Source organism: Lolium perenne, chromosome 6 (assembly GCF_019359855.2).
Source record: "Lolium perenne isolate Kyuss_39 chromosome 6, Kyuss_2.0, whole genome shotgun sequence".
Classification (NCBI taxonomy): Eukaryota; Viridiplantae; Streptophyta; class Magnoliopsida; order Poales; family Poaceae; genus Lolium; species Lolium perenne.
The window spans coordinates 175,941,700-176,012,642 of record NC_067249.2 but is presented as its reverse complement, the minus strand read 5'-3'; the positions used below and the strand labels follow the sequence as shown (position 1 = coordinate 176,012,642).

General features: G+C 42.7%; 3 protein-coding genes, 1 long non-coding RNA gene and 8 other non-coding genes across 12 annotated transcripts; 2 read left to right on the top strand and 10 right to left on the bottom strand.

The window, feature by feature from the left end:
• Positions 1-3,300: 3,300 nt before the first annotated feature.
• On the bottom strand, positions 3,301-4,076 carry LOC127306883 (uncharacterized). The gene has a single exon (XM_051337584.2). The coding sequence runs from the start codon at positions 4,029-4,031 to the stop codon at positions 3,474-3,476; it is 558 nt and encodes a 185-aa protein (XP_051193544.1). The 5' UTR covers positions 4,032-4,076; the 3' UTR covers positions 3,301-3,473.
• Positions 4,077-23,151: 19,075 nt separating this feature from the next.
• Positions 23,152-26,195, top strand: LOC127310221 (uncharacterized). Its single transcript, XM_071822350.1, has 8 exons — positions 23,152-23,772; positions 23,894-24,067; positions 24,158-24,283; positions 24,393-24,578; positions 24,680-24,776; positions 24,892-24,945; positions 25,808-26,020; positions 26,170-26,195. Exons 1-8 carry the CDS (start codon positions 23,458-23,460, stop codon positions 26,193-26,195), a joined length of 1,191 nt encoding a protein of 396 aa, XP_071678451.1. The 5' UTR covers positions 23,152-23,457.
• Positions 26,196-26,369: 174 nt separating this feature from the next.
• Positions 26,370-27,005, top strand: LOC139832100 (uncharacterized). Its single transcript, XR_011746665.1, has 2 exons — positions 26,370-26,710; positions 26,833-27,005. It is a non-coding gene; the product is annotated as an uncharacterized lncRNA (long non-coding RNA).
• Positions 27,006-30,967: 3,962 nt separating this feature from the next.
• LOC127310222 (protein FAR1-RELATED SEQUENCE 5-like) lies at positions 30,968-32,492 on the bottom strand. The gene is made up of 2 exons (XM_051340911.1): positions 31,364-32,492; positions 30,968-31,056 (listed from the first exon to the last, which is right to left on the bottom strand). The coding sequence occupies exons 1-2, from the start codon at positions 32,490-32,492 to the stop codon at positions 30,968-30,970; spliced, it is 1,218 nt and encodes a 405-aa protein (XP_051196871.1).
• A 10,333-nt stretch (positions 32,493-42,825) lies between these two features.
• On the bottom strand, positions 42,826-42,946 carry LOC127311104 (small nucleolar RNA SNORD14). The gene has a single exon (XR_007857593.1). It is a non-coding gene; the product is annotated as a small nucleolar RNA SNORD14 (small nucleolar RNA).
• Positions 42,947-43,008: 62 nt separating this feature from the next.
• LOC127311103 (small nucleolar RNA SNORD14) lies at positions 43,009-43,129 on the bottom strand. The gene has a single exon (XR_007857592.1). It is a non-coding gene; the product is annotated as a small nucleolar RNA SNORD14 (small nucleolar RNA).
• A 219-nt stretch (positions 43,130-43,348) lies between these two features.
• LOC127311005 (small nucleolar RNA Z112) lies at positions 43,349-43,531 on the bottom strand. Its single transcript, XR_007857500.1, has one exon. It is a non-coding gene; the product is annotated as a small nucleolar RNA Z112 (small nucleolar RNA).
• Positions 43,532-43,608: 77 nt separating this feature from the next.
• LOC127311028 (small nucleolar RNA snoR77Y) lies at positions 43,609-43,689 on the bottom strand. Its single transcript, XR_007857521.1, has one exon. It is a non-coding gene; the product is annotated as a small nucleolar RNA snoR77Y (small nucleolar RNA).
• Positions 43,690-43,736: 47 nt separating this feature from the next.
• On the bottom strand, positions 43,737-43,834 carry LOC127311017 (small nucleolar RNA snoR31/Z110/Z27). The gene has a single exon (XR_007857511.1). It is a non-coding gene; the product is annotated as a small nucleolar RNA snoR31/Z110/Z27 (small nucleolar RNA).
• Positions 43,835-43,884: 50 nt separating this feature from the next.
• Positions 43,885-43,977, bottom strand: LOC127311034 (small nucleolar RNA snoR31). Its single transcript, XR_007857527.1, has one exon. It is a non-coding gene; the product is annotated as a small nucleolar RNA snoR31 (small nucleolar RNA).
• Positions 43,978-44,056: 79 nt separating this feature from the next.
• On the bottom strand, positions 44,057-44,153 carry LOC127311112 (small nucleolar RNA R30/Z108). Its single transcript, XR_007857601.1, has one exon. It is a non-coding gene; the product is annotated as a small nucleolar RNA R30/Z108 (small nucleolar RNA).
• Positions 44,154-44,223: 70 nt separating this feature from the next.
• On the bottom strand, positions 44,224-44,331 carry LOC127311023 (small nucleolar RNA Z107/R87). Its single transcript, XR_007857516.1, has one exon. It is a non-coding gene; the product is annotated as a small nucleolar RNA Z107/R87 (small nucleolar RNA).
• Positions 44,332-70,943: the final 26,612 nt, after the last annotated feature.

Below are 70,943 nucleotides of genomic sequence, written 5' to 3'. Positions count from 1 at the left end.
TTGAAATGCATTAAGTTCCAGACACAAGTATAGTATTACTTACATAATAATATTAAATTATCTATGAGCTAAATATAGGAGGTGCCATTTATAGGTAGTTTCGAGTTACAAGAAAATGTAGGGTGCGAATCTTGATGGAACATGCGGTTTGAATCTTGATGGCACATGTCGCTTAAATCCTGGCGGCTCTACTAGTTTGTCGTGTGTCCCTGTTTGGATGATTCATTCATCCAGACATATTTGTCAGTGTAATGTGTACATTAGATGAGAACAAATACTTGTGCTTGATTGTGTAGCTTGGCCAATGATGTCGCCTTCTATAAACTGCGGACATCGGGAGTTTACATTCATTTTTAGGTTCGGCTAGAGGGCACTGGGCGAAGCACACAGGATCAAGCACAACACAGAGAAACAAGTATTTACCCAGGTTTAGGGCGCACGAATGCAAAACCCCTACGTCATGCTTGTCTTATTTTCCTTGATGATGATGATGAACATATTACACAAGGAGTTGAGACTCCCACTTCCAACGCCTCCGTTCTAGCTCTTTTCTTCTCCTTCCCCCGAGCCTAAAAAATGCTACTATCTCACTGCCCTCCTTTTATAGGCCAAGGGGACAGCATAGAGGGCAACTGCATACGTTACATGTGTCCTTCTCCCGCTGTGGGGGCGGGGCGGTGTCGCGGGCCTGCGGTTGCTTGCTTGCGCTTCCATCCTCCAGAGCTTCGATGGGATGGGACGGAGGCCTGCTGACCATCATGGCGCCGACAAGTGATCGTCGTCAGATGTCCAACATACATCCCTGGGAAGGGGCATCACGCGGGCGAGATGATCGCCCGGCAAGGTTATCCGGGAAGGGGCATCCTCCCGGAGCGAAGTGTGGGCCCACGTCCCTGTAGAAATCCATCTTCTTGTCTTGAGGCTGGTCGGGGGCGCGCAAGGCGCCTCCGGAGGTCCCTTGAGCGTGGCCAGTGTGGCAGGCGTAGTGGGGACCCTAGTTCCGACTACACGGACAAATGATGCAATTGGCTCAGGCAAAAATTAATATGAAGAATAGATACTACTGTGTAGCTTTCCTAATCTCTGTGATGAGTTAGAATAGCACCACTATGCATATCTGAGAGGAATAGTTCCTTCTAATCCTCCTAGACTAGTTCCAGTTGCAGAGTGGTTGGATTTAAGTGTTGCGTATTATTCCCCTTATTTTCTGGTGTAGCTATGCAAAAGCTAAGAACATATTTTGCATGATCTATTGATTTAAATGTTGGTTTCTACCTGCTGAACTCTATAGCTTGGCCTTGTTGATGCTTGGTCCTCTGGTTTTTGGTATACCATGCATCTTGTCGTAGACTACTCCTAAACTTAAGGATATGTTTCCCATTGATCTAGTGGTTGATCTTGCGCTTGTACAAATGATGTACAACAGAATTGCTATTGTGTTTGTGGGCTCAGATAGTTATTGATCTTTCTTTGGATGGTTTGAGAAATTTGTGGTGCTATTAATTGGTGTGGTGCGCAAGAATCTTTGCTAGTACTACCGTTGTCCTATTTATATACTGATGAACTGTTGGTGTATAGCTGACAGCACATCTTGTGCATGCAGTGGTAGTGTTGTTTGTGTATGTATGTGTGTTTCCCTATCTAGTGCATGAGAACAGCATTCCTTTCTCTTCCTCCTTGAGCAAGCAATGTCAGGTTGCTCTGATCCTATACTTGTCCTTTATTTTACTGTTAACGAGTGGATAATTTACATTGGATGTTAGTATGTGGGAATTGCACTATAACTACCGGCTTAACTTGTATCGCTAATGATTCATATTGACTATCTAATGTCAATGGTGAATCACTGATTTAAAAATATGTGGACTTGTAAATATGGAGCTAGTGCTATTTGGTTTTGGACTTTTGATAAAATTGTTGCATGCGTTTACTTGGTTGCCCCTTGAATACATTATTGCCGTTGAATAAAGATAAGATCCGTGGTTGCCTAAGATGATGCCTCCTTGGTGCCTCCCTTTTCTCCAGTTGTCATTTGTTACCTTTCTGATGCTTAACTATCTGCTAAACTTGATCAACTCGTACACTAATTTTCAACTTCCCCGGAGATACATACATTTTAATCCTAACAAACATTTTCTTTAGTCTTTGTTATCTATTTTTTAGGGAATCAAGAATTAGAAGATTTCAGATGATCTAGTTTAGATTTAGAAATTCTTTTATTTCCTTTTTGTAACATGTCTATATTTCTTTTACAGCTTGTAAGATTTCAATATGTGGTAAAAATTCTTATGTGAGTAAAGATTTACTTGTAATATTTGATTCTTCTCTTCACTTCTATTTATGTGACTTGTAAGTAACAAGACGATGGTATGTAATAAGTATTCAATTCTTTATATATTGTAATTTCCTTTCATCTAACATATTGTATTTTATATTATAGTTTTGAATTCAAATTTCATTTGTAATTCTTATTTGAACTCCTTGTTCACATTTGAATTGAATTCAAATTGCTTCACCCAAAGTATCTGAAATCAACAAAGGTCATGTCGAAGTTTATCGTACTCATGTAAATGTTCTAAGTGAATTCCCATCAAGATAAGGCCAATATCGATCAGTTTGACAGATTTAAAGAACTCGGGTTTTTGATGCATGAATGCAATGCATACACTTGTGTTCTCTTGATTTCGGGTCTCTATTTTCAGGGGATAATACCATGCAAAGGGCGCAAATAAATATTTTGATCTTGCTTGGAAATTTAAGCTTTCAAATTTCCTTCCAAACGGGGTTTCTTGCTGACATCTACGGAGTGAAAGATGTGCCACCCTCGCTCAGAATTTGTGCTTCCATTTTAGGTGGTAGCCTCATTTAACTGTGTATCGTCCACCTCAACTAACCCGTAACCTTAACATTCAACCTTAGATTCCTCCATTTAGCGGTGTTACCGTTTCCGGCTAGGTCTAGACTCACCTATGTCGTGGTTGTGGCCAATGCATCCCCGCCTCCTACTCACCTCCATCGTTGCTACCATGTCATATCGACTCGGTGTTATTGTCCCCTCTGGCTTGGTCTAAACTCGACAATGCCGCCTCACTACCGCTCTGTGTTTGGTGTGCACGTTCGCAAAGAAATCGTATGGTCAAGAAATCGATTATGCTGTCACGAATTGCAGTCACCCAACGCAAGCTTTAAAAAGCCTGTTGTTATATTGTGCTATTGGCATCGGTCACGTAAAATGCATAAGTGATCGAAGTCAAAAACATCATACGAACATATAGAGCAATGCCAAAATATTGATCGAGATTTTGAGAACCTTCAACACCAATATGTATATCGACATATACACACAATATAAGTTACTGGTAGGAGTACATCTTTTATTTCATAGACTGCTTTACCCATATTAGCACTATTATGTATGCCATGACAGTCAATAACCGCGTCTGCATGGCAAGAGGCAACAACGACGGGCAGTTTCAGTTTTTGCCGCCATCGTCCTGCTTCTTATGTGCCCTTCCGCCGCGGAATCGGCCACGCTTGTTCCAGCCAGCGGCACCATCTCCGTCGCCGAACGCTCCTTCTCCACCGGCTTGGCCATTATAGCCCCCAGCATCATTGCCACCATAGTTACCTGGACGGCCACCATATCCGTGATTACGTAGACCTGACGCTCTTCCACGTCCTCCGCCGCCTCCACTGCCACTGCCACCACGTGATCCGCCACCATCACCTCCTCCGCCGCCGCTACCTGCATCACCACTGCCGCCGTAACCGTACCCGAAACCGGAGCCCTTTCCACCAGGCCCAGAAGCCCAGCCCCACTCGTACTTCCAGGACCCGTCAGGGCTGGACCCCTGGCCCGATCCCGAATCGCCTGTCCATCCAGGGAGCACCGTCTTCCCCGGCGACGCCAACCCGTCCTTCTCGCCGTCGGCCTCGGCGGCCGCGCACTGCACCAACGCAGGCGCAAGGAGGAGGAACGTGAGCACAAGCGCCGCTAGCTGTTGCTGCCATTGCTTACAGCTTCCCTCCATGATATATCTTCCTTAATTAAGCTTGTCTTGTGCTTCCTTGCAGCGGATGTCCCGTGGCCTCTATTTATAGCTATAGCGCAAGATCATGAGGCACTGCTGGGCGTGTCGCTAGTGGTGGATAGATGATCAATCGATCCTAGCAACAGATCGTGCACCACTAGCGATTTGCTCCCCTCGCCCCTGCTTTCGTCGCTTGCTTGGCTACGCCGTGTACGCTCTTTCTCGCTCTCCTTTGTGCCGACTTAATAAAGTCTCTCGTAAAAGCAGCTATGTGCTCGCGGCGCACTGGAATTGCATGAAAAGGAAACATGAACTGTTATTAGAGTTATTCCTTTGGCGATAGCCCCGTGACATGAAGAATCTGGTGGCTGTTGAAGCTGGCAATTTTTGTTGATGGCACGGCTTGACCACGGCCGTCCGATTCCCACATTCAATGTTGATGCATGAACCAAGATTGTCAATGACACGGAAATATCTAGGCAGCTAGCTCGCGCGCCCGTGAGCACCAAGAATGGCCGCAATAAGAAAGGGAGAAACGATATGGAATTGAACACGGGCGCAGTCCACTTCAGTCCCTGCACCAACTCAATGGTCGACTCCAATTAGATGGCAATGTCGGCGTATTTGAAGGTCGTAATCAAGTGACCAAGATATCTCTGCTTTCGCACACTGCAAGGCCACGATAACAGGCATCAAAGTTAGTGGGAAGCTTAGCCGATAACTTTGACCATGTGGTCTTGCAAGGACGAGCCTTGTGTATACCATCGGGTAAGCGAAATGCAAGAGTATTATGTTTCCTGCTGCTCTCTTCCTTTTTTTTAGATGCAAGAGAGTAGATTAGAACCCCTGGTTTCATTAAAGGACTTGACTACGCGGCGGCGCCGCACATATCCCCTGCCCGTGCGACGGATTCAGGGCCCACCCACGTTAGGCTGGCGCAGCACATCTCCCCTGCCCAGTGCCACGGATTCCGGGCCCACCCACGTTCGGCGTTTTCTTCTCAATCAAGACAAATCGACTGGGACCACCCACGTGACGGATCGAGCGCGCGCGCGTAGCAAGCTGGAAAATGCCTCCCTCCCGACAGCTCTCCTAGCAGCCCCACCCATTAATTAGCCAGGTGGTCCCTACGCCGTCGATCTTCTTCTTCCTCAAGACAAATCAGCGTGAAACCAGAACTAGATCTTGGAGGAGAGAACGAGGAACAGGGATCTGAAGAAGGGGAAAACCATGGCAGACAAACTGAAGACCTCCTACGTCTACAAGCACTAAAATTCGAAGATTCCAATACAGGTATGAGCACCTTTCACAGGGAAAAAGTAGTCATGTTTCACCTCCCTTGTCTCACACCTCAAAAATCGGCTAGAAAAACTCATCTTGTAGAGAAGAACACAGTAGGTTGATCCATAAAAAATAACTTGTTACTGAAGAAATATCATCACCTTCATAAATACTTCTGGTATTCTGTATCTATGAACAAGCAAAATAGATGGGAAAAAATGTAGCAAATCCCAACAAAATAGAAATCTGGTAGAACAAACATAAGGGCTCATCACATAATCTAAAATGAAACTTGACTAGCCAAGATATTGGTTCTCCACATTAATCTTGCATGCTTTTCTGCACCTTACTTTTGATCAACTTTGAAAAAGGGATCAGATCTTCTTTCTGCACCTTACTTTGATCAACATTGGAAAAAGGATCAGATCTTCTTCCTGCATTACCATGACAAGGTAAACATGGAAGAATTAGAAAACTGACTACTTTGAACAAACTTTGTTGCAGGTTGCAGAAAAGGAGATGAACATGAATATACAAATGGAAGTGCCAGCAGCTACTTTATCAGATCATGCAGGATCTAGTAAGACAGGTCAGTATGAACAGAGCAAAAAACCACACATATACATTGCTCTACATTGAAAAAACATGGCAGAAAAGATATATAAATTGGCAAAGCAACTACCAAAAATTACTTACAAAAACAGGTTAGTTGCCAAATAAACTACCAGGTTAGTTGCCAGATAAACTACCAAACAGTATCCATGTTAATTATGAGCAAATACCAGACTCCTTGATTCCACCATAATTTGGTAGACAAAAAAGGAAAAACAACCATATAGATTTCCACAGAAACAACTTCCACCTATAATTGCAAAAAGAAGACAAGAACTACCACATTATTGCTCCCTGGCCTAATCACTTGTTTTATGTACATCCACATACTGGCAGTAACTCATTACTAAAAAAATGCATTTGTTTTCTGCAGGAACACACAATGAAGGGGCCAGCTCCATAGCTCTGTCATCTGAGGCAGCATACACTGAGATTACACTTCCGGAATCCAGTGGTCAGCACACTCCTCCACGTGGACAGAACATTGGCAATGAAGCAAATCCAGAAGTAGTGTCGACCCCGCATGCGCCAACTGCAAGCATGAGATTCGATACACTTGAAGATGCCCAGCGGCACTACTTGGCATTTGCACGCAGGAGGGGTTTTGGAATAAGGTACAATTACAGAAAAAAATCTGAGGTTACTGGTGAGCTAATAAGAGCAGCTATGGTTTGTCACAAATCTGGTCACCAAGCAAAAACAAAAGAAGATACCCAAAAACCTAAACCAGTTGTGCCAGAAAGAATGAAGAACAGCAACGTTAGGACTGACTGTCCAGCTAGAATGGCTTTAAAGGTCAGGAATGGAAGCTGGTTAGTGACAGAATTCTGTGATGAACACAATCACCCCCTTCTGTTAAAGTGGTCCTTGACTGGTTTCTTACGCTCACACAAGGATATACCACAAGAAGACCAAGACTTCATTAGAATCCTACACTCGGTTAACATGGAAACAAGCAGAATGATGCAAGTGATGGCTACGCTGCATTTAGTCGATTGATGGTGTGCCATATACCCCGAAAGAATTGGCAAATTTCAGATCAACACTACGAGCAGAAAACAAGTATACTGATATGCAGGATACCATGGCATACTTTGAGGCCACGAAGTTGCGAGACAAGGATTTCTACTACCGATACAAACTGGATGATGAGGACCGTGTCCAATACTTGTTTTGGGTAGATAGTGCTGCAAGAAAAGCATACAAGTCCTTCAATGACTGTATATCTTTCGACGCAACATACATGACAAACAAATACAAAATGCCTTTCGCACCATTCATTGGAATAAACAATCATGGTCAGTCGATTCAACTAGGTTGCGGTTTCCTAAAGAATGAGCTTAGCGAGAGCTACATATGGCTTTTCGAGTCGTTCCTGATTGCAATGGATGGAGTTGCCCCAACAAACATGATAACAGACCAGGATGATTCTATGAGTGCTGCAATGGAAAAGGTCTTCCCAAACACAACGCATCGAAACTGTAGATGGCATATTGTAGACAAAGCAACAGAAGAGGTTGGCCCGTTTGTTGCAAAGATACCAGGGCTCCGGGAAGAGATGAATGATTGCATCAACTGTAGCTTAACACCGGAAGAGTTTGAGACAAGATGGACCTTAATGATAAACAAATTTAATATCCAAGGGCATGAGAAAATTGCAGCTCTGTATAAAAAAAGAAGCAACTGGGTCCCTGCATACTTTATACACAAGTTCTATCCTTTCCTACAGACAACTCAGCGTAGTGAAGGCTTCAATGCAGTTCTGAAAAAGTACGTAACTTCCACAAACTCAGTGATTGAGTTCGTTCACCAGTACGAAGATATCCAAGCAAAAATTATGAAAGCAGAGAACAAGGAAGAATCAGATTCATCCCTCCTAACGGCTAAAAAGTGGTGTTGGCACCCAATAGAGCAGCAGGTGGAAAAACTGTACACCAAAAACATCTATCATAGATTTCAGTTTGAAATGCAGTCCAGCATGTCGTATAACATAAAACCAATAGGTGAAAACAGATATGAGGTTTACTGCATAACAAAATTTGTTCCACAGTACCACAACAGAGCCTATGAAGTCTATGCTGATCCTCCCAATGAGAATTACAGATGCACATGCTGCAAGTTTGAAAGGGATGGCATAGTCTGTTGTCACATTCTCAAGGTAAAAAAACATAATCGTTGATACATTTAGTCTGTACTTTGATAACGTTTAACATGATATACTTTGTGTTCAATTCAATGGTGAAAAAAAGATGAAAAAATGTCTAATTTGACATAAAATTGCAGGCAATGGTGCAGCTAGGAGTCTGTGAGTTCCCACTGAAATATGTCCTCCGCAGATGGACATGGAGTGCAGAAGAAAATCTAGTTGAAGAGCTTCCTGGACAACCAGCTGTTATGCCAGAAGAATCAAGAAAGAAAATGTGGCTTTCGGTAAATTGCAACGAGTTCAAAGGTCTTGTAATGTGTGGGAATGAAACAGAAGATGGCCGGAAGATAGTTCGCATGCACATGAAAGCTATGAAAAAAGACTTGGCAGCACTAAAAAGAGAAACAGAAAAGAGAGCTAAAAAAGTAGCTACATCAAGTGCTACAGATCCTGCAGAAAATCCATCTACCCAAACAGCCCAGGTAAATTGTCCTACACAACAAGTTCCTCCACAGGTACCAAGCACTGGACCCCGAGCACGCAAGCCCCCATGCCAGAAAAGAAAATCAACAGGTTCCTCAACATCTGCGGCGAATAACAGTACTGCCACAGCTCCCAATGGGGGATTCACAGATGCAGAACCTTCAGAAACATCACAAGCAAACAACATACGAGATCCTCGTGTATCAAACACTAAGGGTAGGAAACGCAAGAAAGCTTTCCAAAAACCACTGGATATAGGGAGAAAAGAAATACGTGTTTGCAAACAGTGTGGTTCCACACAACATGATTTCAGGACATGTACACAGAGAGGAGAGCTCGCAGATGAGAATTAAGAAGTACTGATGATTTGTTCTTGAATGTAAAATGATCTTCAATTATGGGACATATTCCAGTTACTGTAATGTTATTTGACTCCATTCCTATCAAGTTGTTTTAGGCAAATAATGAGAACTAATATCTATTTATGTCTATTTATTACATAAGATATCTGCTGGTACCAAAAATGGTAGTGTTAGGCAGTGCCGTGTTCATGGACTTTGAAAATTCCAGTTGCTTCAAACTGTGGTTATGCATCCTACTTTGGAAGTCATGAATGTCCAATTTAATTAGGCTTGGCTACCAGATTGTACCTAGCAGCGCCGCACACTAGCTACTGTGGTTATGCAGTTGCCTCAAACTGTGGTTATGCGAGTTTGCATGCAGCAGTAGCTAACCCCGCGACCCCTATATTTAAAAGGGAAAATCTAGACAAAGGCGCCGCACCAACAGCACACCCGTGCGGCGCGCCACGATGGAAAATTACATCGGCCCCTATAGGCACCGCCTACTCCACCTCACATCTTATCTGTCTGTTTAACCTTTTCTCTTGATTATCCGATGGAGGTACTGATGGTTTTTGCCTGTCAACTACTCTCTCGTGAGTGATTTTCAGTTGCATCTGTCTCTATTTTTAAGAACATGGTATTCATTGCAATTTTATATCTAGAGAATTTGAAGTCATAATTTACAGGCACAATTATATTGGTAGCTAGGCGTTAGGAATCTGGGAGCTAGGCGTTGAGAATCTGGCAGCTACGTTTTTTGGAGGCTCGCAAACTATGCGCTGAGAATCTGGCAGCTAGGACTTGCGAATATGGCAGCTAGGCGCTGCGAATCTGGCAGCTAGGCGATGGGATTCTAGCAGCGATGATAACACAGTACTCAACGAATCAGTAAACTTTTGACAATTAGACATTAAAACCTGGCAGCCATCAACAAGAATTTGGCAAGCATTCGAAATGAACTTGGCAGCCAGGTACCAATTATCTTATAATTGTGTACTTCTCATTTTTTTTGCAACATTTGCATTTAGAGTGTTACCTCTTGACTTATTTCACAGTTAAAACAACATTGTAATTGTGAAGAAATAACTTAATAAGTGTTACAGTAAAGATTTAAAACTACTGCATAAAAAATATTACTCTAGAAAATATTTTACTAGCAAAGTGATGCAGCAAGTGCTATCGCAGGTTGCTTTTCAGCAGTCAATTAGACTTTTGCGTTAGGCCACGGGTGGACCATCACTGAGTCACGGTGGACCATCGTTGAGTCAGAAGGAATAAATTCCCTTTCAAAAGCACCATTGTACAGAGGAAAATGATGACAGGCTGGCGCCGCACGGAACCACATATATGCGGCGCCGCCGCGTAGCACAACCCTATTTAAAAAGCTACATGCAAAGCAAGAGCATGCCGAAGGATGGTCAGCCAGCCGAATGCAAAACAAAACTACCGTGCTAAAAAACTACACGGTGGCACCGCACAGATAGTCCTCCTGTGTGTCTTTAATTAGAGCTAGTTACCAGGATAAAAAAGATCGGATATACCTACCAGATTAATTATGACTAGTTACCAGGATCAACACATATAGCTATCAGATTACTTAACAGACCATTTTTGATAGTAGCTACCATGTTTCTCTGACATAGCTATCAGATTATTTTAACACACCTGCCAGGTTTTTTGTAGAAAACTACCAGATAGATTTGATGCACCTACCTGATTTTCTGAACCTTCATGCCCCTATAGAATGCATTTAACAGAAGTAGAAAAAAGAAGATATCCTACCTGATTACATTGTTGAATAGGTTGTACCTCCACCTATCTTTCTCTTCATTGAAATCTGCAGTTAACCATCTATATGGATAAATCCTCCTTAACTTCAGCACATCATCTTTTGCAAGTGCAGGGACCTTCTGCCCATCCCACTTGTCGATATTATAGATAGTGTGGAATCCACAATCAAAACTTTCACATGAAAAAAAGGGGGAAAACTAGATTATTAAATAAGCAATGCGCAAAAAAGAAAAAACACACAATGAGGGAGTCCTGAAAAAACAAAAGAAAATGTAAGAGAAAAAAATGACATACATATTTGCCTGTATTGGCACATCTATGATCTTCAGTTCCCAGTCCTTGATCTGAACCTTTGATGTGCTGTAGTGTATCTCCCATAAAGCCTTGATATTATTGATAAGACGAGTTGCATGACTAACAAGCGACTCGTCCCCTTGAGAACGCATGGAATCGAGTGCTTCAAACCTTTCAGCTTGAAAGTTCATAGACAAACAGTACCAGTGATCCCCTCTTTATTTGCCTTTTGAACCTCTTCCAAAACAGGGAATGAGATCTGCATAAAACAAGAAACACACAAAAAAAAGTGGATTAGCCACCCCCTAGCTAAAAAAGATAGTAGACATGTAAATACAAAAAAACACAAACTCACTTGCTTCATCACACTAAGAGAATAATTCTCAGTCCTCTTGAACATGGAAACAAGTGCTTTCTTCTGGAACTCCCCATTGAGCAAGTAAACAGATACTTGGTACGGAACAATCATCTTTCCGACCGAAGTGTTGGTGCGCCGAAGATACTCAATGCCAACTTCCATACAGTGGTTTGAGAGTTCACCTCTTCCATGAACTGAATTAGCTAAATCATTTGTGGTCGTGAAACTATCATGGTACTTGATGATTTGGTACCTGATGTTTACGAGGAAAAATAAAAAATAAACTTAAGTTAGTATCCAAAATGTGCTGCATTTTGGTTTGTAGGCATGGATATACAGATAGGTAGAAAATGAGAACACACTATATTGGAAAAAAAGAACATAAAAAAAATGCTTACGTCCTAATCTGTGATTTCACTGGCCTCTGATGCTTGTTACTGAGCATGAGCTTCTGGTAAATTTCTTCCTGCTCAGGACTAACTTTTATTGAACTGTCAAATGGTGACTGCATAAAGTGTGATGACTTCTTCACCCTAACTTTGCATGGATGAACCTTTGGAGTGACACTATGCAGATTAGAAGCCCCTAATGACACTGAAGGTGCTGAAGCAATTTGCAATGCTTTTTGCCTCGCAATGAACGCCTTTGACAATTCCTCATATCTTGCAAGTTCTGCCATACCTTTCTCGCTCAGTTGAACGGCATCTCCTGCGATAACTGCTTGAACTTCTTCTGAAAATTGAAACTCTTCAAAATCATCCCTGCTAGCTGCATATACATTATGAAAAAAGTGTATTTTTAATTATGTGCATATACATGTTTAATCTCATGTGTACACTATTATCATGGGGCATGTAAAAAAAGACACAGACAGTAGCACAAAAACTATGCTGAGATGCAAAAAACAAACAGTGCAAAAATACATGTGATAAAAAGAAATGGAGAGAAAGAAGAAATACCTGATGGACCTGCCCAATCTAATGGAGCAATAGGTGGTATGGACTTAGGAACTGCATATTCTTGCGATGAGAACTCTTCTTTTTGAGAATCACTAACTATAGTGTCTGGTGAGCTGAACCCAAGATCAAAACCCGGTGGAGTGAACATACCAACACGGTTATCTCTAGTAGCACCAGATGATGATGTTCCTTCGCTCATATGCTTCCTTTTCCGTGAACCATCTCCTGCTGAGCTTGACTGGTTGGCAGCAAACCTTGACAAGAAACCGGACTTCACCACAGATTCAGAGAATTTCCGAACAGCTTCTGCAACTTCTGGAGATACACTAGCAGGGCTGCCCCTCTGCAGGCCAAGTATGCCTAGGCGTGCCTTGACTTGAGGAGACAGTGCCCATGGTTTCCTTGATCTATTAGCATCAGCGAATGTCGTAATGGGCTTGCACAGATTCCCTTCAGCACTTTGGATCAATTGTTGCTGTTCAGTAATAGTCGGAGAGATTGCAATAGCGGTGTCCTTGCATTTCCCATCGCTTGATGAAATCTGTTTGCTCTCATTGCTACTTGTTAAAGCAATGGTTGCTGCTATCATAGATGCAACAGATGGGGAAATAGCAATAGCAGTACTCAAAGTTTTCCCATCAGCGACACCACTTCCAGACATATTTTGAGAGTTTGTTGTACTGACTGTGGGTGAAAGTACAATGGCTGTTCTTAATGACTTCCCATCCACTTGTGATGAAGCTTGCGTAAAAACACCAATGGAATCTCTGCTTCCTACTCCATCAACAGCAACATCAACAATTTTTGTACCTTCGGTTGGTATCTCTGAGTTGCTTACAGCAGAAATACTTGCGAGCCTTGGAGATTTCCTTGACGGTGTAATGCTTGGGATTTTGAGCCGTTTCCTGCATACAGATAAAGTAAGAACGCTGGAGGGAAAACACCAAAAAAGTAAAATTACAGCTTCATGGCCAGTGTGCAAAAAAAGATGATTAAAAACACCAAACCTCTTCTTTAAGGATTTGCTGGATGCAACTTCACACCTAGAATCGTGCACTGTTTTCTCTACTTCATGGCCAGTGGCATTACATTCAGAATCAACTTTATCACTGCAGGAAAACACAACACAAAAAAGATTTTCAGCTGCCAGATTCTGCAGTATTTGTTAACAGATAAGTATGTGTTAAAATTCAGATAGGCATTATGAAGCTGAAAGCTATCAAAACATGAATTTAGCAAAACTACTTACCTCTCATGAATTGTGTCCAGCGCACGACCAATTGGTGTAGTAAGCTCTATTGCAATTGCATTATTGTCCTTTGTGTGAGCACTTGCTTTAGACGAGGTTCCTATGGTATGCTTCTTCCTTTTGCTCAACACCGCTGCAAGACCAGCTGCACTCCCCTTTATCATTTCATCATCTCTCTGTGTACACTCTAATGGTGAATCAGGCCCGCACCCAGCTTCATTCGTGCAATCAGATGTATCCAAGTCACTGAGTGATGGAATCATTATCTGTGAATGCATGGCAGGAGGAGATTCGCTATAACTTGCATCTTTAGTATTAGCCAAAGCAGTAATACTGTTTGTTTCATCAGCTTTTGTGTCGCAAGGGGATGCGACAGCACTAGTGTTTGCATCTGGACTATTGCTTGCATCTGGACTATTGCTTGCATCTGGATATACAAGAACAAATTCATTCCCCTGAACTTCTTTATCTGTAGGTGCTACCTCCTTCACATAATGGCGGATTCTACGACCAACTATTTTAGTAGCAGCTGGTGAACCTCTTCCTTCCTCCTGATCTGCTTCATGTGAAGATAATTCTATGTCTTCATGTTCTTCGACTTCATCATCAGTTCCTTCATCATCACTAACTTCAGTATCCAAATCTGACTCACTCATAGTTGTCAAACCTTGAACAAGAGTACTCAACAAACCATTGAGTCCAGATGCAAAAGATTGCATTAAGGTGGATGCTTTAATCCTTTGCTGCAACAAAAGAAACAGATATAACCAATTAGACACAACAGAAACAAAAGATTGTACAACCAGATAATTCCAAAAACAACATTCACAAAAAACACACAACTACCAAATTATTTAGAAGTGGCTACCAAATTCTCTTGTACTAACTGCCATTTAATTTAGTACTAGCTGCCAGTAAAAACAGTCATAGCTGCCATTTAACTTAGTCCTAGCTACCAGTAAATCACTCCTAAAAAATGCAAAGCTTATTTACAGACAAAATGGCCAAGTTATTTACAAAAAACACACAACTACCAAATTATTTAGAAGTGGCTACCAAATTCTCTTGTACTAACTGCCATTTAATTTAGTACTAGCTGCCAGTAAAAAAACAGTAGAAACTGCCATTTAACTTAGTCCTAGCTACCAGTAAATCACTCCTAAAAATGCTAGCTTCTTTAATGGCCAAGTTATTTACAACAACAAAAAAGCAACTACCAACTTATTTAGAAGTGGCTACCATGTTGATTAGAAATGGCTAGCAAAATTGATTAGAAGTGGCTACCAGATTATTTACAAAAAATAGCTAAAATGAACCCATACATAGTTAAGCTAAAAAAAATGCCATATACGCCACTGCGCCACCTTAATTATCCATAAAAAACTGTGGGATTGCTACAAGAAAAAATCCTCTGTACGAGAGATCATATGCAGTAGAAAAAGATGGGGGCATAAAAGCTAGTATACCTTCTTTGTGCAAGTGGGGTGTGTATTAATTTTCATCCAAGCATCAAAACCATCAGGGCCACCAAAAAGGGCCATCCCTGTAGCAAATTCCTCTTTGTACTCATCCTTCAGCTGTATTGTTTCATAAATTCACAATAAAAAACACATATTAAAAATATGGTAGATACATGATGTTGAATCAGAAAACACAGAGTGTGTAACACATATGCAAACACACACAAAAATGCATACCTGCATTGCCCCAAAAGTGGTTGTATCACTCCTGCGCATCAAGTGCCCCGACCGCATCGATGGCTAATTTCGACCATGCGTTGATAGCAAATGGAGCGTCCTCAATCTCAAGCTCCAAATGATTTGTCTCAAGAGCATCAAAATATCGCAACTGGTATTACCACACAAAACAACAACAAAAATTGAAACAAATTACATATATAACAGAGAAAAAAGAAGAAAAGGTTACATGTAAAAACATGGAAAATGAGGAAAATTTACTCACCATGCAGTACAGCAAGCAACCCTTTGTATACTTCCCATTGGACAAACTCTCATGTAGTTCAACAGCAACAAACTTGCAGATGTTCATCTCATTTGCACGAGCAATGTCGGCCTTTGTAATTTGGAAGCAATAGATACATGCCACAGAAAAAAGAGGAAAAAGAGACAATAAATTCAGATGGGCACACAGGATGATATGGAAAAAAATGTCTGAAATGAAGCAGATTAGTAACTACCAGCATGGGATAACATTTTTTGCTCATTTTAGTATCTGTTGTAGGGGCAATCACTGTTGACATGATGAAAAGCATCCATAGTTCCTTAAATGTGTCGTCGGCACCATCGTATTGCTCAACCAGCCTTGCAAGTTCTGAAACCCTTGGCCTACTGCTTAGTCCCGGGAAAAGCCTTGCAGAAATTTCAGCCTCTAACGTGTAATCAGTGTAATATTTGACATCCAACTGCCCTTGAGGAAGATCCGTCATTATACGGACGGACTCGTCTGTCAATGGGATCACACCGCGACAAGGGATAACAAAAGCTCTTCTTGTGGGCTGATAACACTGAACAAACCAATTGATCACTGGGTTGTGCAGCTGCTCGCACTTAATGTCCAATAAACTGCCTTGCCCCATTTGTACTATCGCTTCACGCTTTTCAGGAGTCAAGCTTTCATAAAGCTTAATTACCGGAGCTGGAGAGGCCCTATTCCTGTCTATACTGGAACCCTGTGGAAAAATAAGAATAGGGAAAAAGCATGAAACCAGCAGTAGTAGGTAGCTACAAAACACAAAAGGATAGTGCCATCTACATGGAAGTAAAACTATGAAACCAGAAATAAAAATGCATATATATTTGGTGACACTGAACAAAAAGAAACCCCGACAGTAGTACATCATAATTAGGTAGTTAGAAAAAACAAAAAAGAACAATGGCATATACATGGAATAAAAAATCCTTGGAAACACAAAGTATAATGGATGTATATATATGGTGACAGTGAACAGGAAATCTGGCAGTAATTGCGGCATAAATAGGTAGTTAGGAAAAAAAGGACAATGGCATATACATGGAATAAAAATCCTTGGAAACACAAAGTATAATGGATGTATATATATGGTGACAGTGAACAGGAAACCTGGCAGTAATTGCGGCATAAATAGGTAGTTAGGAAAAAAAGGACAATGTCAACTACATGGAAATATAAAACCTTGGAGACACAAGAAAATCATCATATATATGGCAAAAAACATTAAACAAGAACTTCGGGAGTGCAACGATATTAAATGTTGTATCAAATTTAAAGTTCAACATAGATGATTCGGGAAAATGTGCGATATTATTATGCAAAAAGAAACACATGGTTATGCCACATGAGAACTTACATGGTGACGCTTCCGTACTGCTTTTCCTTTGACAGCAGCCTTGTTTCGTACTCCCTTCCTCCTAGCCATCAAACTGTTGCCTGCACACAAAAAACCCACGCATGTTCATCTAAATGCTTGCTCTCACATAAACTTATTCACTAGTGGCCAGATATAAAAAAGTAGACATGGACATCAGAAACGGTCTACATCGCCAACTAATTCTACAAAACACATCACACTTATATGGTGAACACAACTACCAGATAAAATATATTAGAAATGCAGGGATATGTGATAAAGGTATCGCAAAGAAAAAACAAGATCCCTACATACACTTCTACTCTATAGAACATGAAGAAGCTCCCAAAAGAAAATCCATCCATAGCAGGGCAGGCCATCTAGAAAACCTAATACAAAATGGCACATCAGGGGCATGAACTTCAGCAAACCAGTACAAAAAAATTACAGCTAGTCCACCACAAGCTATAAAAAATGATGGAAACAAACAACAACATGTAGGTATGCAACAGATCTGACTATTCTAGGCATGTAGGTTGCATCTAAAAAAGAAAACCCCTACAACTCTCCCCGAAGAAACTACCACAGGCCAAAAACAGCTTCCAAAAAGCCAAAAAATCGACCGCGCAGGAGGCATCAAAACTTCACAAAAAACGGAACCTACAACTGAACTACCAGCAGCACATACAACTTGACCACCTTGCTGCGCGCACGCTGAAGGAGACAACCAGTGTATACTAAGCTGGGGACAATTCCGCCGACCCGCGTGCGGAGAAGCAACGGGGGATGACGGGCCGAGACCTCAACGTCCACAACAGGTACACGCCGGGGACGCGCCTTCCCTCCGCCGTGCCTTTCCTATCCAATCGGGTCGGACAACACGAACCCGAGGCTAGCGGGGGGGAACAAAATCATTACTCCAAACCTTGATGTTGGTCCATGGCATAATAAGATGGTAAATTCCAAAACCATGCAGCAGAGTCAACTGAAAAACCATGGCTCGCATCATCCAAGCATCAAGAAATATGTCACGAGTTTGCCTAAACCTCCATATGCCTACATACACAGAGCAGTATCTGGGAGCAGACGAACAAGTATGAAGGGGGCGGGGGGAATCATAACCCTAGGACAAAAAATACAGGGTATACCCAAATTCATCTACGGCTACGCATCGGAGGCATCCAGATGTACCGACAACCATCATAAATCCAAGGTGGAACCAACGAATTGGGCACCCATCGTGTGATTTGGAGGCGCCATACCTCAGGTCGGAGCAGACACCCGCACCAACCCGAGGCGAGGGGTGAGATGGAGGCCGGAGAGAGAGGTGAGGGGGAGGTCGCGCCCGATTCCGTCCGCGCCTACGGCCGTCCACCGGACTCGTCGCCGGAGAGTGGGAGAGAGGCGTGGCTCGGTGCGATGCGGTGCAGAGAGAGAGAGCGAGAGGAATGGGTAACAAAACGTACACGGGGAGAAGCGCGGAGACTCACCACCTTGAGCGCGGCGACGGATCTACCGGTCGCCGCCGAAGAATCGAAGAAAAAACGGCGAAGAATCGAGCTCCGCCACGAATCGCCTCCGCGTCGCCGGAGATAGAGGAGAGAGAAAGAGCGAAGAACTGTGAGCGGTTCGGACGAAAAAACAAAGGAGAAATGGCACGGTTCCCGAAATTCAAACGCCACTCACTTACAGGTGGAGCCCACCATCCGACCAGGCATCCAGATATGCGGTGTCAAAACATTGGCCCGCCCACCCGTCCACCACGAGGCCCACCACCACACGCGGCCCCTTAGATGGCGATGCGCGAATCGCGACGCATCCGTCGCACGGGAGACGCGCTCGTGCGGCGCTTGCCTGTATCATTTCCCTTCATTAAAATGCAACCAAAATGTCATAAGACTCGAGCTATGAACGGGAACGTACCAGATGAAAATTGCACATCTTCTGAAAATCTGAAAATGTCAACATAAGCCACCGGATCATGCACTAACGGTCAGATGTGTCCCATAGGTTCCACGTCCACTCATTTTGCACAAAAGACCCTATTATTATGGAAGAACATTAACCGGCCATTTGATTCACTTTGGTATCCAGCTCTAAATCTCTCTTACTCTCTCCCATTGACCCGCACCTGCACCCCTCCTCTTCCCTTCTCTAAGAACTATCCCCAATGGTGACTCCTACTTCCCCAAACCGGGTACAGGCCCTCGTCTAGCGTCGCCCAGACCTCAAGCATGGATATGGTGTCCATGGAGGGACCATACTATGTCCTGGAGGATTCTTGAACCATTTCTTTGCAAATATATATGTTTGATCTAGACCGATTCCCACATTCGGTTTTGGCTCAAGATATTTTTCCCATGATCCCATTCCAATCTATAGGTTTTATTTCTTGAATATTGCAATTTGTTTCTGAGATGTTTCTGGTTATTCCGATCTGATATTCGTTTTGGTTTCTTGGTTAAATGTGTGCAAAGTATTCCGAGGCTCCTGCTCCAGCTGTCCAGGCCTTATCTCACGAAAACACTGGAGTAAGAATGCTTAGTTTTTCACTTTTCCTAACAAACAGCTAGCTGTTTTTCAATTGGCAAACAGCCACTTTTTGGTTCGTTGGATGTTTTGCACGAATCTTGGCGCATCACTGTTTTGGGTTTGTCTTTCGTCCGCGCGGGTGTGCCGTTATGTCCATTTTCTTTTTTTATTTTTCATTATTTCTGTCTGAAAATCTGGTGGCCATTCATTTCTCCCTGTCTTATCTCTCTCGCCTTGATCTCTGTCGTCGCCGAGGCGGAGAGGCGCCGCGCTCCACGATTCTTCTCCGGCGAAGAGGCGCGGCGGTCCACGATCCTCCTCCGGCGAAGAGGCTCGGAGGCGCTGTGCTGCACCCATGGTGCGGAGCGGCGGAGCGGCGCTGCATCCTCCTTCTCCGCGGGCTGCTGGGGCGGGCCGTGCGCAGGCGGCGTGTCCTCTTCGGCCGCAGGCTGATGGGGCACGTCATGCCGGGAAGCGTCGACAAGCTTCACCGACGGCTGGTGGTGGGTCGACTCCGCGCTCGCCGTTAATGGAGATTCGGGAGGGGGTGGCCGTTCTCTTCGTCGTGCATCGGGGAAGAGTCCAGGGGATCTCGAGCGCTCAAGGCTAGCTCGCGGGATCCGAGATTGGTATGGGATTTTCTGTCACTTTGTTTGTTTTTTGTGTCCTACCCCTGCCACTGGTTTGTTTGGTTTTGGTGGCGGGATTTCATTTTCTCGATCTACATCTCAAGGACCCTATAGATAATTCCATCAATTGTTTGATATTGATGCAGGGGTCATTATATCTGATTCAGTTTGTGTTGTAGTTTAACAGCTGCATCAGATTTTATTTTGATGAGTTGTTATCTCTACCATTTTGTGTGTGTAGGGTTTGCTCTGCATCTGGTATGTGTTTTGTGAAGTTTTTATGCTAAGACATTGATGTTGTGTGTCTGGTTTGTTAATTAGGTTGGGATGCAAGTTGTGATGTAGCTAATAATCTATCAAACGTGTGTAGCACAAGTTACTTTGTACTCCTGGTATAGATAGCTTTTAAGTCATCACAGCGTTGAATTGTTGCTGCAATGCTGCATTTTGAATTGTAGCTTGATAAGATAAGCATTTCATCTGCTATCTTAAAATGTAGACGCAAATGCCAAGTTTGATTTCATAGTTGCACTCATCAATTTTGGTTGTGTCAACTGTTTGTACAAATTTTTTAAGAGACAGTTATGCTGTTGTGACTGGTTTCCTGTTTCATTAGTTAGTTGTAGCCCCATTGGCGTTGTAGCCACCACTGTCCATCTGATTCTATAGATTTGTTGGACGTGTCCAGCTGAAGTTACTTCTTGAGATTGGTAGGAAGTGGGCTGGGTCTGAATGTAAAAGGAATTCACGGAACCATGATATCCAGGTCGCATCACCTGACAGACTTGTGTCTTTCCTTCAATACCATGCAATTGTAGCTCTGCTTGAACTTTTCACTTGTTCATGTTTCCTTCCTCGCCTCTTGCTGTTGGGCTATCTCACTAGTTGAGTAAAGCATCCAGTGACTATGTAGCAGCTTAATGCCCAACAGCATAAAACCATGAAGATATAGAATCATCATAATTCTAGTGGATGTCCCAAGTGGTTGTGTGTTATGTTTCCTGTGCTTTCAATTCGTGTGCTGGAGTGGTTGTTTGTTATGTCCCAATGCAGAGGTAAATATGGTAGTGAACAGCGTGGTTCTGTTGAAAGTTTTCATTGAAACAGCAATGTTGGGTTGTTTTCTTGCCGATGGTAGTGTTTTAGTTCCATTTTTCTTCACATTCCTGAGGTTTTTTGTTCATCATAGCTTGTAGCTTTGTAAGAAGCATCACATAGTAAGGTGCACTTATTGATTCTTTCTTAGATTAGAACTGCTGCAAGTTAGATGCATCAGTTTCTTCGTAAGTCTTTATCTGTTTGTCTGCAATAATTCTCTTGAACATTCTATGGCTTGTCATCCAGTGCAACATGTGTTAGATAGCTGGACATGTGTCTGTATATTTTTGTTTTGATATGTCATGTTTGCAACTCTATACCGTGTCGTGCCGATTTCAATTAACTGTACTCTGATGTTTATTTTTCAGGATATTGTCTTCATATGTTCAGTTTATAGAAAATAGTTGATTATTTTTTGGAGTTTTTTATGTATTGGTTGAGTGATAGGTTCCAGGTTTTGGAGACTAGATGTTGCTTATTTGTTCATGTATAATCTGGGTTATTCAGTTCTCTGTGCAGTTTTTGTCTTCAGGTTTACTAGATAGATGCTAGTATGGTTCAGATATAACTCCAGAGAGACTTTTATTAACCTATTTTGGGGGTTCAGCATAGTGTTTATGGAATTTGTGTTATTAACCTACTACTACTTGGCATTGCGTTCCTTCAATTTGAGCTGGTGGTGCAAAACAATTTGTCACTAGTAGCAGTACATGGAAGAATAGGGAACCATGCTCAACTTAGATCGATTTCAATGGCCAGAAACAAAATTATTGGATGGAAATTCTCTAGTCATTCTGAAGCTAGCTACCTTTTCTTATCTAGCCCAGCTACTTTCTTGCCCAAGTGGATGCAGCAGCCATCAACTAGCACTGAGATCACAAACTATGCTGACAACCTACAGAAATCTCAAGTGCAAAACTAACCCACAATGGTTCCCTTTTCTGTTTTTATAAGTGACTAATTCTCTGTGTTTTTTAACGATGAATGTATCTTTAGTTATTATGTCCATCCATTTATCTGCATTTAGTTAATACCTACTTTTAGGCTCGGTACAAATTAATACTGCTATTTAGCTATTATCCAATGAAAATACTAAAGAACCAATTGAAATCCTCATTGTTTCAATCCTCAGTTTTATCATGACATGAGCTTTATCCAACTCTACATACTTATGTGTAATATTGTTGCCACTTTCTAGCTGGAATGAAAAAAACGAAAATGTTCTCTCATTGGTTGGTTTCAAGATCAGAATTTTTATTCTCCCCTGAAAACTAATATGCTTTTTTGTCTATTGACTTTTCTATTTTTGCTTTACTGTGTAGTGGTCATACTGGAAGAAGATTTGCTGACGACTTGTCGAATTGGAATTCGAAATTTGTTAGTGCATCAGATCACGACGCTGATTTTGGTTTGTCAAATGTTGATAGCTTGGGGAATAGCTTATCATCTAGTGATAAAGTATGATTTTTACTTGGGATTTTCCCTTTTGTATATTATTCTGGTTTTGTCGCGGTTTTACTTATGTTCTTCTCGAAGTTACAGATGCATGTATGCTTTTTTCACCCATATATCTTTGTCTCCTTTGTTTCCTTTTTCAAAAGGAAAATGTCAGGCCTGGGAGGAAGAGAATTTTGGATGATGCTTTGTTTGAGTTTTTTCGCAAAGAGGTTGTTTAGTTGCAGTATATTTTTTATATAAGTTCTTATTTTTTTGTACCAGGTTGAATTGATCATAACTTTTTGTTTGTTGATGGTTGCTTGTTTCATAGGCTATCAAATCTCTCAAGAGGGACTTTGCGAAGTTCTGCAATGAATCTGTCCTCTTTTCTAAGGTCACCTTTTCTAGTCTTGTTTTTATTAGGTTCAGTACTTCGATTTTTTTGATATTTCCATGAAGTATCATTTTTTTTATGATTTTATTGACTTTTATTTTTTCGCTGTCCTCAATTCTTAACTATTTTTTCAGAGAAAACGGTTAAAGGAGCATGCTATTGGCAGAGAGTCGTTTACCTCATATTCTATTAAGTACTTCTCTGAGATTGTGAAATCATTGACTGACCGTCGTAAGGAGGTCATTAGGAATTTTGGTTTTGGTTGCCTCTTGTTGCTCGAGAAATGCGAGATTCCTTCTGCTTTTGTTCGCTGGATCTGTGGGTGTGTCAACCATGTCTCTCATTAGATAGTTGTAAACGATTCGAAGAGTATCTCAATCTCTAAGGATTCAATTCATTATGTCACTGGGTTGCCTAATTCTGGATCTGTTCCTATTCCTGATAGTGAAGCTGGTGCAAATTTCCTTTTGAAAATGTTTGGATTGCCAGAGTTGCCTCGCATTACTTTCTTTGGTAACAAACTAAAGTCTCGAGAGGTTTTGACCGACAAAGAAGTCTTTGTCTGTTTTATGGTCATAGCTTTCAAGTGCTTTCTGTTTCCTTCAAGCAGCGAGCTCCCTAACACGGATTACTTGTCTATCCTTCAAGATCCAGAATCTACAAGTTCTGTTGATTTATGTATGCTTGTTTTTCAACATTTCATCTCTGGAGTGCATAGATACAACAGAACTTGTAAATTGATTGGGAGGAAGGGTAAAGGTTTTGAGTTCTCCAACTACATTCTTGCTGTGAGTTAATTTTTCTTCTTTTCTTTTTGAGTTATTTTTTTGAACTACTTCTTTGTGCTTTCGCTACAATCTCCGGGTTTTGCTTTTTTTAAATGATGGGGTATTTTTTATGTATTTGCAGGTTTACTATCTCGATTCTTTGGATTTCGGAGCTATTATTCTTGATCAAGCTGTGCCTAGGGTTTCTGTTTGGAATGGGAGTCTGATAAAATTCTTCTCCGATTTAGATCATGTAAAGAATAATGTGTTTGGAAAGAGGGATTTTAGGAATAACCTACCGTCATGCTATCTTCAGGTGTGATTCTGTTTTTTGTTATTCAACATATGCTTTTTTATTCTGCTGTTCTATTTCCTGACAATAGCGTGGTTGGCATGTTTTTCTTAGGGTGCGTTGCAGGATTCTTCGAAATGTGTCAAGGATGCTTCAAGTTTTCATCCTGAACCAGCTTGTTTTTCCTTGGTCTTTAAGAACAATTTATACTTGAGGTTTGGCAGTACTTTTGAGCGAAAGGTAATGTTCCCTTTGCTTAATTCATCGTTCTGTTTTTGTTTTTGATTTTTGTCTTTTGCTATATAACACTTATTCGATTTACTGGTGCTCTTTTCCTTTTTTTCTACAGATTATTGATGGCATCATTGCTTCAGTTCAAACTGCAATTACTGTTGAAAATCCTAATGTGTCCAAAGTTGAACAGTGTGTTACAAATGTGTTGGAATTTCTCAAGATCTCGAGGTGTTCTGAAAATGAGATACCCAAGTGTGCTGCTTCTCTAGTTGGGGATATGAAAATCAGTTCTGAAGCTAATGTATAGTGTTTTTTTTTTTGCTAGCTTGATTACTGGTACTTCTTTTTGTTTTTTTATTATACATGACTCCTTTATTTGTTCTTATTTGTTGTTGAGGTTAGCTGGACGTAGCAAGCAAACTTGGCTTTGTCAACCAACATGATTTCTTCAAAACAGTAACCAATAGTGCAGTGAAGAATAATCTGACCGAAGTTTTTGGTGAGATTCTGGTTCCTATGTTTGCTTTCATAAATATTTTCTTTGTAAGCATAATATATTCAACATGGGAGGAGGAATTTAATTACTTTTTGATTCATCTTTATCTTTTCATCAGAAACTCCAGAATGTGTGACGAGGAAAACATCTCAATTATGCTCTTTTAACACAGGTACTTCTTCTTCTTCTATTTTTTCACCTTTATATTTTTAGTTATAGCCAAAATGGAACTTTATATATGTATATTTTGCTAACCTGGGTAGTGATCCTAGTCTTGTATTAGTTTTTTTTCCAAAATGGGTAGTGATCTTAGTGGCGTAAATCTTAGATGATTTGCTAGTTTTTTCATCTTCCTTTGTTAGTGAGGGTGTGAATTAGTGACTTTTAGTTCATTTTATGCCACCGGATATCTTTTTTTGCATTTCGGCTGTGGATCAGTTTTGTCTGCGATGAGAGCACGCTGAAGATTTTTTAAGTTCTTTTAGTGTGTCTAGGAGTTAGCTTCCGTGTTTTGGGTATTTTTTATTCTCAAGCAAATGCTCTCTCTAAAGATTGTTTCGCTCTATTAGGAACTAATCATCATTGACCTTTTGTTGCATGGAGCTCCATTAGATGATTTTGCTGTCCTATTTCATCAAAGAATAAATCATGCAGACATTGCCCTGCTTCAGTTGCCACCTTTTTTGGTGCTGATGTTTAGTTCTTTGCTTGGTTCTAGTTAACCTCCATAGCAAGTAGTCAGCGACAATGATGAATGTTTTTTGCATCAATCTGATGTTTGATTTCGAACTGATTTTGATTGTGGTTCAGAGTTAGTTTTGGCTCTGCCTAGTATGCTCTGCTCATAATCAAGTACTAGCACATTATCCTTTTTATAGTATGCTTGCTGTCTTTTTGGCTCCCACGTTTACATCACTTATGAGTTCCTATGCTTGGATCAGATGTAACCAAAAAGATTTTCCATTCCGACATCCATCCATCTAAGAAGCAAAATAAATTCCTTGTACCCATAATTAATACAAAACTTTTTGTAGCTCCTGCAATGCATCCGCTGAGGAAGGTTATGTCAAGGTTTCCTCATAAAGTTCTCGATGATCAGTTTCATGTTGGTTTTAAAGAGTCTCCGGAATTTGTTATTGAGGACAGAAAACACGACAATAACAATTTCCACCAATCTATATCCTTTGGAGGTTTTGTGGTCGACGACAATATGGCATATCCTAGTTTAAAGACTACATTCCCGCAAGGTGCTGCTGAAAAGGTAAAGTCCTTTCACTGGATCCAAAGGAGCTCCTATCTTTTGTACCTGAACAGAGTTTGTGATCACAGTTCTAAGTTTGTGATCAGAGTTCTAAGTTTGTGATCAGTGTTATCTCTTCCACATTTTTTTCTGTAGGTTGCTTCTGGTTTTGCTATACCTGAAGAAGTTACAGTAAAGAATACTAGTAGAACTGGATCCAAAGAAGCTCCTATCCTTGTACCTGAGTCCTCTCCGAAAGCAGTATGTATATATATCTCAGTAATAGTATTTATTGTTGTCTACTTTTTGTGTTGTGTATTTCCCCCTTTTCTGAATTTTCATCTTATGTTTTTTCATCATAGATTTTGAATTCTCCCAAAGCTAGTAATGTGTCAAAGGATTTCTATTTGAGACAAGTTGAGCTTGCCAGCCAAAGTGATGAGCTGTACAACAAGTTGATTAACAAAGCACCACAACCTGCAATTGGAAGTCAGTTTGGAAATAACTTAGATAACTATATCGACCTGTCACAGAATGCTGCTGAAGAAATGTTCCCAAAAGATGATATTATCGTTCTCCAGCCTAAAAACACTTTGGCTCTTCCTTTGGTTCAGAATCGTCGTTTTCCTGTGTCAAACCTTGACGTGAAGAATTTCTGTTCTATTGTTGAATTGGCATACACAAAGGGAGTTCAAAAGTATGTATATCTCCTCTGTCTATACTGATGTGTTTTCATTTTTTGAGTGTTGATTTTGTACTTTATATATTGATTTTTGGATTTCTTATTATTGTGTTTCTCTCTGATTTTTTCATTGCCAGGTCATACTGTGTTAAGTATTCAAAGGTTCATTGTAACTTCATATCCCTAGGCCAATCTTTGCAGAGGGAAGGTCATGTCGACAACTTCCTTATTCCAGTTTTTTGTCGCAAGTTGTTCGAGGATAATCATCCTAGTAAATCTGGGAGGCACCATTTCTTCTCCTTCATTGGTGCTAGTAACTTTCACTCTTTAGTACTTGTCACTGCCTGGGACAATCTTTTTTAGCTCGAAATGTCGTTGCACTTATGTGTTGTTGTTTTGCAGGAGAACATTTTGGATTATAAGAATGAAGCTCAGCTTGATTTAATTTCCAAGGCTTTCATTGGTGCTGCATCAGCTAGCAAAGGGAAAAGACTGGAGTTATCTGACAGGGTATTTTATGTTTTATTGTTTTAGTTGTAATATTTAATTCCATTTTGTTTCTACTATGCCATTCTCTTTTAGTCATGTATCCATCTGTTTCTTTTTTTGTAGCTATTTTTTCCAATTTGTCGCTCACGGCACTGGTTTACCTTCTCCGTGGATTTCAAATTCAAGTTGTTTGTCTTTCTTGATTCCCTGTATAACAAGGATGATGATTTCCATACTTCCATCAAGAACGTCTTGGTAATCTGATTTTTCCACAAGCAAAAATGTCAATATATGTTTTTTTGAATCCATGTGTGTATCACTATTAATTACAATTCATTTTTTGTGGTGGTGTTCTTTTTGTCTTTTTATAGATCAACAACTTTGTGAAACTATGGCAAATTATATTCAAAACTGAAGAGAATATTTTTAGAAGTTTTTCAATAATGTATGCCAAAGTCCCGAAGCAAGATAACCCGTAAGTTCATATTCTTCTATTTTTGTCATGTTCAAACTGCGTATATCATTTTCTACTTGTGTTACTTTTCAGGTTTGAGGTTTTTAAGTACCTCCTTTTTTGTCGCCTTATGATTTGTTTTCTCCGTGTTTTTCTTTTTGACAGTGATGATTGTGGGGTGTTTACTATGAAATTTATGGAAATTTTCAAACCAGAGGTTGATACATGCTCTTTATTTTCCAAGGATGACATTATTCACATTAGAATTCAGTATGCCAACCAGCTATATTTCTGCAAAAGGAACAATGTTGACAAATCAGTGGTCCTAAACTACAAGATGCAGGTTTGTATTCTACCTCTTATTTTCTTTTTCTTTTTATGGTTGTATGTCTGACTTTATAGTAATTTTATATAAGTCTATTCTTTGTTGTGTTGCAGTCATAGTCCTTTTTGGTTTTCGGTTGGAAACAATAAGCAGGAATTTTCAAAGTTGATGCATCAGTTTCGACGCCAAGTGATTGATAGTATACCTCCTGGGGTCAGAATTCCGTTTTATTTTTCTCAAGTGCCTGAAAGTGTGGACATGCCTGCTTAGAGAAGAAAAAGGCCCGACCTCTAGTCCTCAAGTCCCCGCTTTCTGCGCGCTACTGATCTTTTCCACATTTATATGTTCATGTTATAGAACAAGAGTTGTCAGAAGATAGCAGCAGTTTATTACAACTCTACATTAGTATATTTTTTGTATTCTAGTTCTATCCTTCTTTTTCTTTTTGTTTGTAAGACTATTTTTAATTGAATGTTGTTTTGTATCTGGTTTCTTCAGTATTTGTTTGACTTTTGTATATGGTTTCTTTATTTTTCATATTTTTGTGATTCTCATTACTTTTTCCGTGGGGTTGGGGTTATATGGGGTAACTCCGCCTATCTAACATATTCTTTTTTGGATAGCCGGTTCCAAGCCCGGATAAAGGAGGAGGACCTTTTCTTTCATGGTTGTTTCTACCTTTTCTTTCTGGTTAATGTCGTCAGCTTAATGTCTTTTAGTTTTATCGCTATTTTTCTTTTTTTCTCAGCTACTCGATGTATCTCTGCTTGAGCATTGAGGCATTGTCTCTTTTTCATTGCCTGAAATTCCCCATTTGCATTTACGACCGGATCCACTCCGATCTACAACCGTAGTCGCTTGTTTCCGTCTGTGCGCCACTTGCACTAATCAGGCATTGTGTCCCCTCTGTCTCTTTTATCTACCTTTAATTTGTGTCCCCGCCCGCTTCTCAATCAGATCTATGCCTTTAGTCAGTATATCTGTTTGTATACCGATCCATATGCTGCATGAAGGACACGTGCGGGGAAATTTGACTATGGTCAGTTCTCGATTATTCAGTTTTGTGACTGGATATTCATTGGAGAACTTTGTCTTCTGCCTTCTTTTTTCCTTTCTTGGTACCTTAGTTTGCATTCCTGCCCACTTCCACTCAAATCTACGGTTGTAATTTGTTATATCTTTTTGTGCGCCGCTCCATCTGCTGCACGAATCAGATGGCAAATAGCAAACGCTGCACTCTTCAAGGTAGCTCTCTTTCTCTCATGCTATATATGTATGTTTTCTGTCTGTCTCCTTTGTATTATGTATCTTTTTATCTCTCACTATTTAGTATTTGTTTGCTTACTATTCTCCATCTCAGTTGTACTGTGCATGCACTCATATTTTTAGTTCTGTCCTCAATTTAAATGTTTGCAATGCATAGTCATAAGGGAACTCCACTTAACCGTATTTCTCCGCAATTGATGTCGCTATAATTGAAAATTGTAGAACTATACATCCTTCTAGTAGCTAGTCCCTCATCTAGGTAGCAATAAGATTCAAAATTTAGTGAGTTTACTTCAAGCTTTTCTTATGGTCTGAAATCATTTCTAGAAACATGATGCTCTATAAATAATACTGACTCAAAATTTTGAAGCAGATGATAGAAAAGTTTAGGAGCAAAACCTGGGACTAAAGAGAGCCGTCGGTTGGAGGTATGCGAATTTCTTCCCTTGTTTAATGTCATGGTATTTTTGGTCACACATTGGGTGTCAGGCTATGATTCTACCTGTGTTATGTTTCAGTATGCCGATCTGTAAATCTCAGCAGATGCAGCCTCTGAATTTGTAGATTTGCATCCCCTTTTCCTGACTTTCTGTTTGTAGTTTTCGAGTTTTGACGGTTGTTCATCCCTGGCAATGCATTGTAAATCGCTGCCACATGAAACTAGGTGTGATCTGGCTCCTACGAATTAGCGCGTTGCAGTTGCGATTGGGCATTTTCAAATCTATGCAAGATAGGTGTTGTCGTGATTTCCTTGTGTCTTCTGGTTTGTTGTTTCCTTCGACATTCAGGTGTACTCTGTAGTTAGATGTTTGGACTGTGATCTTTATATAAACTGTGTTTGCCTGTGGGAATAGCACTGTTATTTCAATTTGATGAAGAGACGCGGACGTTTTTTAATAAATCTGGTCCAGTCTCGTCAGATAATATTTCTTTTCTTAAACTTTAGTCTGCAAGTCAGAACACAATCTTATTTTTTAATATATAACGTGGGGTGATGGTGTGCTAAATAATAGTGTAGAAAATAAGGTCTTAATACAGGTGTCTCGCTCTAGACCTACTTTACAGTGTTTTTTGTATATTTTGCTTCTAGTTTTGAATTTTAACATAATACAATTCATATTTTCGCATCACAGGGAGTTCAGGATGATATGTTGGACTGCAGAGAATTTACAAATTGAAGTACGTCTTTCTGTCAAAACCTGCTTGTTCTTTTTCTTTTATCGGGTGCTTTTTGCACTTCTAGATCTGATTCTTTCCGTCTTTTTTCCCTCCATTTCTGCTGTCGGAGTTGTTGATCTTCATCTTCCAGAGAAGGAACAACATTTGTGGTAGTTTTTGCACGGAAGAGGTAGTTGAGAAGGTCGGTCAGGTGTTACGGGCTTACAAATCAAGGCGGAAGTAGCACCGCTGCACTTTTCTCAAAGGTAACTTTTTTTATCCCGATGCTCTATCTCTATCTTTTTGATTCACTCCTCTGTAAAACTTTTATCCTTTGTCCACACTAAGTTTTTGCAATCTGTGTATGTAACGGATAAGTTCACACCAAACATGCAATAATTTGGAGTACATCACGAATAAAACATGTCACACGGTGTTCCTTCTTAATTTGAGTTTACAATCATTTGACCAGAGAAATAACACTATTACATAAATATGTCCTCCAACCATCACTTGCTCCCCCGTTACATGCGGGGTGGTACAATTACTGAAGATTCTCCCCCACTCATTGTGTTTCCTGTCATTTCAACATGGGTTTCTTGATTGGTTCGAACTGCATCCTTTGTTTTTTCCCCTTCTTTGCTGATTTCATGGCTGGAGAATTTGTACCTGCAATTTAAAAGTAGGTTTTATTATGTAATGTAGTTTGATAACTTTGGTTTTTCTTCAGACATGATATCATACAATCATATATTACCTGAACCTGTAATTTTTGTTTTTCGGGTCCTTTTCGGTTTAGGCAAATTGAATACAAGATGTTTGTTTGTACAGTTCTTCAAAGTGTGTTCACCACTGCCACAGTGTGAGCATTTGTAGAACTTGTTTTGCTTTATTTTCTCCTTTATTGTCATCATCCTTGGGCGCCCTCTTGTATGTGCATGATCAGGGTTAACTATGTCTATTGTTGCACTCGAACCTTCATGCAGTGATGCATTGAACAAGTTTGAAACTGTCCTTGTCGATGTGGGCTGATCTGTGGGTTGCGTTTCTCCAGTGTCTTCTCTTACTCTGTCCATTGCATCCAAGTGTTCTTCTATTCGTTTTGCTTCTTGTATCAGGTACTGGCATTTTTCTCTGCTCTTCGATCCTTTAGAAGCTGTCTGTGTCAAGATTCTTGTTAGCAAGCTGTACCTTAGACTATCATTGTCTATTTCTTCTGGTGCTGGTAGTCTGTAGTTGAGTTTTTGATTCTTCTTTCGCCATCTTTCAATTATGTACTTCTCTGGAATTTTCTCGACCTCAAGGTGCAGCATCACTTTCAGAATATGAGAGCACAAGATCCCATCCTTTTCAAATTTGCAGCAAACACATGAGTATTCTTCTGTCTGTTTGTTCACCAGCACTATGTAGTTTCGTTGCCTGTGTTCTTTTATTACACAATTGCTGGCCTGGAACAAGACGAAAACTTTTTCCTTTTCTTCCTCTCGAATATTTAGCCTTGTAACATCCTTGAGTGTGAACTGGAATTTTCTGAAGATGGTAAGGTTGTATAAGTCATGAGCTTGTCTTTCTATGTAGTACTTTGTCAAGAATCTAGTTGGCTGGACTTTCTTGTTTACAACCTTGTGGTCCAACTCATCTTCATTTGCATGTATTGTATCCATTATTCGCTGATACTCCCTTAGGAAGCTAGTCATGCTGAATTGTGCGCCAACTCCTTTCTTGAACAAGGCATTCGTTGCTTCACTTCTAGCTGTTGTCTGTATAAATGGGAAAAAATTTGTTTTGAAGTATACTGGAACAAACTTCTTTCTATTGGTCCACATGTCCTCAAATACTTTCACACCAGCAACATTGTACTTCTCAATCATTTGTGGCCATAGTGTCTCAAATTCTTGTACTGTCAATGAGTTATCTATAATGTCTTGCATATCCTCATACAACCCTTCATTCTCTGCAAATGTTGGTCCATTTTTGTCATCGCAATTCTTCTTCACATGGAACAAACAATTTTTGTGTGTTGCGTTTGGGAAAACCTCTTTTATTGCACTGCCCATTGACCTACACTGATCAGTCATTATTGATTGAGGAGGTATGCCACCCATTGTTGTTAGGAATTGTCTGAATAACCATTCAAATGAGTTTGCTTGTTCGTTTATGATGAATCCGCAAGCAAACAAATATGTTTTCCCATGTGGTGATATTCCAACAAATGGAGCAAATGGTAAATTGTACTTGTTTGTCAAGAACGTAGTGTCAAAGCATATGCAATCTCCATATAGTTGATAGTACTGTCTTGCCCTTGCATCAGACCAGAAATGCTTTTAACTTTGTTCTCTCCATCTAGATCCAAAGAATAATAAAAGCCAGGTTCTTCAGCTTGTTTCTTGTTGAACCATGCGAGAACCTCCATGAGATCAGAGTGTTTTAGCTCTCTGGTAACTGTTGATGCATAGTTACAGACTTTGCGCTTGTTGTATGGAAGCTGCTCCATGCCACCTCTCATGTGTGCAAGAACTGAAACAATAAGTCTAGTTGGAATGTTACATTGTTTCATAGTTCTTATTATCGATTTCTCCTCCTTTGTCATGTAGACATGTGATCGGAAGAACCTACTACCTGGTTCAAGAGGATGATTGTGCTCAAGTTTCAGGTTTTTTATCTTCCAAATACCATTTTTTTCATTGATTACAATCTCCACCTTGCAATCAGTCCTAACAAACACTGTTGTCTGTCTCTGTGCCACAACCTGTTCATGCTCAGCCTCTGTGTTGTATCCGTGTTTACTGCATTTTATCGTTGCCCTTGTTATCTCATTATTTCTTTTCTTGCTTGTCGTACGGTACACTGACGCCACAGCAATTGAAAAGCCAGCAGCATAGGAATATGTGTTCAAGAACTTGTGAGCATCCTCCCTTGATTTAAATTCCATCCCCTTCACTGGCTTTAGTTCTTCTGCTAGCGTTGGACTAGTGGTTTGAGTTGGGTGCTCATTGTTTTCATCTGTTGCTGCCTCCTCATTCTCTAGGAATATCTCGACATCTTCTTCAGTTATGTAATTGTTTTCTCCCTGTCCTTTTTCATCTGATTTATCTGAATTTCTTGTTCTCGCAGAATCAGCTTCGCCATTGTTATCATTACTTCTGTCCAGATTCCAGGTGTGGTCAAATTCCTGCTTGTCCCCCTCTCCTTGGTCATCTTCATGGACAACCTATGAAAGCATTTGTTTCGTTAAATTCAGATAGTTATTTTTCTTTTTGTTGTTGCTTTTTACATGAAAGTACATTCCCTTCTTTTTTGTTTTTACCTCGTCAAGTTGCATGTCATTAAAGAAACTTGTCTCCCATGGAATATCTTCAGGTTCAACATGCTCACTATTTTTCTGGCCAAATTGATGTGTCGATGTTCCTGATGTTCCGTCAGCATCCAAGTGTGTTTGTCCCTGCATGAATATGAAATATTAGGTAATTTGTAATCTCTTTTTGTAATATCTTTTTCTGAAAATGATATAATTCTCTGTCTTTTTTTGCCATACCTGCATATGTGTAGCTGAGGATGAGTAGTTCATATCAAGTTCTCCATTCAGTAAAGCCATAAATGAAAATTTCCCCTGCAAAATTGGTAAGTTGTAAGTGAATTTTTAATACAATTATAGTTTATTTATTCATTTTAATCTGTGTCTATCGCATTCAATGCTTCTTACCTGTATGGCCATTGATTCGTCGAATTGATTTTCATTGTCTGTCATTGTCATTGTGCTTCCACCATTAATTACCTGCATGAAATTAATATGTCATCAGATCCATACCGATGGTTAATTTCAGACTGTCTCCTAGATGTAGCTTAATTAATCCTTTTTTTTCATTTTGTATATCATTCTCTCATTTTTATGTCACTGTTTCTTAGTTTTTCAGTTTTGATTGTCAGTACTTAATTCAAATTTTTCTCACTGGCCAGGTAGTCTCTCAGTAACTTATTGCTTTCAGTTCATTTGTTAATTTTCTAAGTTTATCTTCAGTTAAAGTTGCTCAGCTTAGTTTCAGCCTTTAGTTTTTCAGTTTAAGATTTGTTTTCCTTCAATTTATCTGCATTTTAGTACATCATTCATTTTATAGTTTCAAGTCTTTCTAGTCTTTGTGTCTCTCGGTCACTCATTTAGAGAAATGAGTTTGTCTCGGTCCCTCAGTTTTCAGTATATGTCATTGTTAGTTTATTCATGTTTTCAGTCTTTTCCTGTAGTCATTCATTTATCAGATTTAGTCTCTCAGTAATTTAGTGTCTCGGTTACTTTCCTAAGTAACTCAGTGTATGCTCAGTTACTTTTCCTGTGTATTCTCAGTATATATTCTGTATATATATTATTTAAATATCCTGAGTATTATTCCTCCCTGTCTCAGTTCTTCGTTAGTTAATCTAGTGTGTCAGTAATAAGTGTCAATTTCGTTTTTCGTCAGTTTGGTCAGTTAAGTTCAGTTTGTTTAGTTCAGTTTTGATAGTTGTGTATCAGATCATTAGTTTTTCACTATGTATCAATATTTTGAAGTATTTATTTATTGAGTTATTTTCATTTTCTCTTAATATTTCAATCTCTCAGTCTGTACTCCCGTCATTGAATCAGTTCCTCAGTTTACATTCCTGGACACCCTGAAGTTGCCATGTATTCCTGGCCGACCGGAACCATTTCGACCTACGCCTGCGGCACAAATAACAAAACAATGTACAACAGCCTCTATAGTCCTCCTCAAGGTACCTCTCTCTCTCATGCTATTTCTCAGTTATTGGAATGGAACCATTTCATCTTTTTAGTCTTTCATTTTTCGGGTTTTTATCCTATTTTGTTCAGATTCTTGAGTATTATCAGGTTTTCATTTTTAGTTTGTAAGGATCTCAGTTCTTATTCCTTAGTCTTCATTATTCTGTTCCTACAGCCGCAGTCGTTCGTCTCCGTCAGGGCACCACTCCAGCCGCTGCAATCCTCCTCAAGGTAGCTCTCTCTCCAATTATGTCTCTCTCTCTCTCTTCTCTTTCTATGTGGTGGGGCTCGGCGAGGTGCAGCTGTATGGTCTGTCTAATGGAATTGATCCGCATATGTTTGATGTCCCATGTATTCTTCTGAGTTAGTTTTGGTCTTCATTAGTTGTTTATCAGATAGTCAGTGTGCATTTCCATTAGTTTCTCAAACCCTCAGTATGCATTTGCTCTAAATATTTTTTAATCTCCCAGGCTGAATTCCTGGGCACCCTGTATTCTTCGTTGACTGGTTCCATTCCGAAGTACGGCTGCAGTCACTTGTCGCCATCCAGCATGAATCAGGCGCCAACAGCAGCCTCTGAACTCCTCGAGGTACCTCTCTCTCTAATGCGTTTTGTCTCTCTGACTATGTCTAATTTTTCGTATATGTTTTTGTGTAATTCATTCGTAGTAAATGCATTATATGAATATCTCACTGTATAGATTCGCTCATACGTAATGCCGTATCTACTCATCTTAGTCTGGGCATGAAATAAGCCTTTTTTCCTCACAGGTCAAATTCGATTAATACATAAGGCCATATCTACTCATCTCAGTGCTGGAATAAACCAGACGGACGTAGATACGGCATTACGTGATACCGATTTCATGCCAGAACCTGAACTTCAGTCATTTTTTCTTCTGTTGTTACGGCAAGCCGGAGAAGCAGTGACGGAGATGGAGAAAACAGAACGTTTTGCATGTGCATAATTTTTTGTGATGTGTTATGTCTTCCTTTCTCAAACTGTCGGAGAAGCAGTGACGGAGATGTGTTATGCATAATTCTCAGTTTCTCTCCATCACTGAGAATATCTCTCTATTTTTAAGATATGCATTCTTTTTAACCTTTGTATTCCTCTGTAATTTTGTAACCTGACCTAGTTTGCTAAACTCTGGATGTTTTTGTATCACATGCCAACATGAGCCAATGTCCTAGTCGAATAGATAAGGTATTCTAGTAGCCTAGTCTTATTCTGTTCCTACAGCCATATTTGTTCCTCTCCGTCAGTCTTTTAGTTTTTCAGTTATTTTAGTATGTAAGTTTCTCATATTACTGAAACAATCTCTCGATCCCTCAGCTTTCATTCAATGTGACAGGGAGAGCACCAATGGGGAGAATCGCGACTTGCATTCTCCCTCGTCCAACGGGAAGAGGTAACTTGCAAGGTTAAATGTACTGTCAGGAAGTTACATGATTTTTTTGTTTGAAATTTTGTTGTAATGAACAAGAAAATTTCAGCTCGAGCAAGTTTCTGAGTTTTACTAGATTTAGTGGACATAATGCAACTTTTTAGCAAGTGTATTGTCTCGTAAGTCCCGTAATATTTTGGGAGCACCATGCGTAGTTAAGGTGTAGGGATATCTGTAACTATGAGTTGCATTTTTCTGACAAAATGTACTGACTTATATCTCAAGTTCTGGGCAGACTAGAAATTTTGCTGTATTGGGAAGTTAAGGCAAGGAATCGATTTAAATGAATGAACATTGAGTATCCTTGTTGACTTGCAGTTCTGTAACAACAGTTCCTGCACTTTTGATTTACCTATAAGTAGTTCTTACTGTCAAATTTTATGGTATTGCTTTTGTACAATGCATAGGTACTACAGATGCTACGTGTTTTCAATCTAATGTACAAGAGTGCATCATACTGAAAATTAATGATATCTGTTCATCATTTGTCTTGTGTTATGGGGGAGAGGTGTTTTACACGATGTTTTTATTTTGTGAATGATGTCCTAAAACAGGCATGGGATCGATGAATGAATGATGTCTTAAGTCCAGATATGAAAACAGATTGTAGATGTGTAGATTGTTGAGTCCCTGAGGATGAAGTGTTTCCAGGTGATACTTGGGATCGATGAACTGACCTGGGATTGCAGTGGATCTTCAAGTCCAGGTACGATTTGATGCAGTTTTCCTCCCCCCTTTTTCTTCCCTGGTGCTTGTTCATCATTCTCCTCCATTTTATCTCCTGCTAGCCTATTCTCGATCTGAATCTTGAGAGAGAACGAAGGATGTAGTGGTTGGAGTGGGGGTAGATCTCACGTGACTACCCTTTCTTGCTGGAGAAGAATGTGTCGTACATGTGTCTTTTTTTTGATGGGTTGTGACGTGTTGGTTAGATCCTGCTATGTGGGCTTCTGTTTTTTTTTCTAAGTTTGTTATATGGGCTGGACGTTTTTGGTGCTGGTCCCTGCTATATGAGTTTCTGATATTTGTTTCGCACTGAGATGGGCTGATAGACTGAAAATGTGTCTGTTTTGTAAAACTGAAACAGACAGATTTATCATTTAACTAAATTGTAGTTTTTGTTTGAAACAGATATTTTCTGTCTGCCAGCTGTCATCATTTGAATGGTCTTTATAAATGTGTCTGTTCCCCAATTGAAAAACAGACGGCTGTTAGATAGTCACTCCCTAGTTTTTTCAACAGATCTAGGGTAAGATTAATGGATTAATTTTAGAAAGTTCTGCAAACACAAAATCTGTTTGGGATTCCTTGACAAAGAGCTATTTTCCCAATTTACTTGTACGTTGGAGGTAGAAAAGTTGCCTTCTTAATTGATGCCACACTCGGGACCTGAGATCCCATTGTTCATCACACTTTGAATGCTCGATCAATGGAGTGTCCCGAAGTAAGATATGATATTATTGTTGTTACGGAAGTTTTGTGCAAAAAGATTGTGACGAGATCACAACCACTGGTACAGGATCCAACAGACCTGAGCGAAAATTTGCAGATTTTCAGGATCTAGGCGTTTCCACCTGATACACCCCGAGCTATGAACTCTTCTCTCAACAGTACAGTTTAAAGCCCACTCACCTGGAACAACCGAAAAGTACCAGGAAAAATGCACTACAAAACCAGAAGCTACTACAATTTACAAATCAGAGAACATTCTTAAGGCAAGCTTCTCGCAGGACAAACCCTAGCGCCATTAATGCATTGGATCCGCATCAGAGCCGCTAGCTTTTAGCATGGCACCAATCCAGCCTATCCTCAATAGCTCACCCTTGTGATGTTCCAATAACAGCACATTGGCATCCAGCAAACTCGAATGCTTGTTTTGGCAAAGGATTTTCCAACTCTGAATCAGCACACCCAGTTTTCCCAACATCCCTTTGACACCTAGCCAGCTTTTGTCCTGAAGACAAACATCATTGCTAGTAGACCACAAGGTCCAAAAAATCAGAGATGATAAGATGTTCAGAACATAGTTATTATCCTCACTAATCCACCATCTAGCAACATATTCGAATATCACCAACTTGTCTCCAAAAAATAGCTGATACGACAACCAAAGGATTTTGGCCACCACACACTTAAAGAACAAGTGAGCAGACGATTCATGTTCATCACAAAACAAGCAGGTCAAATCATCCAGGTGCCTACATTTGTTGAGATTATCCCTTGTTAATAACTTGCCATTAGCCAGAAACATGTGAATACGAGGAGGCATATGAAACATCCATGCAACAGGGTATGAACCAAAATAATCCCACCATTATTATCAACACCATGAACGGAGAACTGAAAACGGAAGCCGAGCTACATGTAGCCCTTTATTTTCAAAAATTCAAAATCATAGTTTTAAGTTTCAAAAAAATCTGAAAAAAATCCTGGATGTAAACAATGATGAAATCTACAAACGTGTAAAATCTTAATGTGAAATTCTTTGTATTGTAGACTACCCAAAAAAAATGACAAAATCAGATAGGTTTTATAGTTTTAAATATGCACTATTCACTATTCTCAGATCCACACATTTGTCTTTTTTGTGTTGCCTAAAGTACTAGGAATTTCACATTGAGATTTTGCATGTTCTTAGATTTCAGAATTTTTTGAAACTTAAAAATATGATTTCCATTTTTTTGAAAATAAAGAGCTACATGTAGTCGGTGAAAAGTTCGGCCTCCATTTGTCCACTCTCCACCATGAAAGACATAACAGATTAGTTCACGTGATGTATGGAAAAGCCGAATGAGGCGATCATCATAGTCAGTCTGTTTAGATGAGCACCCAACTTTATTTTTTAAATAGGTGTGGTCACCTCGTCAGCACCCAAATAACTTATATCACTGCACCTTGCTTGTTCTTGAACGCTAGTCATTCAGACCTTTAGTAATGCTAGCAGTGAACTTCATAAGTGCCGCCTCTAGACTCTCTTAACTTCCATCTTTGCTTTAGTGATCACATTGGTGAAGCGCTGGAAGGACACGATCAGGGCCCGGTGGGCTCGCCTCGCCGCCGAGAAGCGGTCTGATCCAACCTGGGCGGCCACCAGCAACAACGCCTGGTGGGTCGCCTACTTCCAAGCGCAGCACGACGTGGAGATTAATTGCACGGTCGGCCTCATCAGCCGGCAGAACAGCTGAAACAAGGAGGGGCGCCACCTCTTCTGGGGCGTTCGGGGGCACCCTGGAGCACATTGTTGACGACATCCAGAACGGCGCGTCGAAGTTGGAGATGCCGTCGTCACCACCACCATCTCCGACGCCCGCAGCGCGCTGGCAGCCGAGCAGGACGTACTCATCCTCCTCCAACTCTTCCTCGTCAAGGCCGGCGCGATCTACGCCTTCCTCGTCGCACTCACCACGCCCTACACGGTGCCCAAACGCGAGGTGAAGGAGGAGCCGAAGTTCGCGACGCCGCCCGTCAATCCGAGGCGTGGCAGCAATAGCAAAGGCACGCCGGCAGCACCCTCCTCATCCCAAAACCGGAGGTGAAGAAGGAGCAGGACAACAAGGCGGCGCTGCTGGCGTAGTACGAGCGGCAGCAGCGTCTCATCGCTAGCAGCAACTACCCCAACAACTGACCAGGGCTGCACGCAGCATCGCTGAACAAAAAGGACACCTGAACAAGCAACCTGAACAAGGCGATCGCCATGTCCATCCACGACACCAGAAAACGTCTCGTGAACCACACCGACAACAGCGAGGCTAGACCAAGCGGCGCAATGAAGGACGAGCTACAACACCTCTAGCATACCCATAAGATTAGGGTTTAGTTTAAATTAGTTCAAATTTTATCAAATTTCGCTTAAATCTATGTATTATATAGCAAGTTTGAATGAATTAAATTAGCTGGTTGATTCCAAAACCCAAAGCCAAATTTATCTTCTCGTACAATGTTTTCCATTGTCACAATTTTCATGGCTAACTCAATGGTAAGGATTCAATTCCCTTCGATTCAGGGCAGAAAAGATAGTTCCAATAAGTTCGGTGGAGCCTGACGTTTTGTAATAGAAACTTACCCTGACCTTGTGAACCATTTGATTTATGCACTCCCGTTATCTGGACATCATAACACTAGGCCCATCATCTAGAAATGTGTTACAAAGAACCATCATAACACTAGACACACTGAACAATCCCATTAGACGCAAGTCCTTATAAGGCTTAGGGTTTGGCTCCTCTGCAGTACTATTACTACTGTACACGTACAGTACCCATAAGATTAGGGTTTAGTTTAAATTAGTTCAAAATTTATCAAATTTCGCTTAAATCTATGTATTATATAGCAAGTTTGAATGAATTAAATTAGCTGGTTGATTCCAAAACCCAAAGCCAAATTTATCTTCTCGTACAATGTTTTCCATTGTCACAATTTTCATGGCTAACTCAATGGTAAGGATTCAATTCCCTTCGATTCAGGGCAGAAAAGATAGTTCCAATAAGTTCGGTGGAGCCTGACGTTTTGTAATAGAAACTTACCCTGACCTTGTGAACCATTTGATTTATGCACTCCCGTTATCTGGACATCATAACACTAGGCCCATCATCTAGAAATGTGTTACAAAGAACCATCATAACACTAGACACACTGAACAATCCCATTAGACGCAAGTCCTTATAAGGCTTAGGGTTTGGCTCCTCTGCAGTACTATTACTACTGTACACGTAGCATAGCCATAAGATTAGGGTTTAGTTTAAATTAGTTCAAATTTTATCAAATTTCGCTTAAATCTATGTATTATATAGCAAGTTTGAATGAATTAAATTAGCTGGTTGATTCCAAAACCCAAAGCCAAATTTATCTTCTCGTACAATGTTTTCCATTGTCACAATTTTCATGGCTAACTCAATGGTAAGGATTCAATTCCCTTCGATTCAGGGCAGAAAAGATAGTTCCAATAAGTTCGGTGGAGCCTGACGTTTTGTAATAGAAACTTACCCTGACCTTGTGAACCATTTGATTTATGCACTCCCGTTATCTGGACATCATAACACTAGGCCCATCATCTAGAAATGTGTTACAAAGAACCATCATAACACTAGACACACTGAACAATCCCATTAGACGCAAGTCCTTATAAGGCTTAGAGCATCCCCACTCGTTGGCGCTCCCCACGCCCAAATCCGGCGAATTTTTCGTCCGGATTGGAGGAAGATTTGGCGTGGGGAGGAGTAGTTTCCCAGTCGTGTGCTCCCCAAGCGGCGTTTCTCGGGGAAAAAGAGGATGGCTCGGGGAATCCGGACGAAAGAGGAGACACGTGGGCGTGGGCGGTTGGTTTAGCTTCGTCCGGAGTCCCCGAGCGCGCCCCGGGGGGCCGGGATGGCGTGGGCTCGCCGGATGGATGAAGGGTCAAATCCGGACGAAAACGAGGAACCGGGGGCGCGACTAGGCCGAATTTCGCCGTCCGGATGGAAAAAACGTCGCTCGGGGGCCTCGTCGGGGGGACGAGTGGAGATGCTCTTAGGGTTTGGCTCCTCTGCAGTACTATTACTACTGTACACGTACAGTACTTAATGAAATCAGCCATCAAATCCAATCCAAGTACCGTGCAGGCTGTCAGGCCGGCCGGCTGGAGACGTCGGCCTCGTCGCAGCTGCCGCCGCCAGCTTTGCAAGTCCCGCAATCAGCAGTTGCTGATGAGTGGATACAAGTTTGGCGCTAAGTTTATTTCTAATTCTGTTCATGGGAGCAAGAAATAGGAGGCAGGTAGATTGAATTCGATGGCTGATTCACTCAAGTACTGTACGTGTACAGTAGTAATAGAACTGCAGAGGATCCACGCCCCCTTATTATAAGAGCAGGAGAGTTTGTACAAATCAGAAACCAAGAAAAACTGAAGTTAACTTCCATAATATAACAACACGCATGGACATTATAAAAGTATTCAGCCGTGTCAGCCTGTTCCACCATAAGAGAATCTGTTTCAAACATGCCGCTCTGACAGAGCATCTCAAGTTATGATCGGTAACAGGCGGAAGCCAATCTCATCGAAAGTTCACTGGATGTTGAACTGCTCCAGCTAAGGGGGAAGCCGCTCTCCTTGCAAATGATTTGAACAGCATCGAATGTTCACTCTATGTATATGTAGTCATACATCCAAGGTCCAGACAGATCACCAACAGGCATTCAAAACAGATGATTGATGGAAGAAAATGAAAAAAGTACATGTAAAACTAGATATACATAAAGCATTGCATCAGACATCCAAGGAAGGATCTAGCAGCATTAGCTCTCAAGCCTGGCAGGGCGAAAGCTCTTAGGCGGCAACTGCGAATGTTTTGAGAAACAAGCCTTAAACTTATCATCATTTACAATGCACCAATTACAAAACATGAAGATCGAACCAATGACTAATATGAACTGGGGATAATATCATGGCTCAGACATCCAAGGAAGGAATTAGCAGCATTAGCTCTCCAGCCTGGCAGGGCGAAAGCTCTTAGGCGGCAACTGCGAATGTTTTGAGAAACAAGCCTAAAGTTCATCATCATCGCCATTGCATACCCCAGGGTTCAATAAACTAACAACTACATTTGTTAGTTATTACAGAAGCATGTAATCACAATTAGAAGCTCTGTTAACCGACTGAAATGCAGTAACAAGTTCCTATCAACATTTCAAACGACTGCATGCTCGTAGCTACCAGAGAAGTGGCATCAGGCCTCATGTAGAGATATAGTAAACATAAATAACAGAGCAAGCATGCTTACATAGAATCCCTCAGTGACCCGCTTAAAATCACGCACACAGCTGAATCAAACCAGTTGCAAATGAAGATTCCAGCCTAGACCAAACCACAAAGGTAATGGTCGAAGGCAGGACACTTGCAGTGGAGAGAAGCTGCTGTTGTTTACAGTGTCATACGGCACTTCCTATGGTCAGAGCTCCTCAACAGGATTATGTAAGATGGAATATTTTTACCAAAATTAAAATTAAAATTATTTCAAAGAGGGTAAAATGTATAAAAGAAATGAGTTAATGCCTCAGAAAGCCGCAAAAATATCGTCATTCAGAATCTGACGGTAATTCCAACATAAAGCTAATCATCATGGGCTTCAAACTGAAGATTAAAAGAACTATCAAATCGACAGAACAAAAGACGTAGTATCATCAGAATATAAATTCCTTCTCATTCACAGGAAAATAGGCACTGTGTCAGAAGGTGTCCTAAGATTGTTTCAAGGTTTCATCCTTTGATACTGAAGACATCAAGCAAAAGCGAAAACAGTCAACCAAAAATACTGATCTCATATGGATTCAGATGCAAAGATGACATCATACGGCCGGCTCAAGCCGACCTCGGATCAAGTGTTGGATTATGCATAATTACCTCCTCACTATCCAAATAGATCTTGTGGATGTGAAGGGGGGGAAAGGCAAATGAACAATCAAAGAGCCAGCAAAAATTGGAGGAAGCGACTAGTTACTCAGTGGTGGCAATGTTTATTAGGTTCGATTCTGCCGGCGATTGTCGTCAATGCTTTCAGAAGAGGGAGCTTGTTATCCTCATCGCAACATCGTCCTCCCAAGTAAAATTAAAGCGAGAAAAGAATCAAGAACACAGATCCGGAGGAGAAAAATCAGGTATCAGATGGCTCGGTTCAGCGGGATAATCGGCATACAAATCAACTCAAAACAAAGAGAAGACCTGTGATTTGGTCTGTTGAGCTTGAATATTTGCAAATCGTCACTGCCATCACCAGATGCAAAAGGTGCACAAAAAAATAAACGAAGACAAAAGATCTTGCCGTGCGAAGATGGGAGAGATCGCGATGGGGCGAGTAGGCTGGGCTCTGGAGGCTGGAAGGGCTTCTCTTTGGCGGCGATGATAGGATCTCTGTGGAGGGGCAGTTATATAGTGAGCAATTGCTGGGTTAGGGTTTAGGTGGAGCCTGCGGGTGCGGGGTATCCTTCGCCGTGGGCTGTGATTTCCATTCTAAACTTGGGCTGGATAAGGATTGTTCTATCAGCTGTCTCATTCACACAGCTGGGCTCTAAACGACCAGCATATTGGGCGTAGATATCCGATACGGCCCATAGGGCTCGACACCCTACGTGACCGAGTCTGGTGTCTGGCGGGATGGTCGATGTGGTTCTTCTTTTTCCCTGCGACGCGTTTGGGAATCTCGGCCCATTCTCTCGCGTCTCGGTGCATCTCCGACGGGGTTCGTCTGTGCGCGAATAAAAAAATGCGCTCCAACGGCTAGACGCAAAAGCGTCCGTTCTAACGCAAAAATGATTAAATATGCGCCAGAAATACGTCTGTGATTTGGTCTGCATGTAATCCTCTCTCTCCTCCTTTAATCACGCATGTCGGTTATTCCTAGCTACACAAATAGAATCTTTCTCTCTCTCATCTCTAATCACGCATGCGGTCAAATAAATACGTCTCTGCCGCTACATGCGGACGTTTTTTGTGTCCGTGTCCAACGCAAATGAACATAAATATAGTTGTCCCGCTGTAGATGCCCTCACTGCCTGAAATATATAGCGTTCTCTAACCTAGAAAGGTTTTGTTGTTTGGTGGCCTAGGAAGCTATTTTTTGTTGTTTGGTGGCCTAGGAAGCTATTTTTCCACATCGAAGATAGAATGTAGGCCTATTGTTTGGTTGGTCGCATGCTATTCTTAGCCTCATATTTAACATGTGACCTTACCTCATCCATCACAAGCATCACAAGCAGCATCACGCGAGCGATCATGAAGCCTTACACCACCATGGCACCGCCGTTCATACCGTCACAAACATCACGACGTCGCCGACCACCACCATAACACCGCCACTCATGCCGGTCACAAGCATCACAATGTCGCCGACCATAAAGACGAACATCACCTTGACACCATCGCTCACGCTAATCAAAGCACCACGTCGCCGACCACGAAGCCTGATTCCACGCCGCTACCAACGACAAGAATGGCCACCACCATGGATTATCACCTCTCACTTTTCACCTATCACCATAACGTCGCCGTCTATGAAAATTGCAAGTGAGAAGTTGAGCAATAGCACTACAAAATATACTCACACGTATGTAGGAATTACAATATACCAGTGAGTCATTTATCTATCCGTCTATGTCAACCGTAACAAAAACCTTTCAACACGAGAGTCATGCAGAATGGTGAGGTGAACCTACTCCTCGAAGGAATTTTCCAACGGTTGAGCGTGTGTGACAAATTTGACAAAATTCTCTGAAAAAATTTATACACGAAATTTATGATTTACGACTGAAGAAACACGAAACAGATTGTCGGAATTGATTCATATCATCGACACGCATCTTTTTCATATAAAACTTATTTTGATTTGGAGTATGGTTGTGTTGATTTCAAAAGAGTGTGTAGTAGTAGTTTAAGGGAGAGTGAGGGGAAGGTAGTCTACCTAGGAAGAGGGACAAGCCTAGTGCAAATGGACGATTCGGTCGTTCCTTCATATGCTGGCTGACATAGGCATCCCCAATAAAACCAGTTTTATAACGCGGAGGAGCCTAGTAAACCAAACAGGCCGAAAATTTTGCCCCCAATAAGATCTAGAAAATGGGATAAAACTAGTTTAGATAGAACATGAAATATAGATAGTTCATATTTTACAAAATAGTGGAGATAAAAATAAACCTAATATAACAACTTGACATCGGACGAGTCTGATGTCGTGGTCGACAATGGTGTCGACGAGAACAGATCGGCCCAGCGGGCATCGTTATCGGAGATGGTCTGTGGGAAAGGAGAGGAAGCAAGCTTTTCAAGGAAGCGGGCTTTTCCAAGTCCTCGGTGTGGAAGAAGGGATATTTATAGTTCAAGGGGGAACTAGCTATTTTGAGAGTTTCCTACGAGTTGGCAGCACCAGAGCTCTCACCAGACCAACCGATGCACAGACCAGTGGGTCAGTCCGGCCACTGAAATGGCTGGTCAAAGCTCTCGGCAGCCCGCTGAACCAGACCGGCGACACGATCGGCATGCCGACACGTGCGTCGATCCATTCCGGTGGGCTAAGGCTACGCTGAGCCAACAGGTTTGCCACGGCCCTTAGCCGAAAGGAAAGCCAATATAGTAGTTCGGCGGGAACCGGCGTGGCGCCCCGCGCTTGGCTAGTCATTCCAACGGTGGAATCAGCGCTGCAAGTTTCGCAAGGAAACCCTCAAACTACAGTTTCTCGAAATAACGAAACTTTTAGAGAGTTCCTGGACTCTGATTGATATGAAACCAAATTAGTTGGAAAGATAAGGACGAATAGAACTCCAACAAAAATCTCTCCAACCTAATTTTCTTGGAAATAATAGGAATCATCACAGGATATTTTTACAAAATTTTAGAAGTGAAACCTATCCAACCTAAGAATAGGTAAAAACTTCTAAACTCAAAAAAGCAATAGAAGACGCATATGGAGTCCGTTTTCGATGAACTTGGGCTCGTTAAAAAGTTAGCAACAAACTCAAGAAACTCATACAGAGAAAGACCAGTGAGTAACAAGAATTAGGGAATACAGAGCATGCAAATGATTGAGCTCCCTAAGATGATGTGATCAAGTTACCCAACTAAAAGACCCTTATAGTGCGGCTATTTATCCTATAACCCGATCTCTCAATAACCACCTTGAGACCGGTAAAAAGAAAACCTAGCAAGAGCATACCTTTGCCTTGCACATCCCACTTGATGTTTATGATGATGCTTCATGCTTCATTAAAGATGGAATGCACCACTTAATCATTGTTGCTCCGTGGAGACTCACACTTTGTCCCCCATATGCCACTATGGGATAGCTTCATCAGGGCACATCTCACATGTCCATTATCACCAAATGGACAAGCTTTAAGCAGATGATCTTCTTGAGATGCTTATCTTGAACTTGCCCTTCTCAACCTTGATGACCATTGATAAGTCCAAAACGTATCTACTTTTCCGAACACTTGTGTTGTTGTTTTCCCTCTAATTTATGTGTTTTGAATACAACTAACACAGACTAACGTTGTTTTCAGCATAATTGCTCTGGTGTCTCGTTTTTTGTGCAGGAATCCAACTTTCAGGAAATTTCCCGGAAAATATCGCAAAGTCCCTATTTTACCCGAAGACTCGCGGAGCCAGAAGACGAGACGGAGAAGAGCCACGAGGGGCCCACACCATGCCTAGGCGCGGGCCACCCCTGGCCGCGCCTAGGGTGGTGTGGCCGCCTCGGGCACACCCTCAACCTCTCCTCCTGACTATATAAAAGCCCCTGACCTGGAAATAGAGGGGGGTTCGACGTTTTTTCATAAAGAGTTCCGCTGCTACGCCGCCACCAGAAACCCAAATCCGGGAACCAGAAACTCCGTTCTGGCACGCTGGCGGGACGGGGAATTGGAGGAGATCATTCCATCATCATCACCGACGCCTCTCCATCAACCATACATGATTCCCCCATCCATGTGTGAGTAATTCACCCGCTTTAGGCTATAGGGGATGGTAGGGATTGGATGAGATCATTCATGTAATAGCAATAAGATTGTTAGGGGCATAGTGCCTAGTATCTGTTATTACTATCTTTGACATTGTTGCAACTTTTTGTGCTTAATGCTTGTCACTTTGGGCCCGAGTGTGATATCTGAACATGTTATTGATTCATAGGATAATTATTGTTTTTGATCTTACCTGCAAGTTGTATACACATATCGTTGTTTGAAATCCGAGGCCCCAAGTGACAGAAATTGGGATAACCAGAGAGGATGGCTATGATGTGTGGACCACGTGTGTTCACGGAGTGTTAATGCTTTGCTCCGGTACTCTATTAAAAGGAGTACCTTAATTACCATTAGATTCCCTTGAGACCTCGTTGCAAATGGGATGGTAGGACAAAAGATGTCGTGCAGGTTTCTCGTTGCGAGCACGTACGACTAAATAGGAACACACGCCTAAGGTTACTTTATACTAGGATGCTTATATCACTGTTACCTGCAAATGCCCATGTCTTGCTTATTATATGAACACGCAACGCCCGTTCATCCATCCCTATGCCTACAGTATTTCAATCCTGCTATCTACTGCAATCACCGCTACTGCTCTTTTTATTCCATACTGATGTTACTTCACTACCGCCACTGCTATAAAATTGTTACTATCGATAAACTATTGCGAGCAAGTCTATTTATAGGTGTAGCTAAATTGACAACTCATCTGTTAAAGCTTATTAATATTCTTTGGCTCCCCTTGTGTCGAATCAACAAATTTGGGTTTTACTTCCCTCGAAGACTGTTACGATCTCCTATACTTGTGGGTGATCAAGACTATTTTATGTCGTCGTTGTCGGGGAGCATAGCTTTATTTATAAGCCCACTTGAAGGTGATACTGTTCGCTGCAATTTATTTATTATGGGAAAAGCTCGTGAAGGGAAATTCCCTATATTGCCATTCACTACAAGAAGATGTATAACTCTGAACACCTATGTTGCTCTTGATTCGCCATCTGTTATGAGTAAGCTTCTTACTCCACCACACGCACATGCTACACATACTGCTACTTCTGGTGAATCTGAAAATGCTTCCGATAATTTTGATGATGCTTCTATTGTGCTTGATAAGAGTGGTTCATGAGGTCCTTTTCTAGATACTACAATTGCTAGAGCTAAACAAATTAAAAATCCTGAAATTCCTAACGAACATACTATTTGATACGTCCAATTTGCATCACTATTTTATATCATAATTTGCTTTTATTCATTGATATATTTCATATTTGGACATAATACTTATGTTATTTCATCTATTTTGCATGTTTCATGATTATTGGAGGATCGAGCACCGGAGCCAGGATTCTGCTGGAAAAAGCACCGTCAGAATGCAATATTTCGGAAGATCAACAGTTGACAGAAATTATACCAAAAATCCTATTTTTCCAGATGACGAAGTGAGCCAGAAGGGGGAGCTGAGGGGACCCGAGGTGGGCCCACTCCATAGGCCGGCGCGGCCCAAGGGCTGGCCGCGCCGCCCAGTGAGGAGGGGGCCCACAACCCCTCTCGCCTCCTTTTCTTCGCGAAATCCTTCGTCCCGAAGACCTAAGCCACAGAGGGTACCTCACGAAGGGTTACAGCCGCCTCTGCGGGGCGGAGAACACCAGAGAGAAAAGAGCTCTCCGGCGGGCTGAGATCCGCCGGGGAAATTCCCTCCGGGAGGGGGAAATCGACGCCATCGTCACCGTCATCGAGCTGGACATCATCTCCATCACCATCATCATCATCATCTTCATCATCATCACCGCCGTCTCCACTGAAAGAACATTTCCCGCCCTTTTGGGTTTTGTGTGTTTGACGTCAACACTATGTATATTTTTATGTGTGTTGATGTAGACAGGTACAAGCCATCAAAAATTATGTTGGATCGGTGTATTGGTTTAGCTGTTCTGAAGTTCTGCAGGTTTTCTGTATCTGGCGGAAGTTCCGGCCTAATCTGGCGGAAGTTCCGGCCTGACTTTTTCAGCAGAAGCTTCTCAGCGACGTACGTGCTCGTGTTTTCTCTTCAGGACCGGAAGTTCGGTGGAGTTGGCCGGAAGTTCCGGTCAGCGGAACTTCCGCCCAACTTCCGGGCAAGTTCCGGAATTCCGTGTTTGTGGCTCAGTATAGTCCAGTAAGGTTTTCGCAAGTTTCCGGAACTTGGCCGGAACTTGGCCGGAACTTCCGGCCACCGGAAGTTCCGCCCAAGTTCCGCCCCTTCTTTTGCTTTGCAGGTATTTTATCAAGGGCGGAAGTTCCGGCCCGTATGGCCGGTACTTCCGGTGGAAGCCGGAACTTCCGGCCATCCTGGCCGAAACTTCCGGTGTAAGTGGAATTCGTCCCCAACGGTCAGATCTGAAAGCTCCACCCATATAAATAGCTTTCTTCTCCAAAGGGATAAGTTGCTCAATCATTGCAAGAAAAATCTGCCAAGCTTCACCACCATTAGAGCCACCTCAAGAACACAAGATTCGCAAGATCTCCTTCCTCCCCCAACCAAAGCTCTTGATCTTTGGGGATTCGAAGGAGAAGACACCGATCTACATCCTCACCGAAGCGTTCTTCATTTCCCCCTCTCTTGTTTGAGGGATCTCATGCTAGTGTTCCTATTTGGTTCCCTAGTTGATTTGTGTTGATGTATTGTTGTTGATTGTTGTGTTGTAACAGATTTGGGAGCCTCCAATTTGGTTGTGGATGTGTGCCCCAAGAACCTTGTAAAGGCCCGGTTTCCGCCTCGAGGAAATCCCTTAGTGGATGTGGGCTAGGCCTTCGTGGCGTTGCTCACCGGAGATCTGAGTGAAGCCTTTGTGGCTGTTGGTTTGGCTTTCGTAGCAACCACACTCCTCCAAACGTAGACGTACCTTCTTGCAAAGGAAGGGAACTACGGGAATCATCTCCGTGTCATCGCGTGCTCCACTCTCGGTTACCTCTATCCTATTCTATCTCTATATTGCTTAGATATATCTTGCTTAGTTGTTAGCCTTGTCATATAGGTAAATCCACTTAGTTGCATATCTAGAGAATTTACCTTTTGTGTCAAGCCTAAATTGAAAAAGAACTAAAAATTGGTTAGCACCTATTCACCCCCCCCCCTCTAGGTGCGGCATACGATCCTTTCAATTGGTATCAGAGCCTCGGCTCTTATTTCGGGCTTAACCGCCTAAGAGTATGCCGGACGATGGACCATCGGAAGGGGAGACTAGGCCGGTCACCATGGATGATATCAACTCGTTGAAGTCATACATGGATGCTCAAACGGAAAGCATGAGAAAAATGATTTCCGAGCTTTTGACGCCTCCCCGTCCCGTGGCTCCCACCATAGAGGTTAATATCACGGATGCGGTTGTAGAGGGTGATACTTCGGTATTACCCTCCGCTACCACACCCATGGATGGTGATAACTCAAACACTGACAAACCCCCCATTGCATCTCCCAAGGGAACTAGTGGAAGTGAGAGCTACAATCGAGTACCTCCACCTTTCCTATCTCCCGATATACCGGTTCCCCATCCCCATTTGAACATTCGGGGCGACCCACCTAAGTTTTCTATTGATAATTTCGATACTTGGCAATTTGAGTTCCGCTCTCATGTTTGTAGTGCCTCCAATGAATTATGGAGAATCATCTTGGAGGGTTTCAAGCCATACAACCCCGACAAGTTGACTAGAAGAGAAGCAGTTGATAGTCAACTCAACAACACCGCCTTGCACATGATTCAAACTAGTGTGGGGACAAAGGAATTGCATCGTGTCCGGAACTACACCACCGCCAAGGAAGCTTGGGATGGTTTGACCGCTAGTTGCATTGGAAGTGAGAGCACAAGGAGGAACAAGTATAATGCTCTTAAGAATAAAGCCGAAGGGTTCATGAGGCTACCGGATGAAGATCATGAAGACATGTATGGAAGACTTCTCACCGTTGCCGATGCCTTCCGGCTTATTGGTGCCACCCACATCAATGACTCTTGGATCAAGGAGAAGTACATTGAATGCATGATGCCATTTTTACCCATTGATGTCAAGACTCTTGTGGGAAGGGAATGCTATTCCTCTCTCACCTCTCAACAAGTCGTGCACGAGATGCAAGCTCTCAAGGTGCTTGAGGAAACCTCTCATGATTCTCGCAATCGTGCTCTTGGGATGGCAAAAGGTTCCAACCTTGCCTTGGTGGTCAACTCCGTTGAAGAAGTGATTCCTCAAGAATCTTATAGGGCATCTTGGAGTATGTCCTATCCGGAAGATTTGCAATGCCACTACCATGATCACATGGCCTTCCATGCAAAATCCTTTTGGGTTGATCCCTCCAAGGCCAAGGAAGACAACATCAAGAGGAACAACAAAAGTGGGTTCACTAGCTTTGGTCCAAAGACAAGATCATGCTACAATTGTGATGACAAGCGCCACTTCATTGCCGAATGCCCCTATGAGAATAGAGAGCTTCATAATGGGAGGCTCATTCCCAAGGACAAGAGCAAAGACTCAAAGGGCAAATATTCAAAGCCCCTCAACAAGAAGTTCTACAACAACAAGACCAAGAAGGGCAAGAGGCCCTCAAGAGTTGTGCTAGTAACAAGGGAAGAATATTCATCCGATGAAGTTGAAAGTTCTAGTGGTGATGAAGATGAAGAAAGCTCAAAGGAATTGGCCGCCATCGTCACCACCAACATACCCTCTTCATCTCTCTTTGAATCTCCCAATGAGAACCCTCATATCAAGAATGCACATTGCTTCATGGCAAGGTCCTCCTTGGACACACCTATTGTGCTATCAACTCAAGAAGAGTATACCTCCGGAGATGATGATGTTGATGATGAAGAAGATGCAACCTCTAATGGATTGGTCGCTCTTGCCTCCCTCTCCACTAACTCTTCATCACCAAGTGAATCCCCCAATGAGGTCATTCATGTGGAGGAAGAAAGTTGCCTTATGGCTAAATCTTCCGAGGTATCATCTCCTAACCCCTCTATGCCTAACATTGCTAATGATCTAGGGGTTGACCCCGCTAGTCTAAAAGTGAAACAAGAGATGCTAGAGTTTGATGAGTTCATTAGTAACCTACAAGGTAACACTAAGAAGCATGTTTCAAGCCTCATGGTTCGTATAGCTCAACAAAGTGATATGCTTGAGAAAAAGGGTCAAATAGAGAGAGAAGACTCTCTTGAAATCCATGCCCTTAAAAATGCTCTTGAGGAAAGTCAAGAAACTATAGCTTCTCTTGAGGAGAGGCTAGAAACTCTTGAAGAGCCTCAAGATAAAATTAACAAGCTCACTAAAGCTAGAGATCTTGCTAGAGCTAAGACTAAAGTGCTTATAAAGGAAAAGGCCAAATTTGGTGTTGATCATGAGAAACTTGTGAAGGATCTAGATGAACTAGACAAGGCTCACAAAGCCTTGAAGAGTGAATACTCTCTCCTCTCCGAGTCTTATGAGCAACTTCAAATTAGGCTTGCTTCATATGACATACCTAGTACCTCTACTCCTTCATGTGATCATGCAAATATAATTGAGGAAAATGCTAGGTTGAAAGATGAACTTGCTAGGACCTCCTCTCCCCAAAGTAAACTTTCCTTGGATGATCTTTTGAGTAAGCAAAGGTCAAACAATGGGAAGGAGGGACTTGGTTTTAATACCAAGGCTAAAAAGGCAAACAAGAAAAAGACCAAGCCCGCACATGAGAAAGCTAATGGTGACAAGGTATCAACTTGTCAATGCCTATGGATTGTAGGCTAGGGTTTAATTGGAAGTAGAGGGTAAGTAGATCTCGAAGGTTTCAGCCGAAAAGTACTCGACGATTATGAAAGCTAGGGTTTGTAGACAATGATTCGATGATCTCCTCGTCCCTCGACTCCCCCTTTATATAGGAGGTGGAGCCGAGGGATTCGTGTAGTACAAATTACAGAGTCCGGGACGGTTTCTAACTCATCCCGCCAGATTACAAAATAACACTTCCTATTACAACTCTTGACTTTCCTTGATATATCTTGGGCTCCCGAATCTTCTTATTCTTCGGGTAGTGGGCCTTCAGTAAACCCCGGGTACTATCTTCGGCAGGCCCATTTGGGATGCCTATGTCAGTAGCCCCCGATATTTTGCTTGAATCGTAGAATCAGGGAAAATCTCCACTGTTTATTTTTCTTCGAAAGCTTCAACTTTTTTATATTTCTTCACATAAAATTCTATATTGTACAGGGATAATGGTAGTTGGGGCTAGTTCATCTGACGGATCAGGTACTAGTTAACTGCTCTAGTGGCAATCCGCAAAAACCTACTTCAAAATCACGTCCCTGGACATGATCTCGGGATACTGGTGTAAACTTCGACAGTGCCGCTTAAGGTCTTACCATTACGTCGAGTCCCGTCAAATTTATCGGGTACCTAACGCGTCCGTTAGGATTTTTCTTCGTATCTCGTTGATACGGATAAAGGTAGCAGAGCGCAGATCTTTGGCGATGCCACGCCCAGAACGGATCTCTGGGGTCTTACCTTCGCAAATTTGCGGCATTCGTAAATTGATCGCAACTTCGGCGTTCTGAGAATATATTGTCGAGTGCTTTTCCGGCTGTTGGAATGGCACATTTTATCGAGTCAAATATGACTTATATTGCTCTCCCGATGGGAGTATATGTAGAGTTAATTATAACTCGAAAGATACTCTCTTGCTTTTCTATTTTTCCTTTGTTAATTTCATCGGGCACGCGAACAGCGCTCCCGATGGGAGTAGCCCCCGAGGCTACAACCAAGAACTTGTGCTTGGTTGTAGGCTCAACATTTTGGTCCACCTTGTCGCTATATTGTCATTATTTCCCAATATGATCTCTTTCTTCTTTTTTTATCTCTCGGGTGCGCGAACAGCGCTCCCGATGGGAGTAGCCCCCGAGGCTACAGCCAAGGACTTGTGCTTGGTTGTAGGCTCCCGCAATTTCTATATTACCATACTCGAAATTTTACTTTTTGTCGAAGTAGCCCCCGAGCATTTGGGCAAAAACTTGTATTTGATCAAAGGCTCCTGAAGTATTTAATAATTCTCCCTGTCGCCAATCTTCTTTTATTTTCCTTGTCGACATGCTTCCCTTAATCAAATTTACTTCATCCCTGTTGAATAGTCGTGATTTTTCTGCCCTATGGGTCCATTGCTTCCACCACGTTGACACGTCGTGCAAGTGGGGGACACACGTCCTCCGCTTTTTCTGGCGCACGTACGGTAACACCTATCTCAAGAAAATACCTCTTTACCCTTGTATCTAGAAAATCTTTTCTCACCACACGATTTCTTCATCCAACGGCACACCTGCTTCACCCGATTCTTATATAAACCTTTCTTCAACCTCCGTTCATCCTCGCTTGCGCCGCTCATCTGTTCCTCTTCGCAAAAACTTCCCTTGCGCCCAACTCTCTCTGATCTTCCACACTCACGAGCATTGCTCTGCCCATTGTCGTTGATGCCACCGCGCACGCGACTCTCTCGCCACAGTACTCCGGAATCCAAGATGGCCGCCGAGGATCTTGAGTGGGAAAGATCCAAAATCTCCAACCAGGACACCAACATGCTGAAGAGGCTTGGCCTCATGAAGAAGGAGGACGCCATCCACTTTCCCAGCGAAGAAAGCTACCCCAAGCCTCCAATGGAGTACCGGGTTAGTTTTGTTGATCACCTCATCCGCGGCCTTTCGGCCCCAATTCACGATTTCCTCCGCGGCCTTCTTTTCGTTTATGGGATTCAACTGCACCAGTTGACCCCCAATTCCATCCTTCACATTTCTATTTTCATCACACTTTGCGAATGCTTCCTCGGAATCCCTCCCACTTGGGCTCTGTGGAAACGCATTTTCTGCCTCCGCCGCAATGGCTCCCACAATGTCACTTATAACATAGGTGGCGTTGTTATACGTGTTCGTACCGATGTCGATTATTTCGACGTCAAATTTCCCGATTCTCGTCCAAGGATGGCGCAAAAAGTGGCTCTACATTCACGAAGAAAGCGCCAACTCCGTTGAACACAACATAGTTCCTTTCGACGGAAGTGCCGAATTCAGCGCCGCCGCTCCCGGGATGCCGAAGCTTCGAGGAAGAGAAAAAGGCGACAGAGGCACTCATGTCTCGTATTCGTCGCCTTCAAAACACTCGAGGCAAAGAGCTGTCTGGTGTTCAAATCACCGCCTACTTCCTTAGGATTAGAGTGCAGCCTCTTCAGCTCGCAAAAATCCCCTTTGGACGTATTCGGTAAAAATGACGCCAACAGAATCTCCGGTGATCTTTCCACCAAGGACTTGGAGAAGTTGATTCGAAGACTTTCTCGCCCGGGCAAAGATCCAATTCCTTCCTCTTGTCGCGTGGAGCCGTACAGCTCCGCCAATCCACTCCCCGAGGTATTTTGTCTTCCCGAGTTTTTATCTTGTTCCGCACTTTCTCTGCATCTCGTTGTATTGTCATCTCTTTAATTTTCCTTTGGTCACTATTTTTTACAGAACCATCCTACTATGACCTCCCTTCCTCCTCTTCCGGAGGGTGGAGAAGTCGAAGAACAGGCCATCGTTGCCGAAGATACTCAAGTTTCTTCTATTCCTGAAAGTGAAGTCGCGGGTTCTCACAAATCTGCGGCTTCTCACGAAAAAGACGTTGAGTCCGAAGCCGGTGAGTCGACGCAATCCCTTCCTCCTGCTCGTTTCTCCAAGGAACAAAAGGAAAAGGACCGATGCCGAGGATTACGGCACCTCTAAGGCTGAAGAAGTTGTTCCTTCTCATCCGAAGGCAGCTTACGATCCTTATGTTGAATCCCTCGTCAGCTCGTAAGTCGTCTTTATTTCTCCCTTTTTTTTATTTTTTGTACTCGAAATATTTATCTTGTCTTGCTTTTTATGCTGCCGATTTTTTGATCAACAGTGATGACGAGGAAGAAGTACCAACTACTGACGTGGCTCCTCGGACAAGCACGTCACGTACTGTACTTGCTTCGTACACGCTAGTTGAAGGAGAAGAAACCTCGCCTCCTCAACAAAACGTCGTCACCACTACTCCACCATCAAGCCCCCTTGCTCCTTCACCAAAAAGGACAAGGGTTGAAAAGATTGTTGAACCTGCCCCTCAGTTGGGCAGTTCGTCGACTCTGCTCTTAGATGATGTAAGCTTGTCGACATCTATATTTTCCTTATTTTATTTTTTCACACCTTTTCTCTTTTTCATGCCGCTGATTCTCTTGCGGTGTTCCCCTTGAGCAGCCTATGATCAAAGATCTTCTCCGCATCGGTTCCCAATTTATTGGATACCGTGAATATGCTAACAGAGCCGAAGGTAACGACCTTTAAACTTGCCGTTTTTTCCTTGACTTTTTGCTCCTATTGCTTGTCGTGATTTTTGATCTTTCTTCTCTCTTTTTTTTTATATCTCGACAGAGAAACTTGCAGAGGCCAACGAACGTGCCGACGCACTTGCTCGAAAACTTGAGCAAAGTGAGGCGGCTCGCAAGAAAGCCGAACTCGCTGCTAGCAAAGCCAAGGCCGAAGCTGATGAAGCCAAGGCGAAAGCTGCTGGTGTCGAGGAACTGCAGAAAAACTTGAGGATGCTACAGCTGCCTTGGATGAGCACAAAGCTGCGCAAGCTTCTCGTGAAGAAGGAATCCTCAAGCGCCCGAAAACTCGTAGTCGCCGCACTTTCGCAATTTTGCTGATCCCTTCTATTTTTATGAGAATCGTTGTTTCTTGTCTTTTCACTAATGCTTTGTTTCCTTGACAGCCCAAACAAACCAGGATTTTGATCTGACGAATCCTGTCAATGACCCTGTCCTTGACGCACTTTCCTATCTGGAGCTTCATGGATCCGAGATTCGTGAAGGTGTGTCGAATGCTAGCGCAGTGTTGTCGGCATTGTTCCCCTACTTCTTCCCGAAGAAAGAGGAGCCTGCGACTTTCCTCAACCTTGCCAAGGTGTTCAATACACCGGAAGACCTTGGACTGAAGATGCGCCAAGAAAATATGAAGGTTGCCGTTGAGAACACTGTCACGTTGGTTGCTGACGACGTACTATTGATTTGGATGAAAGTTGGCGACACCGAGCAAATAGAGCGGTCAAGGTGGAAGTCGCTGATTAAGGCAGCCAAGCCCAACACAAAGAAGATCTTGGCCTATCTCGGGATTAAGCCAGCGTCGACTCCTAGCTCGTCAAGGCCGGAGGTCTAGTTGCATGCCTCTGTTTTTCTTTCTGTTTCTTTTGCTCTTGTCGCCAAAGTAGTCATTTGGCGACACGTACTTCCTTAGCTCCACTGTAATGCCTTTGTAATTATTCCAAGAGATTAATGAAAACTTCTATCTTTGCTTGTTGTTTGATGTTGTCTTGTTTAAATTTCAGTTGATATTTGATAACTATACTCCATCTTCCGCTCCTTCCAATGTTTCGCCTTCTTCTTCTCGCGCGAGGAGAGCTTTTGCCGGTACGGCTCTGTCGACGATACCTTGTCGCAAGAACTGGATGAACTTCGACAAAGAACTTCGGTATGCGAAGAAACAAACACTTGTGATGATGGAGCAATCTCGTAAGTCATACTGAAGCCGAAAAAGTTGCTCTTGACAAGCTCGCGAGGCCGTGGCTGCGAAGGAAATTGCTGCTTCCGAGGCTGAAAAGGCGACTACTCGAGAAAATTTCATGCTCGAGTTAATGAATGAAGCCAGTGCGGATATGTCGGGTATGCTTGTTTTATCCTCCGATATCTTTCATCTTCATGCTATGTCTCTTAAAGGTTTCCACTTCGTTGTTTTGATAGGTTCCTTTACTGATGCTGCTGCCGAGGAAGAGAGGGTAAATGCTAGGACGAACCTCCTTGTTAACCTTTCCCTAGACCATGGTTCTTTGTTTTGGGCTACCCCGAGAGAGGACCCGCCAAATTGTCGATTTCAAGATCGCACCTCTCAAACTCGCGATTTTCTTGACTTCGTACCAAGACCTTGTCCATGGTTTACAACTCCATGTTTCTCTCGGAACGTCCAACCAAAAACTCTTCTGAATTGATGGAAAGATTCAAGGATGCTCGCAGTATCCATGATTTTGTCAAAGCTCAACCGGTAGCCGGCGCCGCATTTGCTCTTATCATGCTCCAGATCTGCCACTCAAATCTTGACCTTACCCAAGTTGTCGCGAAAGTTCATCAAAAGGTAAAACGTCGAAGAGTTGGTGTTGATAGGATTAACACGGAGGTTACGCCTGTAGCCGAAGAAATGATTGAGGACCTTCTTCGGATGGACGCCGACTTTTTTGCCGATGGCCATTATGCCGATTTTCTTGGCGCTGCTCCTGAAGAAAACAGAGTTACTCTTGATGACATATTGAATCAAGACTAGTTATTTTCCTCTTGTAGATCTTTCTTTTTTGTAACCCATGACTATGATTATATTGTGAAGCAACCACTATATTTGTATGTTTGTCTAGCCCCCGAGTGTCTCGGTGACTCTTTACTATATTTGTATATTTGCGAGGTTTTGAACCAAGGCATTTATATATTTATGGCGAATATGAGCCCCCGAGCTTCTTTTTTGAGTACTATTTTGTATTTTTACTGACTCACGAGGTATTTTAATACCAAGGCAAGGTTTTTTCTTTTTTGATGGACTATATTGAAATTCGTCGAGCGAAGACTTTGAACATGTCGATAAAGAGAAAGGTATATTGACACTATCTTTATTATATTGCAGCACCGCGAGCCCGCCTCATTAAAAACCTTCTCCGGCCCCACTCGGTGCCCCGAAAAAGGAAAAGAGTGCGTCTGAAAACTCGCGGGCGTTTCAGGATATTGAAGTTTTACAAGGACTATATTTCGACTCTAGGCGTAGAACCGCCCGAGTTGCGCCACGTTCCCAGGGGTTTGGCTCCTCCACCCCCGTCTTCTTGTCCTTTATCCCGTATGCTCCTCCTCCGATTACTTCCGTGACAATGTAAGGGCCAAGCCATGGTGACTCGAGTTTTTCATGACTTTTTTGCGTGAGCCGAAGAACTAGGTCTCCCACCTGAAAAGATCTTGGCCGCAAACGCCGACTGTGGTAATTCTTCAAGTCCTGTTGGTATTTGGTTACCCGAGACAATACTTCGTCTCGGGCTTCATCAAGTGCGTCCACGTCGTCTTCTAGCGCTTTTCTCGACACTTCTTCGTCATATTCGACGACACGTGGAGAGTTGTGCTCTATCTCGATTGGTAGTACTGCTTCTGCTCCATGAACCAGGAAAAACGGAGTTTCCTGTGTTGCTGTGTTTGGTGTTGTTCGGATGCTCCACAACACGCTTGGTAGTTCTTACGGCCAGGTATGTCGAGCTTTTTCCGGTGGTCCTAACAAGCGCTTCTTGATGCCATTGCAGATTATACCATTGGCTTTCTCGACTTGCCCATTGGTTTGAGGATGTGCAATCGACGCAAAGTGCAACTTGATACCCACCTCTTCGCAATAATCTTTGAATTCGTGGGATGTGAAGTTACCGCCGTTGTACGTGACGATGTGGGGCACTCCAAATCTGAAGACGAGGCCTTTTATAAATTTTACTGCGGATGCTCCGTCCGGTGAATTTATCGGCTTCGCTTCTATCCACTTTGTAAATTTGTCGACAGCTACTAGCATGTACTCCTTTCCTCCTGGCCAGGATTTGTGTAACTTGCCCACCATATCAAGTCCCCATTGAGCAAAAGGCCATGACAATGGTATTGGTGCTAGCTCGTCGCCTTTGGAGAGTGAGGTTTTGCGGCAAACCTTTGACACGCGTCGCAAGTTCTTACTATGTCCTTGGCGTCCTCGATTCTTGTCAACCAAGAGAATCCTGCCCGAAAGACCTTGGCCGTAATAGCTCGACTACTTGCGTGGTGGCCACATATTCCTTCGTGTACATCCTTCGTAATTATTCTTCCTTCTTCGGGTGTGACACACCTTTGCAAGACGCCTGAAATACTTCGCTTATACAATTCTCCTTTGACCACCGTGAAAGCTTTGGAGCGTCGAATTACTCGCCTTGCCTCAACTGGATCGTCGGGTATTTCTTTCCTGAGGATGTATGATATGTACGGCTGCATCCACGGTGTCTGTATCATCATGACCAGGTCCTGATCTTCTTCTTCTTCTTCTTGCTTTTCCTTGGTAGCCCCCGAGGGTTTCTTCTCCTTCTTTTTTGATTTTGTTGATTTGGTGGAGCTCTGTTATCTCTTCCCGTAATACAGCTGGCGGGACTGCAAGGCATTGCGACCCGATGTTTGCAAGAACGTCGGCTTCGTCGTTGCTCAATCTGCTAATATGATTTACTTCGCATCCATCGAACAACTTCTCGAGCTCGTTGTACACCTCCTTGTATGCCATCATGCTATCATTGACTGCGTCACATTGGTTCATAACTTGCTGAGCCACCAACCGTGAGTCGCCAAAAATTTTAATCGAGTTGCGCCGCAGGCTTTCGCCATCTTCATCCCGTGTATGAGAGCCTCATATTCTCGCTTCATTGTTAGATGCGTTAGGGAACGTCATCCGAAGGATGTACTTCAACTTGTCGCCTTCAGGTGATATGAGTACTACTCTGCGCCAGCTCCTTCTAGTCTTTTGGACCCGTCAAAGTTCATGGTCCAGGTTCTCGACAAATCTGGAGGTCCTGTATTTTGCAACTCCATCCACTCTGCGATGAAGTCCGGCAGATTTGCGACTTTATTGCTTTTCTTTTTTCATACGTGATGTCCCGAGGGAAAGTTCTATTCCCCAAAGGGAGACACGACCCGTAGCTTCCGGGGTTGTTCAAGATATTTGACAAGGGAGCTTCATTGACCACTATGATCGGATGTGCCGAAAAATAGTGGCGCAATTTTCGTGTCGTCGTGAACACTCCATATGCTATCTTTTGGTACTGAGGATACCTTTGTTTTGAGGGCGATAAAACTTCGCTAACGAAGTATACTGGCCTCTGCACGCCGTGGAGTTTTCCTTCTTCTTCCCTTTCAACAACTAGCACCGTGCTCACCACTTGGGGCGTGGCTGCGATATACAGCAGGAGAGGCTCCCTTTCATTTGGCGCCACCAAAATTGGTGGTGTCGAGATTGTGCGCTTCAAATCCTCGAAAGCTCTGTCGGCTTCTTCGTTCCACTGGAATTTATCTCCTTGCTTTATCGCAGCGTAGAATGGTAACGCTTTTCTCCCATCCTAGCGACGAATCTGCTCAAAGCTGCAACTCGCCCCGTTAGTTGTTGTATCTCCTTCAACTTTGTTGGCTTCCTCATTGTTACGATAGCTTGTATTTTGTCGGGATTTGCTTCAATCCCTCTTGCTGAGACTAGAAACCCCAGAAGTTCTCCTGCTGGGACGCCAAAGGAACACTTCGTCGGGTTCAGCTTCAGGCAGAATTTATCAAGGTTGTCGAAGGTTTCCTTGAGATCCTCGATCAGCGTTGCCCCCTTTTTTGATGTTATGACGACATCATCAATGTATACTTGCACGTTCTTCCCGACCGTGTCGCCAAACACTTCGCATCATCCTCTCGATATGTTGCTCCCGCATTTTTAAACCAAAGGGCATTGTTCTGTAGCAAAACACGCCGTAAGGTGTAATAAACGCGGTCTTTACTTCATCTTCTTCTTTCAATCTGATCTGGTTATAACCAGAATATGCATCCAGGAAGGAAAGACGTTCACATCCAGCCGTGGAGTCGATAATTTGATCGATCCTCGGGAGGGGAAAGTGATCCTTTGGACAATGTTTATTGAGACACGTAAAGTCGACGCACATGCGAAGGACCTTAGTGTTTTTCTTCGGCACCAGCACAGGATTTGCTACCCATGTGGCTTTGGTGAATATCTCTTTGATAAATCCAGCTTCTTGTAGTCGATTGATTTCTGACAGCATGGCTTTGCGGTTTGGTTCCAAAAACGCCGCAAAGGTTGTTTGATTGGTCTCGCTAGTGGATCCAAGTTTAGGTGGTGCTCGGCAAGTTCTGGGTACTCCTGGCATGTCACCTGGACACCATGCGAAGATTTTCCAAAGTGCTCACGGAGGAACTCGACGAGCGCGCTTTCCTATGCGATATCCATGTCGTTTGCGATAGATGTCGTCTTTTTCGGGTCTGTCGGGTGAATCGCACCTCTTTTGAATTTTTCTCAAGATCGAAAGTTGATTCTTTGTTTGGCCTTCCAACGTCCGGCAAGACGTCGTAATCAGTCATGCTTTTTGACGCCAAGTACTCGGTTTGCATCCCGAAAGTTTCGACAACCGGTGGAAATCCTTGTCGCACTTATCGGCTAAGGCAAAGCTTCCTTTTTACGTGATTGGTCCCTTTGGTCCAGGCATCCTCCACAACAGGTATGTATAGCGTGGCACCGCCATAAATCTAGCATATGCTGGTCGTCCCAACAGAGCGTGGTACTGTGACGGAAAATCCACGACTTCAAATTCGAGCCTCTCGATTCTATAATTTTCTCGGGTCCCAAACTGAACGTCGAGATTGATCTTTCCCAATGGATAACTTGGTTTCTCCGGTGTGATGCCGTGGAACCTTGTGTCTGTTGGTTTCAAATTTGCTAAGGATATGTTCATCTTCCTTAATGTATCTGCATACATAAGGTTCAAGCTGCTTGCCGCCGTCTATGAACACTCGAGAGACATCAAATCCCGCGATAATCGCTTTGGCGAGAATAAGTGCCGATCGCCCTGGTCGAGGAACTTGCTGCGGATGATCCGCTATTGTGAAGCCGATATCTTGTCCACGACCAATTAAGGTACTCAAGCTGTTGGTGGAGGCATTTTCTCTCGCCATAAACACCGTCGTGAGATTACTTTCGAGCTCTATTGGACGGCCTTCCCTTCGAATCATCGACACTGCTCCATTGGAGTTAGGATCAACATAAGGTGGTGGTGCAGGTGCTGCCGCTATTCGAGCTGATGCCGATTGTCGTCTGTGATCGCGGGAGGAGGCGGCAAGTGAATCTCGCTTCGGGTTCTCGAGGATTTCTCTCGTGCTGCCCGCGTTAGCGTTTTACGCATACCGCAACATTGCCCGAAAATTTCGACAGCTCTTTCTCGCAAGTGCCCCGACCGTCTTTTACCGTTCTTGTCGAGGAAAAAGTGCATCCGGCACGGTCCATTCATCATCTCTTCGGGGGACACGAAAGGTCTTGGGAACCTAGGCCCGCTATTTTGCCTCGCCGCGTGAATCATCCCCGTTATCACCTCGCTGTTCATTGCTTCTCTGGTAATCATCTCTCGTTGCTTCCTCCTGTATTTGTCCGAAAACCTGCCGAAATTTGTCTTTGGAGCGTCGTAGTTCGTACCGCCGAGGAAATCTTCGCCTCGGTTGATAGTTTCGACCACGGTCCTCCTCTCGTGACTGTGCCGTTTGTTGTGGACAGCGTCTTCTCCATCTGCCCATTTATTTGCTATCTCCATTAACGCGGATACTGTCTTTGGATTGGTCCTTCCCAAATCCTCGACAAAATCTCCACGCTCGACTTCGCGACAAACGCATCTATCGCTCTCTCGTCGATATATTTTCTGCTGAATTTTTGATGATATTCCACCTTTGGATGTACTTTCTCATTGGCTCATCGGCTTTTGTCGACATGCTCTCAATTCCTCTAACGACGCGGGTTTTTTGCACGTGGATCTGAAGTTCTTGACGAACACATCCTCGAAACTTTCCCACTTGTCGATAGATCCCGGAGTGAGTTTCTTTATCCACGATCGTGCAGCTCCACTCAAATGCACCCGAATGCTTTGCATGGCTGTTGCCCTGGTTCCTCCCGTGAGCTTCACTGTCTCCAGATAGTCGACTAGCCAATCCTCCGGATCTTGAAGGCCGTCGAACTTTTTGAAATTGTCGGGTAGCTTGAATCCTGAAGGGACTCGAGTTTTTCGGACTCTCCTCGTGAAGCATGGCAAGCCGCACATATCTTCGTCGTTAAGCTCCGGAGATTGCCGATGATCCCTTCGCTTTGTCGTGCTCGTCGACTCTTGCTTGTGCTGCCGTATCTCTTGCTCCACTTGGTCCTTCAGGGCTGCCGCCGTTGTCGCTCGTAGGTCGTGGACTATTTTGCCTTGTCGTTCCTTCGGGAGGTGTTGAAACGAACGCCTGTCCCCATAGCTCCAACTCCTCGCTATCGCCATATTGTATAGTGTTTCCCTTGGATCACCCGGAGGTGGTTTAGACGCGAGGATAAAAGCTTGTGTCGCCATATACCCAGCTTCCGGTGTCTTAGGGATAATGTTTCCTCTTGTGTCTATCGACATAAAGGACATGTCGAGGTTTTGAACCAAGTGCTCTCTTTCTCGCTTCGGGTATGTGTTGTAACCTTGATCTTCCTCTCGTTCCGAGCCTCCCGTGGCTATCACCCGAAGTTCTAGATTGTCGACTCAGATCTGCCCTTCTCCCCGCCGGATGCGAAAGTCGCTTCCTTTCTCCTATTCAACTCACCGTCTGCTTTTTCCAATTCCCTCGCAGCTCGTGCGAGCCTATATTGATATGCTTGCAATTCCTCCGGTGTGGCCGTGGTAGCCATTGGTTCTGTACCGTTCATAGCTCTCGCGGCTCTGTCCCACGCTGTTTGTGAAAGTTGGACTCTATCTCGCGGCTCTGGCCCGACGTATTTATTGCCCAGGCCTTATCGCAGATTGGAGGGATCGACGTATGGATTTCCCAGATCGTCGAAAGCCTCAGATGTTTCCTCTTGATCTTCAATGGCATAAATCTGATGATACTTTGTACTTAGATCTATGTTGGGTTTGGTGACATCATCGTTTAGATTGATGAAGACCTTGCCCACTGTGATAGATTTGTCGATGAAGTCATAGCTGTCGACATCGCTTGAGCCATCGCTTATATATGAGTCCGCAGATGACTCAAACGACATGTCGTTGAAGATCTTGGCGAGTTTCTCTCTTGTTCTGGTGCTGATGTAGCGTGTCGCCGAAGTTTCTTCTTCTCCTGACTCGGTTGACGACGCATAGCTTGAAAAATCGGAATCGACCTTCGACGATCCCGACGAAATCGGAACCTCGACACGATACGATCCTTCCTTCTCGACGCGAAAGTGAAACCTTCCGAACGTCATCTCCATGGGCTCCGCCAGATACGCATATGCATCCAAACGGGAGGGTGGGTGAGGAACAAAATCGACAAGACCAGCAGCGATCTGTTTACCTCGATCCATTGTGTTGCTTGCAGTTGATGATGTCGAAGATCTTGAACGTGCCATCGAGATCAGATCCTTACGCCTCTAGTCCCCACAGACGGCGCCAATTGACAAGGTATCAACTTGTCAATGCCTATGGATTGTAGGCTAGGGTTTAATTGGAAGTAGAGGGTAAGTAGATCTCGAAGGTTTCAGCCGAAAAGTACTCGACGATTATGAAAGCTAGGGTTTGTAGACAATGATTCGATGATCTCCTCGTCCCTCGACTCCCCCTTTATATAGGAGGTGGAGCTGAGGGATTCGTGTAGTACAAATTACAGAGTCCGGGACGGTTTCTAACTCATCCCGCCAGATTACAAAATAACACTTCCTATTACAACTCTTGACTTTCCTTGATATATCTTGGGCTCCCGAATCTTCTTATTCTTCGGGTAGTGGGCCTTCAGTAAACCCCGGGTACTATCTTCGGCAGGCCCATTTGGGATGCCTATGTCAAATGGTGAACCCCGAAAGGGCAACACCATTAATGATGATGGTGCGGGAATAGATAACCCTCACTATGTTCTCTTTAAAGATTATTATGGTGATGTTTATGCTAAACATGTTGGTCCATATGATGGTTATGTTGCTTGGTCTATTTGGGTTCCAAAGACCCTTGTTGCTAACAAAAGAGGGCCCATTGAAAAATGGGTACCTAAATCCAAGAATTGATCTCATGTAGGACTATGCCGCCGGAGGTTCAAAATGGGTACTTGATAGTGGATGTACAAGTCATATGACCGGCGGCAAGAACCTCGTCAAGGAGTTGAGGCCCAACATAAATAATATCACCGTCTCCTTTGGCGATAATTCTACATCCGAGGTATTGGGTTTTGGCAAGGTTGTGGTTGCACACAACATTACTCTTGTGGATGTCATGCTTGTCAAAACCCTTGGTTACAATTTGCTTTCCATTTCCGCCCTTGGCAAGATGGGTTTCGCCGTCTTTATTGATAAAGATATTGTGGTCCTCTTGTGGAGCAAGACTCTAAAAGTCGCATTCGTTGGGTATCGCGAACACAACTTGTATGTGGTGGACTTTTCGGGGACCACCACGACAAGTGCGATGTGCCTATTCGGAAAGGCGGACGTGGGTTGGTTGTGGCATCGCCGCCTAGCCCATGTCAACATGAGAACTTTGCAAAGTCTTCACAAGGGGAACCATATTGTGGGACTAATGGAAAATGTGTCTTTTGCCAAAGATCGTGTTTGTAGGGCTTGTGTTGAAGGCAAAATGCATGACTCTCCGCATCCAAGCAAGACCATTATCTCTTCCAAGAGGATCTTGGATCTCCTTCATGTGGATCTCTTTGGTCCCGTTACTCATGCAAGTCTTGGTGCGAAGAAACATTGCTTGGTGATTGTCGATGACTACTCAAGATACACTTGGGTCTACTTTCTCAAGACGAAAGATGAGACTCAACAAATATTCATTGACTTTGCTACCGAGGTGCAACGCCAACACAACCTCCTCATTATGGCAATAAGAAGTGACAACGGCTCCGAGTTCAAGAACTACACACTCAATGATTTTCTTAGTGATGAGGGGATTCGTCATCAATATTCCGCTGCTTACACCCCTCAACAAAATGGTGTTGCGGAGAGGAAGAACCGGACTCTTATGGATATGGCAAGGTCTATGATGGCGGAGTATAAATCCCGCTATAACTCTTGGGCCGAAGCCATCTCCACCGCTTGTCACTCCTCCAACCGGCTCTATCTCCGCAAGGGCTTGAACAAGACTCCATATGAAATACTCACCGGGAACAAGCCTAATATCTCATACTTCAAGGTGTTCGGGTGTAAGTGTTTCTACAAAATCAAAGGAGTTCGTTTATCTAAATTCGCTCCTAAAGCTTTGGAGGGTATATTTGTTGGTTACGGTGCCGAGTCTCACACTTATAGAATCTTTGATAAAGCCTCCGGGATTATCATTGAATCTTGTAGTGTGAAGTTCGAAGAAAATGATGGCTCCCAAGTGGGGCAAGTTGATGTTTGTGCAGGTGATGAAATACCTCAAGATGCCATAGTAAGAATGGGTGTGGGATTTTTCCGCCCCATTGAGGGACACGGTGTGGCGTCTCGGGAAGGACTATGCTCTACCACGGTGGAGCCCTCATCTTCTCAACATCAACAAACCCCATGAAGTGAAGCAAATGATGCACCTACCCAAGAACAAGAACAAAACCCTCCCTCTAGTGTGCAAGATCAAGGACAAGATCAAGGACAAGATCAAGGTCAAGATCAACCAAGAATCCATGATGGTTCCGACGAGTATCCATTTGATATTTGCTCCGCACCAAATGATGTCCAAGATCAAGCACATTATGTTGAGCACTCACAAGAAATTGTAGTTGCTCAAGTTGAAGGTCAAGACGGGGACCCAAAAGATCAAGTTGATCAAGTGATACCTCCAAGGCCAAGAAGAACCAAGGAGGAGATCGAGGCCCGTCGTCTAGCAAGAAGAGAAAGGAACCTTGAGCTTCGTGATCACACTCATGATAAGGTTCTTGGTGATATAAGGGCAAAGGTTTCCACAAGAAGGCAATTGGCTAATTTTAGCAACCATCATGCTTATATCTCATTAGTGGAACCCAAGAAAGTATTTGAAGCCCTTGCAGATTCGGATTGGTTGGAAGCTATGCACGAAGAACTCAACAACTTCAAGCGCAACAAAGTGTGGACTTTAGTAGAGAAGCCAAAGGGGTGCCGCAATGTTATTGGCACTAAATGGATATTCAAGAACAAGCAAGATGAGTTTGGAAATGTTGTGAGGAACAAGGCAAGATTGGTGGCTCAAGGGTTCTCTCAAGTTGAGGGAATTGACTTTGGAGAAACCTATGCTCCCGTGGCTCGTCTTGAGTCCATCCGTATCCTTCTTGCTTATGCATCGCATCATAACTTTAAGTTACAACAAATGGATGTGAAAAGTGCATTTCTTAATGGTCCTATACATGAAGAGGTTTATGTTAAGCAACCCCTGGGGTTCGAGGATCTCAACTTCCCTAACCATGTCTACAAGCTCGATAAAGCTCTTTATGGTCTCAAACAAGCTCCTAGAGCTTGGTATGAGCACCTTAAGGAATTATTGGTAGACCGTGGGTTTGATGTTGGGCTAATCGATCCCACTCTTTTTACTAAGAGGGTCAATGGGGAGCTTTTCGTTTGCCAATTATATGTTGATGATATCATCTTTGGCTCTACTAACAAAGCTTTCAATGATGAATTCTCAAAGCTTATGACCGATAGGTTTGAGATGTCTATGATGGGAGAGATGAAGTTCTTCCTTGGTTTTGAGATCAAGCAATTGAGAGGAGGAACCTTCATCAACCAAGCAAAATATCTCCAAGACATGCTCAAGAGGTTCAAGATGACCGAGATGAAAGGTGTTGCTACTCCTATGGTTACCAAATGTCATCTTGCACTTGATCCCAATGGTAAAGAGGTGGATCAAAAGGTATATCGCTCCATGATTGGATCCTTCTTTACCTTTGTGCATCTAGACCGGACATAGTGTTGAGTGTTGGTGTGTGTGCAAGGTATCAAGCTTCTCCTAAGGAGAGCCACATGATAGCTCTCAAGAGAATCTTTCGATATTTGGTTGATACCCCAAGATATGGTATTTGGTACCCCAAAGGCTCAAGTTTTATTCTCAATGGGTACACCGATGCGGATTGGGCGGGAGACAAGGATGATAGGAAATCAACCTCCGGGCTTGCCAATTTCTTGGTAGGTCCTTGGTGTGTTGGTCATCTAAGAAGCAAAATTGTATATCTCTCTCCACCGCCGAAGCCGAATATGTTGCCGCCGCAAGTGGATGCACTCAATTGTTATGGATGAGGCAAACTTTAAAGGAATACGGTGTCATTTGTGACAAAGTGCCTCTATTATGTGACAATGAAAGTGCTATCAAGATTGCCTATAATCCGGTGCAACATTCAAGAACGAAGCATATTGAGAGCCGGAATCATTTCATTAGGGATCATGTTGCCCGTGGTGATATTGAACTCATCTATGTTCCTACCAAAGATCAACTTGCCGATATATTCACGAAGCCTCTTGATGAAGCAAGGTTCACTTATTTGAGGAATGAGCTAAATATCATCGATTCAAGGAGTATAGCTTGATCATCTTGCAAACACACCTTCGTCTCAAAACTTTATTTGGTTTAGATGTGGGCATGGAGATAGGGGGAGTGCGGTTTAAATTATTGAGCTATCCCTCCCCCCATAATGCCAACATTAAAGATTTCATTCTCGGTATATCATATGTTGATATGTGAGCTTAAATGATGAGTATTGGTTTGGACCCAAGATATATCTTCGCGGTGCCATATCATAACACTCATATATGGTGGCCTAGGCCACCGCACTCTTCTTCGTGAAGAGTTGGAGTTGTTTGGATCTTCATTGGATTTTATTGACATCTCCTTGTTTATGGGAAATCACTCATTTTTGGCCTTCATTTGATTTATTTGCAAAAATGAGTGATCATGTACCATCTCACAGTTTGGCGTATCTGTCCTAAGCCTATCTCATCTAAGACATATCCTTCATCTTCTCCTAGTGCACCTTGTTCGTGTCAAAATCCTGTTTTTGGGCACAGTTTCCTGTTCCACCGGAAGTTCCGGTCATTTCGACCGATACTTCCGGCCGGTATCCTTTTCGCCAGTTCAGCCCTGTTCGT

Bases quoted from the DNA above. Each gene is read 5' to 3' on its own strand.
- LOC127306883 (XM_051337584.2), bottom strand. From the start codon at position 4,031: ATGGAGGGAAGCTGTAAGCAATGGCAGCAACAGCTAGCGGCGCTTGTG.
- LOC127310221 (XM_071822350.1), top strand. From the start codon at position 23,458: ATGTTTGGATTGCCAGAGTTGCCTCGCATTACTTTCTTTGGTAACAAA. The intron at 23,773-23,893 runs GTGAGTTAATTT...ATGTATTTGCAG, and splicing joins TCTCCAACTACATTCTTGCT to GTTTACTATCTCGATTCTTT. The intron at 24,284-24,392 runs GTAATGTTCCCT...TTTTTTCTACAG, and splicing joins GCAGTACTTTTGAGCGAAAG to ATTATTGATGGCATCATTGC.
- LOC127310222 (XM_051340911.1), bottom strand. From the start codon at position 32,492: ATGGGTGGCATACCTCCTCAATCAATAATGACTGATCAGTGTAGGTCA. The intron at 31,057-31,363 runs GTTCGAGTGCAA...TTTAAATTGCAG, and splicing joins CAATGCATCACTGCATGAAG to GTACAAATTCTCCAGCCATG.